The 51460-nt window shown below is 56.6% G+C and overlaps 1 protein-coding gene across 1 annotated transcript; it reads left to right on the top strand.

Moving 5' to 3' along the window:
* Positions 1 to 2430: 2430 nt before the first annotated feature.
* On the top strand, positions 2431 to 49092 carry LOC134434549 (alanine aminotransferase 2-like). Its single transcript, XM_063183219.1, has 11 exons — positions 2431 to 2478; positions 2583 to 2691; positions 12016 to 12149; positions 21570 to 21813; positions 27592 to 27671; positions 27763 to 27899; positions 31382 to 31556; positions 37356 to 37511; positions 43674 to 43786; positions 48770 to 48899; positions 48930 to 49092. The coding sequence occupies exons 1-10, from the start codon at positions 2446 to 2448 to the stop codon at positions 48858 to 48860; spliced, it is 1272 nt and encodes a 423-aa protein (XP_063039289.1). The 5' UTR covers positions 2431 to 2445; the 3' UTR covers positions 48861 to 48899; positions 48930 to 49092.
* Positions 49093 to 51460: the final 2368 nt, after the last annotated feature.

Here is a 51460-nt window from a genome sequence, read left to right as displayed (position 1 = left end):
TCCCCGATGTCCCCGAAGTCCCCGAGGTCCCCAAAGTCCCAAGGTCCCCAATGTCCCCAAAGTCCCCAAAGGTCCCTGAGGGCCCTGAGGTCCCCAAGGGCTTTGAGGTCCCCAAAGGTCTCCAAGGTCCCCAAAGGTCCCCAAAGTCCCCAAGGTTTCCTGAAGTCCCCAAAGTCCCCAAGGCCCCGAGGTCCCCCAAGGTCCCCAAGGGTCCCCAAAGTCCCCAAGGTCCCTGAGGTCCCCAAAGGTCCCTGAGGTCCCCAATGTCCCCAATGTCCCAAAGGTCCCCGAGGCCCCCAAAGTCCCCAAAGGTCCCCAAGGTCCCCAATGTCCCAAAGGTCCCTGAGGTCCCCAAAGTCCCCAAGAGTCCCCAAAGTCCCCAAAGTCCCCAGAGTCCCCAAAGGTCCCCAAGGGTCCCCAATGTCCCCAAAGTCCCCGAGGTCCCCAAAGTCCCAAAGTCCCCAAGTTCTCCTGAAGTCCCCAAAGTCCCCAAGGGGCCCCAAAGTCCCTAAAGGTCCCCAAGGTCCCCAATGTCCCCAAAGGTCCCTGAGGTCCCCAAGAGTCCCCAAAGTCCCCAAAGTCCCCAAAGTCCCCAGTGTCCCCAAGAGTCCCCAAAGTCCCCAAGGTCCCCAAGGTCCCCGGGGTCCCCGAGGTGGCGGCCACTCCCAGGACAGGGGACATTGCGGGGGTGGCGCCACCGCCCTGGTGGTGACGGTGACAGTGACAGTGACAGTGACAATGACAGCGGGGGTGGCCCTGGGTGGGGACAGCCCTGGGTGGGGTCGGGAGCTGTGACCTGGTTCTGTCCCTGTCCCCTCCCCTTGTCCCCATCCTGTCCTTTGTCCTTGTCCCTGTCCCTGCCCCTGTCCCTGTCCCGGCTGTCCGTGTCCCCATCCCTGTCCCTGTCCCTGTCATCCCTGTCCCCATTCCTGTCCTTGTCCCCTCCCCTTGTCCCCATCCCCCTGTCCTGTGTCCTTATTCCTGTCCCATTGTCCCCATCCTTGTCCCCATCCCTGTCCCGTCACCTGTCCCTGTCCCTGTCCCCACTGTCCCCATCCCTGTCCCCTTGTCCCCGTTTCTGTCCCTCATCCCTGTCCCCATCCTTGGCGTTTGTCCCATCCCTGTCCCCACTGTCCCCATCCCTGTCCCCTGTCCCTGTCCCTTGTCCCCTCATCCCTGTCCCTGTCCCTGTGTCCCCATCCTTGGCGTTTGTCCCCAGGGTGTCCCCACTGTCCCCATCCCTGTCTCTTGTCCCTGTCCCTTGTCCCCATCTCCTGTCCCCACTGTCTCCTAATCCCCATCCCTGTCCCCATATCTCCTGTCCCCGTCCCTGTCCCCACTGTCCCCATCTCCTGTCCCCACTGTCTCCTAATCCCTGTCCCCTGTCCCCATCTCCTGTCCCCGTCCCTGTCCCCACTGTCCCCATCCCTGTCTCTTGTCCCTGTCCCTTGTCCCCATCCCTGTCTCTTGTCCCCAGGGTGCCCCCACTGTCCCCAACCCTTGTCCCCTCATCGCTGTCTCTGTCCCAGGGTGGTCCCCACTGTCCCCCCATCCCTGTCCCTGTCCCTGTCCCCTCATCTCTGTCCCCTCATCCCTGTCCCTTGTCTCTGTCCTTGTCCCTGTCCCCATCCCTGTCCCCTTGTCCCTTGTCCCCACCTGTGTCCTCCTCCCTGTCCCCTCATCCCTGTCCCCATCGCTGTCCCCTCACGGCTGTCCCTTGTCCCCAGGGTGTCCCCCTGTCCCCATCCCTGTCCCCAGGGTGTCCCCGCTGTCCCCTCACCGCTATCCCCTTGTCCCTTGTCCCCACCTGTGTCCCCATCCCTGTCCCCTCATCCCTGTCCCCATCGCTGTCCCCTCACTGCTGTCCCTTGTCCCAGGGTGTCCCCAAGCCCTTCACGGCTGTCCCCAGGGTGGTGTCCCCAAGCCCCTCACGGCTGTCCCCTGTGTCCCCAGGGTGTCCCCAAGCCCCTCACAGCTGTCCCCTTGTCCCCAGGGTGTCCCCAAGCCCCTCACGGCTGTCCCCAGGGTGTCCCCAAGCCCCTCACAGCTGTCCCCTTGTCCCCAGGGTGTCCCCAAGCCCCTCACTGCTGTCCCCAGGGTGTCCCCAAGCCCCTCACGGCTGTCCCCTTGTCCCCAGGGTGTCCCCAAGCCCCTCACCTCTGTCCCTGTGTCCCCAGGGTGTCCCCCTGTCCCCATCGGCTGTCCCCTGTGTCCCCAGGGTGTCCCCAAGCCCCTCACTGCTGTCCCCTTGTCCCCAGGGTGTCCCCAAGCCCCTCACGGCTGTCCCCAGGGTGTCCCCATCGCTGTCCCCTCACGGCTGTCCCTGTGTCCCCAGGGTGTCCCCCTGTCCCCATGGCTGTCCCCATCGCTGTCCCCTGTGTCCCCAGGGTGTCCCCAAGCCCTTCACCGAGGTGATCAAGGCCAACATCGGTGACGCGCAACGCCATGGGGCAGCAGCCCATCACCTTCCTGCGCCAGGTACGGCCCCCCCGGTGCCACCGCCACCCCCCGGTGTCACCGTCACCCCCCCGGTGTCACTGTCACCACCGTGGCGGTGTCACGGTGGCGGTGTCCCCCGGCAGGTGACGGCGCTGTGCCTGTGCCCCGAGCTGATGAAGGACGAGTCGGTGCCCAGCGACGCCAAGGAGCGCGCACAGCGCCTGCTGGACGCCTGCGGCGGCGGCAGCGTCGGTGGGTGGCACCCGGAATATCCCAAAATAATCCCAAAATCCCCCAAAAAACCCACCAATCCCAAACCCCAAAAACCCCAAATTCCCAAATTCCAAACCCAACAAACCCCACACAAACCCCACCCCAAGGAGCGCCCAGCAGCGGCAGCGTGGGTCAGTGGGTGACAAAACACCCCAAAAAAACCCCAAAATCACCCCAAAAAAACCCAAATCCAAAATCCCCAAAACCCCAAAATTCCCAAATTCCAAACCCAACAAACCCCACACAAACCCCACCCCAAGGAGCGCCCAGCGCCTGCTGGACGCCTGCGGGGGCGGCAGCGTCGGTGGGTGGCACCCAAAATATCCCAAAATAATCCCAAAATCTCCAAAATCCCCAAATTCCCAAAAAAACCCAAATCCCAAACCCCAAAAACCCCAAAATCCCAAATCAAACAAACCGCAAAATCCCCGAAAAATCCCCAAATCCCAAATCAAACAAACCCCAAAATCCCCAAAATCCCCAAAAATTCCAAATCCAAAAAATCCCAAAATCCCAAATCAAACAAACCCTAAAATCCCAAATCCCAAACCCCAAATCCCAAAATCCCAAATCAAACACAGCCCAAAACCCCACACAAACCCCGCTGCAATGAGTGCGCGGCGCCTGCTGGATGCCTGCGGCGGCGGCAGCGTGGGTCAGTGGGTGACAAAACACCCCAAAAAACCCCAAAATCACCCCAAAAAAACCAAAATCCCAAACCCCAAAAACCCCAAAATTCCCAAATTCCAAACCCAACAAACCCCACACAAACCCCACCCCAAGGAGCGCCCGGCGCCTGCTGGATGCCTGCGGCGGCAGCAGCGTGGGTCAGTGGGTGACAAAACACCCCAAAAAACCCCAAAATCCCAAAAAACCCCAAATCCCAAAATCCCCAAACCCCAAAATTCCCAAATTCCAAATCCAACAAACCCCACACAAACCCCACCCCAAGGAGTGCGTGCAGCGCCTGCGGGACGCCTGCGGGAGCGGCAGCGTCGGTGGGTGGCACCTGAAACACCCCAAAATAATCCCAAAATCCCAAAAAACCCCAAAATCCCAAACCCCAAAAACCCCAAAATTCCCAAATTCCAAACCCATCAAACCCCACACAAACCCCACCCCAAGGAGCGCCCGGCGCCTGCTGGACGCCTGCGGGAGCGGCAGCGTCGGTGGGTGGCACCCAAAATATCCCAAAATAATCCCAAAATCTCCAAAATCCCCAAATTCCCAAAAAAACCCAAATCCCAAACCCCAAAAACCCCAAAATCCCAAATCAAACAAACCCCAAAATCCCCCAAAATCGCAAATCAAACAAACCCCAAAATCCCCAAAATCCCCCAAAATCCCAAATCAAACAAACCCCAAAATCCCCAAAATCCCCAAAAATTCCAAATCCAAAACATCCCAAAATCCCAAATCAAACAAACCCTAAAATCCCAAATCCAACACAGCCCAAAATCCCAAACCCCACACAAACCCCACCCCAAGGAGCGCCCGGCAGCGGCAGCGTGGGTCAGTGGGTGACAAAACACCCCAAAAAACTCCAAAACCCCAAAAAAACCCAAATCCCAAACCCCAAAAACCCCAAAATTCCCAAATTCCAAACCCAACAAACCCCACACAAACTCCACCCCAAGGAGCGCCCGGCGCCTGCTGGATGCCTGCGGCGGCGGCAGCGTGGGTCAGTGGGTGACAAAACACCCCAAAAAACCCCAAAATCACCCCAAAAAACCCCCCAAAAAAACAAATCCCAATACAAACAAAGCCCAAAAACCCAAATCGCAAATCCAACAAATCCCAAAACCCCACAAAAACCCCACACAAATCCCACCCCAAGGAGCGCCCGGCGCCTGCTGGAGGCCTGCGGGGGACGCAGCGTGGGTGGGTGGCACCCAAAAAAACCCCAAAACCCCAAAAAAACCCCAAATCCCAAAATCCCAAACCCCAAAATCCCACAAACCCTAAAATCCCAAATCCAAAAAATCCCGAAATCCCAACATCCCAATATCCCATAAGCCCCAAAACCAGCCAACCCCAAAATCCCAAATCCCAAAATTGCAAAACCCCAAATCCAACAAATCCCAAAATCACACAAGCCCCAAAATCCCACAAATCCCAAATCCCAAACTCCAAAATCCCAAATCCCAAACTCCAAAATGCCAAATCCCAAATCCAACAAACCCCAAAAGCCCAAATCTAACAAACCCCAAAATTCCAACATCCCAAATCCCAAAATCCCAAAGTCCCCAAAATCCCACAAACCCTAAAATCCCAAATCCAAAAAATCCCGAAATCCCGAAATCCCAATATCCCCTAAGGCCCAAAACCCCAAAACCAGCCAACCCCAAAATGCCAAAATTGCAAAATCCCAAATCCAACAAATCCCAAAATCACACAAGGCCCAAAATCCCACAAATCCCAAATCAAACTCCAAAATCCCAAATCCCAAACTCCAAAATCCCAAACCCCAAAATCCCAAATCCCAAACTTCAAAACCCCAAATCCCAAAATTGCAAAACCCCAAATCCCACAAATCCCAAATCAAACTCCAAAATCCCAAACCCCAAACCCCAAAATCCCAAATCCCAAAATTGCAAAATCGCAAATCCAACAAATCCCAAAATCCCACAAATCCCAAATCAAACTCCAAAATCCCAAATCCCAAACTCCAAAATTCCAAATCCCAAACTCCAAAATCCCAAATCAAACTCCAAAATCCCAAATCCCAAAATTTCAAAATCCCAAATCCAACAAATCCCAAAATCACACAAGCCCCAAAATCCCACAAATCCCAAATCAAACTCCAAAATCCCAAATCCCAAACCCCAAAATCCCAAACTCCAAAATCCCAAATCCCAAATCCAACAAACCCCAAAAGCCCAAACCTGACACCCCAAAATTCCAAAATCCCAAATCCCAAAATCCCCGAGTCCCCTAAACCCAAATGCCAAAATCCCAAACCCAACAAACGCCAAAACCCCAAAATCCCATAAACCTCAAAATTCCAAATCCGGCATCCGCAAACCCCAAAATCCCTGAACCCAGAAACTCCAAAATCCCAAATTCGACACTGAAAATCCTAAAATCCCAAAATCCCAAATCCAACAAACCCCAAAATCCTCAAAATCCCCAAAATCCCCAGAAAATCCCTTAATCCCAAATCAAAGAAACCCCAAAATCCCAAATCAAACAAACCTCAAAATCCCCAAAAAATCCCAAAATCCGAAATCAAACCAGCCCCAAAATCCCACATCAAACAAACCCCAAAATCCCCAAATTCCCCAAAAAATCCCCAAATCCCAAATCCCACAAACCCCAAAATCCCAAATTCGACGCTGAAAATCCTAAAATCCCTTCATCCCAAATCCCACAAACCCCCAAATCCTCAAAATCCCCAAAATCCCCAGAAAATCCAAAAATCCCATATCAAAGAAACCCCAAAATCCCCAAAATCCCCAAAAAATCCCAAAATCCCAAATCCAACAAACCCCAAATTCCCCAAAATCCCCCAAAAATCCCCAAATCCCAAATCTCAAAAACCCCAAAATCCCAATTCGACGCTGAAAATCCTAAAATCCCTTCATCCCAAATCCCACAAACCCCCAAATCCTCAAAATCCCCAAAATCCCCAGAAAATCCAAAAATCCTGAAATCAAAGAAACGCCAAAATCCCCAAAATCCCCAAAAAATCCCCAAATCCCAAATCCCACAAACCCCAAAATCCCAAATTCGACGCTGAAAATCCTAAAATCCCTTCATCCCAAATCCAGCAAAACCCCAAATCCTCAAAATCGCCAAAATCTCCAGAAAATCCAAAAATCCCAAATCAAAGAAACCCCAAAATCCCAAATCAAACCAACCCCAAAACCCCCCAAATCCCAAATCAAACAAACCCCAAAATCCACAAAATCCCTAAAAAATCCCAAAATCCCAAATCCAACAAATCCCCAAAATCCCAAAACAAACAAACCCCAAAATCCCCAAAATCCCCAAAAAATCCCAAAATCCCAACTCAAACAAGCCCCAAAATCCCAAATCAAACCAACCCCAAAATCTCCAAAATCCCCCAAATCCCCAAAAAATCCCAAAATCCCAAATCAAACCAGCCCCAAAATCCCAAATCCAACAAACCCCCAAATCCCAAATTCCACGCTGAAAATCCTAAAATCCCAAAATCCCAAATCCCACAAACCTCAAAATCCCAAATCAAACAAACCCCAAAAATCCCAAAAATCTCAAAATCCCAAATCAAACAAACCCCAAAATCCCCAAAATCCCTAAAAAATCCCAAAATCCCAAATCCCACAAACCCCAAAATCCCAAATTCCACGCTGAAAATCCTAAAATCCCTTCATCCCAAATCCAGCAAAACCCAAAATCCCAAATTCAGTGCTGAAAATCCTAAAATCCCAAAATCCCAAATCCCACAAACCCCAAAATCTCCAAAATCCCCAGAAAATCCAAAAATCCCAAATCAAAGAAACCCCAAAATCCCCAAAATCCCTAAAAAATCCAAAATCCCAAATCAAACAAACCCCAAAATCCCAAATTCCACGCTGAAAATCCTAAAATACCAAATCCCAAATCCAGCAAAACCCCAAATCCTCAAAATCGCCAAAATCTCCAGAAAATCCAAAAATCCCAAATCAAAGAAACCCCAAAATCCCAAATCAAACAAACCCCAAAATCCCCAAAAAATCCCAAAATCTGAAATCAAACCAGCCCCAAAATCCCACATCAAACAAACCCCAAAATCCCCAAATTCCCCAAAAAATCCCCAAATCCCAAATCCCACAAACCCCAAAATCCCAAATTCGACACTGAAAATCCTAAAATCCCTTCATCCCAAATCCCACAAACCCCCAAATCCTCAAAATCGCCAAAATCCCCAGAAAATCCAAAAATCCTGAAATCAAAGAAACGCCAAAATCCCAAATCAAACAAATCCCAAAATCCCCAAAATCCCCAAAAAATCCCAAAACCCCAAATCCAGCAAAACCCCAAAATCCCAAATTCGACATGAAAATCCTAAAATCCCTTCATCCCAAATCCCACAAACCCCAAAATCCTCAAAATCCCCAAAATCCCCAGAAAATCCAAAAATCTCAAATCAAACCAACCCCAAAATCCCCAAAATCCCTGAAATCCACAAAAAATCCCAAAATCCCAAATAAAACCAGCCCCAAAATCCCAAATCCAACAAACCCCAAAATCCCAAATTCAACACTGAAAATCCTAAAATCCCAAAATCCCAAATCCCAAAAATCCCAAAATCCCAAATCAAACAAACCCCAAATCCCCAAAATCCCCAAAATCCTCAAAATCCCCAAATCCCAAATCAAACAAACCCCAAAATCCACAAAATCCCTAAAAAATCCCAAAATCCCAAATCCAACAAATCCCCAAAATCCCCAAAATCCCCAAAAAATCCCAAAATCCCAACTCAAACAAGCCCCAAAATCCCAAATCAAACCAACCCCAAAATCTCCAAAATCCCCCAAATCCCCAAAAAATCCCAAAATCCCAAATCAAACCAGCCCCAAAATCCCAAATTCAACAAACCCCCAAATCCCAAATTCCACGCTGAAAATCCTAAAATCCCAAAATCCCAAATCCCACAAACCTCAAAATCCCAAATCAAACAAACCCCAAAAATCCCAAAAATCTCAAAATCCCAAATCAAACAAACCCCAAAAATCCCAAAATCCCCAAAATCCCCCAAAAAATCCCAGAATCCCAAATCAAACAAACCCCAAAATCCCCAAAATCCCTAAAAAATCCCAGAAAATCCCAAAATCCCAAATCCAACAAATCCCCAAAATCCCAAAACAAACAAACCCCAAAATCCCCAAAAAATCAAAAAATCCCAAATCAAACAAACCCCAAAATCCCAAATTCGACGCTGAAAATCCTAAAATCCCAAAATCCCAAATGTGTGTCACTGTCCCCTGTGTCCCCAGGGTTGGTGACAGTGTCTGTCTGTCTGTCCGTGTGTCCCCAGGGTTGGTGACAGTGTGTGTGTCCCCAGGGCAGGTGACAGTGTCCGTGTGTCCCCAGGGCAGGTGACAGTGTCTGTGTGTCTGTCCGTGTGTCCCCAGGGTTGGTGACAGTGTCTGTCCCCAGGGTTGGTGACAGTGTCTGTGTGTCTGTCCGTGTGTCCCCAGGGTTGGTGACAGTGTGTGTGTCCCTGTGTCCCCAGGGCAGGTGACAGTGTCTGTGTGTCTGTCCGTGTGTCCCCAGGGCAGGTGACAGTGTCTGTCCCCAGGGCAGGTGACAGTGTCTGTCTGTGTGTCCCTGTGTCCCCAGGGCAGGTGACAGTGTGTCTGTGTGTCTGTCCCTGTGTCCCCAGGGTTGGTGACAGTGTCTGTGTGTCCCTGTGTCCCCAGGGCAGGTGACAGTGTCTGTGTGTCTGTCCCTGTGTCCCCAGGGCAGGTGACAGTGTCTGTGTGTCCCTGTGTCCCCAGGGCAGGTGACAGTGTCTGTGTGTCTGTCCCTGTGTCCCCAGGGCAGGTGACAGTGTCCGTGTGTCCCCAGGGCAGGTGACAGTGTCTGTGTGTCTGTCCCTGTGTCCCCAGGGTTGGTGACAGTGTGTGTGTCCCCAGGGTTGGTGACAGTGTCTGTCCCCAGGGCAGGTGACAGTGTGTCTGTCTGTCTGTCCCTGTGTCCCCAGGGTTGGTGGCAGTGTCTGTCTGTGTGTCCCCAGGGCAGGTGACAGTGTCTGTGTGTCTGTCCGTGTGTCCCCAGGGCAGGTGACAGTGTCTGTGTGTCCGTGTGTCCCCAGGGCAGGTGACAGTGTCTGTGTGTCTGTCCGTGTGTCCCCAGGGCTGGTGACAGTGTCTGTGTGTCTGTCCCTGTGTCCCCAGGGTTGGTGACAGTGTCTGTCTGTCTGTCCGTGTGTCCCCAGGGTTGGTGACAGTGTCTGTCTGTCCCCAGGGCAGGTGACAGTGTCTGTCTGTCTGTCCGTGTGTCCCCAGGGCAGGTGACAGTGTCTGTCCCCAGGGCAGGTGACAGTGTCTGTCTGTCTGTCCGTGTGTCCCCAGGGCAGGTGACAGTGTCTGTCTGTCCGTGTGTCCCCAGGGTTGGTGACAGTGTCTGTCCCCAGGGCAGGTGACAGTGTCTGTCTGTCTGTCCGTGTGTCCCCAGGGCAGGTGACAGTGTCTGTCTGTCTGTCTGTGTGTCCCCAGGGTTGGTGACAGTGTCTGTCCCCAGGGCAGGTGACAGTGTCTGTCTGTCTGTCCGTGTGTCCCCAGGGTTGGTGACAGTCTGTGTGTCCCCAGGGTTGGTGACAGTCTGTGTGTCCCCAGGGTTGGTGACAGTGTGTGTGTGTCTGTCCGTGTGTCCCCAGGGTTGGTGACAGTCTGTGTGTCCCCAGGGTTGGTGACAGTGTCTGTGTGTCTGTCCGTGTGTCCCCAGGGCAGGTGACAGTGTCTGTGTGTCCCCAGGGCAGGTGACAGTGTCTGTGTGTCTGTCCGTGTGTCCCCAGGGTTGGTGACAGTCTGTCTGTCCCCAGGGCAGGTGACAGTGTCTGTCTGTCTGTCCCTGTGTCCCCAGGGTTGGTGACAGTGTCTGTGTGTCCCCAGGGCAGGTGACAGTGTCTGTCTGTCTGTCCCTGTGTCCCCAGGGCAGGTGACAGTGTCTGTCTGTCTGTGTGTCCCCAGGGCAGGTGACATTGTCTGTCTGTCTGTGTGTCCCCAGGGCAGGTGACAGTGTCTGTCTGTCTGTCCGTGTGTCCCCAGGGTTGGTGACAGTGTCTGTGTCCCCAGGGCAGGTGACAGTGTCTGTGTGTCCCCAGGGCAGGTGACAGTGTCTGTGTGTCTGTCCGTGTGTCCCCAGGGCATGTGACAGTGTCTGTGTGTCTGTCCGTGTGTCCCCAGGGCAGGTGACAGTGTCTGTGTGTCTGTCCGTGTGTCCCCAGGGCATGTGACAGTGTCTGTGTGTCCCTGTGTCCCCAGGGCTGGTGACAGTGTCTGTGTGTCTGTCCCTGTGTCCCCAGGGTTGGTGACAGTGTCTGTGTGTCCCTGTGTCCCCAGGGTTGGTGACAGTGTCTGTGTGTCCCCAGGGCAGGTGACAGTGTCTGTCTGTCTGTCCGTGTGTCCCCAGGGCAGGTGACAGTGTCTGTGTGTCTGTCCGTGTGTCCCCAGGGTTGGTGGCAGTCCGTGTGTCCCCAGGGCAGGTGACATTGTCTGTGTGTCTGTCCGTGTCTCCCCAGGGTTGGTGGCAGTGTCTGTCTGTGTCCCCAGGGTTGGTGACAGTGTCTCTATCCCCAGGGTTGGTGACAGTGTCTGTCTGTCCCCAGGGCAGGTGACAGTGTCTGTGTGTCTGTCCGTGTGTCCCCAGGGTTGGTGGCAGTGTCTGTGTGTCCCCAGGGCAGGTGACAGTGTCTGTGTGTCTGTCTGTGTGTCCCCAGGGCAGGTGACAGTGTCTGTGTGTCTGTCCCTGTGTCCCCAGGGTTGGTGACAGTGTCTCTATCCCCAGGGTTGGTGACAGTGTCTATCCCCAGGGCAGGTGACAGTGTCTGTGTGTCTGTCCCTGTGTCCCCAGGGTTGGTGACAGTGTGTGTGTCCCTGTGTCCCCAGGGCAGGTGACAGTGTCTGTCTGTCTGTCCCTGTGTCCCCAGGGCAGGTGACAGTGTCCGTGTGTCCCCAGGGCAGGTGACAGTGTCTGTCTGTCCGTGTGTCCCCAGGGTTGGTGACAGTGTCTGTGTGTCCCCAGGGCAGGTGACAGTGTCTGTGTGTCTGTCCCTGTGTCCCCAGGGCAGGTGACAGTGTCTGTCTGTCCGTGTGTCCCCAGGGTTGGTGACAGTGTCTGTGTGTCCCCAGGGCAGGTGACAGTGTCTGTGTGTCTGTCCCTGTGTCCCCAGGGTTGGTGACAGTGTCTCTATCCCCAGGGTTGGTGACAGTGTCTGTGTGTCCCCAGGGCAGGTGACAGTGTCTGTGTGTCTGTCCGTGTGTCCCCAGGGTTGGTGACAGTGTCTGTGTGTCTGTCCCTGTGTCCCCAGGGTTGGTGACAGTGTCTGTGTGTCTGTCCCTTTGTCCCCAGGGCAGGTGACAGTGTCTGTCCCCAGGGCAGGTGACAGTGTCTGTCTGTCCGTGTGTCCCCAGGGCAGGTGACAGTGTCTGTGTGTCCCCAGGGCAGGTGACAGTGTCTGTCTGTCTGTCCGTGTGTCCCCAGGGTTGGTGGCAGTGTCTGTCCCCAGGGCAGGTGACATTGTCTGTCTGTCTGTCCGTGTGTCCCCAGGGTTGGTGGCAGTGTCTGTCCCCAGGGCAGGTGACATTGTCTGTCTGTCTGTCCGTGTGTCCCCAGGCTCGTACAGCGCCAGCCCCGGGGTGCAGATGGTGCGCGAGAGCGTGGCGCGCTACATCGAGCGCCGCGACGGCGGCATCCCCGCCAAGGCCGACGACATCTTCCTGTCCACGGGCGCCAGCGACGCCATCGTGGTACGGCGACACCCCGGGGACACCCCGGGGACGGCGGGGACACCCCCTGTGACATCCCTGTGACAGCCCGGGGACACCGGGGACAGCGGGGACACCAACCCAGTGACAGCCCACGGGCACCGGGGACACCGGGGACAGCGGGGACACCAACCCAGTGACAGCCCAGGGACAGCCCGGGGACACCGGGGACAGCGGGGACACCCCCTGTGACACCCCCGTGACAGCCCGGGGACACCGGGGACAGCGGGGACACCACCCCTGTGACAGCCCAGGGACAGCCCGGGGACACCGGGGACAGCGGGGACACCCCCTGTGACAGCCCAGGGACAGCCCGGGGACAGCGGGGACACCCCCTGTGACACCCCCGTGACATCCCAGGGACACTGGGGACAGCGGGGACACCGCCCCTGTGACAGCCCAGGGACATCCCAGGGACAGCGGGGACACCAACCCAGTGACAGCCCAGGGACAGTGGGGACACCAACCCTGTGACGGCCCGGGCACAGCGGGGACAGCGGGGACACCAACCCCATCCCGGGGACAGTGGGGACACCCCCTGTGACAGCCCAGGGACAGCCCGGGGACACCGGGGACAGTGGGGACACCGCCCCTGTGACACCCCCGTGACAGCCCGGGGACACCGGGGACAGCGGGGACACCCCCTGTGACAGCCCAGGGACAGCCCGGGGACAGCGGGGACACCAACCCTGTGACGGCCCGGGGACACCGGGGACAGCGGGGACACCAACCCCATCCCAGGGACAGTGGGGACACCACCCCTGTGACATCCCGGGGACAGCGGGGACACCCCCTGTGACACCCCCGTGACATCCCGGGGACACCGGGGACGGCGGGGACACCCCCTGTGACAGCCCGGGGACAGCCCGGGGACAGCCCGGGGACAGCGGGGACACCCCCTGTGACAGCCCAGGGACAGCCCGGGGACAGCGGGGACACCAACCCAGTGACAGCCCAGGGACAGTGGGGACAGCAACCCTGTGACATCCCGGGGACACCAACCCTGTGACAGCCCAGGGACAGCGGGGACACCAACCCTGTGACAGCCCGGGGACACCCCCTGTGACACCCCCGTGACATCCCGGGGACACCGGGGACAGCGGGGACACCAACCCAGTGACAGCCCAGGGACAGTGGGGACACCGCCCCTGTGACACCCCGGGGACACCCCCTGTGACAGCCCGGGGACAGCAGAGGGACACCAACCCTGTGACAGCCCGGGGACACCGGGGACAGCGGGGACACCCCCTGTGACACCCCCGGGGACAGCGGGGACACCGCCCCTGTGACAGCCCAGGGACACCAATGCCACCACCCCTGTGACAGCCCGGGGACAGCAGGGACACCAACCCTGTGACAGCCCGGGGACACCAGTGCCACCACCCCTGTGACATCCTGGGGGACACCAATGCCACCACCCCTGTGACAGCCCGGGGACACCAGTGCCACCACCCCTGTGACATCCTGGGGGACACCAATGCCACCACCCCTGTGACAGCCCGGGGACAGCGGGGACACCACCCCTGTGACAGCCCGGGGACACCGAGCATGGTGCCACCACCCCCATCCCGGGGACACTGGGCTCAGTGTCACCACCCCTGTCCAGTGACACCCCGGGGACACCGGGGACACCAACCCAGTGACATCCCAGGGACACCGGGGACACCATCCCTGTGACACCCCGGGGACACCGAGCGCAGTGCCACCACCCCTATGGCAGCCCCGGGACCCCAGTGCCACCACCCCTGTGACATCCCTGGGGACACCAATGCCACCACCCCCCCATCCCGCCACACCCCCGGGGACACCGAGCGCGGTGCCACCACCCCTGCCCCATCCCGGGGACACCGAGCGCGGTGCCACCACCCCTGCCCCATCCCGGGGACACCGGTGCCACCAACCCCGTCCCGGGGACACGGAGCGCGGTGCCACCACCCCCATAGCTTGACATCTTGGGGACACCGGTGCCACCAACCCCATCCCGGGGACACCGAGCGCGGTGCCACCACCCCTGCCCAGTGACATTCTGGGGACACCGGTGCCACCACCCCCGTGACAGCCCGGGGACACCGAGCGCGGTGCCACCACCCCAGTGACATTTCGGGGACACCGATGCCACCAACCCCATCCCGGGGACACCGGTGCCACCTCCCCCATCCCGCGACATGCCGGGGACACCGAGGGGACACCGGGCTCGGTGCCACCCCCCGGGCTCGGTGCCACCCCCCGGGCCATTCCCACGGCGGGCGGTGACAAAGGGACCTTTGTGTCGCTCGGGGGGGAGGGGGGGTGGTGGCACTCGGGGTTGGTGGCACTCGGTGTCCCCGCGCCCCCCCCGGGGACAGTGCCAGCTCCCCGCGGTGTCGCCGGGGCCGTGCGGTTGCCGTGGCGATGGTGGCGCTGTGCTGGGGACAGCAGGGCGGTGTCACCTCGCTGTCCCTCGTGTGCCACCGTCCGGCTGTCCCCGGGGTGTCCCCCCGAGTCCCTCTGTCCCCCCATTGTCCCCGCTGTCCTGCCCGTTGTCCCCTGTGCTCACTGCGCTGTCCTGTCCCCTCATTGTCACCATGCCCACCCCGATCTGTCCCCTCATTGTCCCACCACTGTCCCCTCATTGTCCCCACGATGTCCCCACGATGTCTCTGTGATTCCCACCCAAACCTGTCCCCTCACTGTCCCCTCACTGTCCCCTCTCTGTCCCCTCAATGTCCTGATCCCCACCCCACAGTGTCCCCTCATTGTCCCCACCCCAACCTGTCCCCTTGCTGTCCCCTCAATGTCCCCACGATGTCCTGATAGCCACCCCATGCTGTCCCCTCGCTGTCCCCTCATTGTCCCGATTGCCACCACAACCCATGTCTGATTGTCCCCTCACTGTCCCCTCAATGTCCTGATCCCCACCCCAACCTGTCCCCTCACTGTCCCCATGATGTCCCCATGTCCGTGTCCTCTGTCTCCACCCCAACCATGTCCCTTCAATGTCCCCTCCAAGTCCTGATCCCCACCCCAGCCTGTCCCTTTGCTGTCCCCTCAATGTCCTGATTCTCACCCCTCTCTGTCCCCTCACTGTCCCCTCAATGTCCCCATGTCCGTGTCCTCTGTCTCCACCTCAACCTTGTCCCCTCAATGTCCCCTCAATGTCCTGATTCTCACCCCGCTCTGACCCCTCACTGTCCCCTCAATGTCCCCTCAATGTCCTGATCCCCACCCCAGCCTGTCCCCTGACTGTTCCCTCAATGTCCCCATGTCCGTGTCCTCTGTCTCCACCTCAACCTTGTCCCCTCGCTGTCCCCTCACTGTCCCCTCAATGTCCTGATCCCCAACTCAACCTGCCCCCTCAATGTCCCCTCAATGTCCCCACAATCTCCTGATTCCCACCCCATGGTGTCCCCTCGTTGTCCCCTCCGTGTCCAGATCGCCACCACAACCTGTCCTGTCACCATCCCCTTTGCTGTCCCCTCATTGTCCCCTCACTGTCCCCCATCTCACTCCGTGATTGTCCCCTGATTGTCCCCTCCATGTCTTGATTCCCACCCCACTCTGACCCCTCAATGTCCCATCTCTGTCCCCTCACTGTCCCCTCTATGTCCTGATCCCCAACTCAACCTGTCCCCTCACTGTCCCTTCAATGTCCCCTCAATGTCCCCACAATCTCCTGATTCCCACCCCATGGTGTCCCCTCACTGTCCCCTCCGTGTCCAGATCGCCACCACAACCTGTCCTGTCACCATCCCCTTTGCTGTCCCCTCATTGTCCCCTCGCTGTCCCCCATCCCACTCCGTGATTGTCCCCCGATTGTCCCCTCCATGTCTTGATTCCCACCCCACTCTGACCCCTCAATGTCCCATCTCTGACCCCTCAATGTCCCCTCAATGTCCCATCTCTGACCCCTCAATGTCCCCTCAATGTCCCCTCAATGTCCCATCTCTGACCCCTCAATGTCCCCTCAATGTCCCCTCAATGTCCCCTCACTGTCCTGCTTCCCACCTCAGCCCATCCCCTCGCTGTCCTCTCCACATCCCGACTCCCACCTCACTCTGACCCCTCAATGTCCCCTGTCCATCCCCTCGCTGTCCCCTCGCTGTCCCCCATCCCATCCCGTGATTGTCCCCTGATTGTCCCCTCCCTGTCCCGATTCCCACCCCACTCTGACCCCCAATGCCCCCTCTCTGTCCCCTCGCTGTCCCCTCCGTGTCCCGATCCCCACCCCGTGATTGTCCCCTTGCTGTCCCCTCCATATCTTGGTTCTCACCCCTCTCTGACCCCTCAATGTCCCCATTCCCATCCCGTGATTGTCCCCCGATTGTCCCCTCAATGTCCCGATTCCCATCCCTGATTGTCCCCTGATTGTCCCCTCAATGTCCCCATTCCCATCCCGTGATTGTCCCCTGATTGTCCCCTCAATGTCCCCATTCCCATGCCCTGATTGTCCCCCGATTGTCCCCTCAATGTCCCGATCCCCATCCCGTGATTGTCCCCTGATTGTCCCCTCAATGTCCCGATTCCCATCCCCTGATTGTCCCCTCAATGTCCCCATTCCCATCCCGTGATTGTCCCCCGATTGTCCCCTCCATGTCCCGATCCCCGCCCCTCTCTGACCCCTCAGTGTCCCCCCTCCGTCCTGTCACTGTCCCCCATCCCACTCTCTGATTGTCCCCTCTCTGTCCCTGCTCTGTCCCCCTCCGTGTCCCGATCCCCGCCCCTCTGTGACCCCTCAATGTCCTCTCAGTGTCCCCTCCATGTCCCAATTCCCATCCCGTGATTGTCCCTGCTCTGTCCCCCTCCATGTCCCGATCCCCGCACCTCTGTGACCCCTCAATGTCCCCTCTCCCTCCCCTCGCTGTCCCCCATCCCACGATCTCACTGTCCCCTGATTGTCCCCTCGCTGCCCCCTCTGTGTCACGATTGCCACCCCAAGCCCTCCATGTCCCGATTCCCCCTCCTCTCTGACTCCTCACTGTCCCCTCAGTGTCCCCTCCATGTCCCGATCCCCACACCCTGATTGTCCCCCGATTGTCCCCTCCGTGTCCCGATTCCCACCCCACTCTGACCCCTCGCTGTCCCCTCACTGTCCCCTCAATGTCCCAGTTCCCACCTCAGCCCCATCTCCTTGCTGTCCCCTCTCCGTCCCCGGCTGCCCCCTCCATGTCCCAGTCCCCACATTGTGATTGTCCCCTCGCTGTGCCCTGATTGTCCCCCATGCCACTCACTGACTGTCCCCTCGCTGTCCCCTCACTGTCCCCTCACTGTCCCCTCTCTGTCCCCCCCCAGAACATGCTGAAGCTGCGGCTCGGGCGCGGGGGCGCTGATCCCGATCCCGCAGTACCCGCTGTCCCCTCACTGTCCCCCTCCATGTCTCCTATCCCACCCCATGACTGTCCCCTCGCTGTCCCCTCGCTGTCCCCTCACTGTCCCCTCGCTGTCCCCTCGCTGTCCCCTATCCCACACCCTCGCTGTCCCCTCGCTGTCCCCTCACTGTCCCCTCTCTGTCCCCCCAGAACATGCTGAAGCTGCTGGTGTGCGGCTCGGGCGCGTCGCGCACGGGGGCACTGATCCCGATCCCGCAGTACCCGCTGTACCCGGCGGGGCTGTCCCCATCCATGTCCCCCATCCCACCCCATGACTGTCCCCTCACTGTCCCCTCGCTGTCCCCTCACTGTCCCCTCTCTGTCCCCCCCCAGAACATGCTGAAGCTGCGGCTCGGGCGCGGGGGCGCTGATCCCGATCCCGCAGTACCCGCTGTACTCGGCGGGGCTGTCCCCTCCATGTCCCCCATCCCACACCATGACTGTCCCCTCGCTGTCCCCTCACTGTCCCCTCGCTGTCCCCTCGCTGTCCCCCGTCCCACACCCTCACTGTCCCCTCACTGTCCCCTCACTGTCCCCTCACTGTCCCCTCGCTGTCCCCTATCCCACACCCTCGCTGTCCCCTCGCTGTCCCCTCACTGTCCCCTCTCCGTGTCCCCCCAGAACATGCTGAAGCTGCTGGTGTGCGGCTCGGGCGCGTCGCGCACGGGGGTGCTGATCCCGATCCCGCAGTACCCGCTGTACCCGGCGGGGCTGTCCCCTCCATGTCCCCCATGCCACCCCATGACTGTCCCCTCGCTGTCCCCTCGCTGTCCCCCATGCCACTCACTGACTGTCCCCTCGCTGTCCCCTCGCTGTCCCCTCACTGTCCCCTCTCTGTCCCCCCCCAGAACATGCTGAAGCTGCGGCTCGGGCGCGGGGGCGCTGATCCCGATCCCGCAGTACCCGCTGTCCCCTCACTGTCCCCTCCATGTCTCCTATCCCACCCCATGACTGTCCCCTTGCTGTCCCCCATGCCACCCCATGACTGTCCCCTCGCTGTCCCCTCGCTGTCCCCTCACTGTCCCCTCTCCGTCCCCCCAGAACATGCTGAAGCTGCTGGTGTGCGGCTCGGGCGCGTCGCGCACGGGGGTGCTGATCCCGATCCCGCAGTACCCGCTGTACCCGGCGGCGCTGTCCCCTCCATGTCCCCATCCATGTCCCCCATCCCACACCATGACTGTCCCCTCGCTGTCCCCTCGCTGTCCCCTATCCCACACCCTCACTGTCCCCTCACTGTCCCCTCTCCGTGTCCCCCCAGAACATGCTGAAGCTGCTGGTGTGCGGCTCGGGCGCGTCGCGCACGGGGGCGCTGATCCCGATCCCGCAGTACCCGCTGTACCCGGCGGCGCTGTCCCCTCGCTGTCCCCTATCCCACACCATGACTATCCCCTCGCTGTCCCCTATCCCACACCCTCGCTGTCCCCTCACTGTCCCCTCACTGTCCCCTCTCTGTCCCCCCAGAACATGCTGAAGCTGCTGGTGTGCGGCTCGGGCGCGTCGCGCACGGGGGCGCTGATCCAGATCCCGCAGTACCCGCTGTCCCCTCACTGTCCCCTCCATGTCTCCTATCCCACCCCATGACTGTCCCCTCGCTGTCCCCTCGCTGTCCCCTCGCTGTCCCCTATCCCACACCCTCACTGTCCCCTCACTGTCCCCTCTCCGTGTCCCCCCCCAGAACATGCTGAAGCTGCTGGTGTGCGGCTCGGGCGCGTCGCGCACGGGGGTGCTGATCCCGATCCCGCAGTACCCGCTGTACTCGGCGGGGCTGTCCCCTCGCTGTCCCCTATCCCACACCCTCGCTGTCCCCTCACTGTCCCCTCACTGTCCCCTCTCCGTGTCCCCCCCCAGAACATGCTGAAGCTGCTGGTGTGCGGCTCGGGTGCATCGCGCACGGGGGCGCTGATCCCGATCCCGCAGTACCCGCTGTACCCGGCGGGGCTGTCCCCTCCATGTCCCCCATCCCACACCATGACTGTCCCCTGGCTGTCCCCTCACTGTCCCCTCTCTGTCCCCCCCCAGAACATGCTGAAGCTGCTGGTGTGCGGCTCGGGCGCGTCGCGCACGGGGGTGCTGATCCCGATCCCGCAGTACCCGCTGTACTCGGCGGCGCTGTCCCCTCCATGTCCCCTGACTGTCCCCTATCCCACACCATGACTGTCCCCTCACTGTCCCCTCTCTGTCCCCCCAGAACATGCTGAAGCTGCTGGTGTGCGGCTCGGGCGCGTCGCGCAGGGGGGCGCTGATCCCGATCCCGCAGTACCCGCTGTACTCGGCGGGGCTGTCCCCTCCATGTCCCCTATCCCACACCATGACTGTCCCCTCGCTGTCCCCTCGCTGTCCCCCATGCCACTCACTGACTGTCCCCTCGCTGTCCCCTCGCTGTCCCCTCACTGTCCCCTCTCTGTCCCCCCCCAGAACATGCTGAAGCTGCGGCTCGGGCGCGGGGGCGCTGATCCCGATCCCGCAGTACCCGCTGTCCCCTCACTGTCCCCTCCATGTCTCCTATCCCACCCCATGACTGTCCCCTCGCTGTCCCCTCACTGTCCCCTCGCTGTCCCCCGTCCCACACCCTCACTGTCCCCTCACTGTCCCCTCACTGTCCCCTCGCTGTCCCCTCACTGTCCCCTCGCTGTCCCCTATCCCACACCCTCGCTGTCCCCTCGCTGTCCCCTCGCTGTCCCCTCGCTGTCCCCTCACTGTCCCCTCTCTGTCCCCCCAGAACATGCTGAAGCTGCTGGTGTGCGGCTCGGGCGCGTCGCGCACGGGGGTGCTGATCCCGATCCCGCAGTACCCGCTGTACTCGGCGGCGCTGTCCCCTCCATGTCCCCCATCCCACCCCATGACTGTCCCCTCGCTGTCCCCTCGCTGTCCCCTCACTGTCCCCTCTCCGTGTCCCCCCAGAACATGCTGAAGCTGCTGGTGTGCGGCTCGGGCGCGTCGCGCACGGGGGCGCTGATCCCGATCCCGCAGTACCCGCTGTACCCGGCGGCGCTGTCCCCTCCATGTCCCCCATGCCACCCCATGACTGTCCCCTCGCTGTCCCCTCACTGTCCCCTCTCCGTGTCCCCCCAGAACATGCTGAAGCTGCTGGTGTGCGGCTCGGGCGCGTCGCGCACGGGGGCGCTGATCCCGATCCCGCAGTACCCGCTGTACTCGGCGGGGCTGTCCCCTCGCTGTCCCCTATCCCACACCATGACTGTCCCCTCGCTGTCCCCTCGCTGTCCCCCATGCCACTCACTGACTGTCCCCTCGCTGTCCCCTCGCTGTCCCCTCACTGTCCCCTCTCTGTCCCCCCCCAGAACATGCTGAAGCTGCGGCTCGGGCGCGGGGGCGCTGATCCCGATCCCGCAGTACCCGCTGTCCCCTCACTGTCCCCTCCATGTCTCCTATCCCACCCCATGACTGTCCCCTCGCTGTCCCCTCACTGTCCCCTCGCTGTCCCCCGTCCCACACCCTCACTGTCCCCTCACTGTCCCCTCACTGTCCCCTCGCTGTCCCCTCACTGTCCCCTCGCTGTCCCCTATCCCACACCCTCGCTGTCCCCTCGCTGTCCCCTCGCTGTCCCCTCGCTGTCCCCTCACTGTCCCCTCTCTGTCCCCCCAGAACATGCTGAAGCTGCTGGTGTGCGGCTCGGGCGCGTCGCGCACGGGGGTGCTGATCCCGATCCCGCAGTACCCGCTGTACCCGGCGGGGCTGTCCCCATCCATGTCCCCCATCCCACCCCATGACTGTCCCCTCACTGTCCCCTCGCTGTCCCCTATCCCACACCCTCACTGTCCCCTCACTGTCCCCTCTCTGTCCCCCCAGAACATGCTGAAGCTGCTGGTGTGCGGCTCGGGCGCGTCGCGCACGGGGGTGCTGATCCCGATCCCGCAGTGCCCGCTGTACCCGGCGGCGCTGTCCCCTCCATGTCCCCATCCATGTCCCCCATCCCACACCATGACTGTCCCCTCACTGTCCCCTCGCTGTCCCCTATCCCACACCCTCGCTGTCCCCTCGCTGTCCCCTGGCTGTCCCCTCGCTGTCCCCTCACTGTCCCCTCTCCGTGTCCCCCCAGAACATGCTGAAGCTGCTGGTGTGCGGCTCGGGCGCGTCGCGCACGGGGGTGCTGATCCCGATCCCGCAGTACCCGCTGTACTCGGCGGCGCTGGCCGAGCTGGAGGCGGCGCAGGTCAATTATTACCTGGCCGAGGAGCGCTGCTGGGCGCTGGACGTGGCCGAGCTGCGCCGGGCGCTGTCCGAGGGCCGCCGGCGCTGCAACCCCCGCGCGCTCTGCATCATCAACCCCGGCAACCCCACCGGTAACCCAGGGGGAAACGGGGCGGGGGGCTGCGGGGTGGGGTCCGTGCGGAGGGGTCTGTGGGGTGGGATCCGTGGGGAGGGGTCTGTGGGGTGGGATCTGCGGGGCGGGATCCGTGCGGAGGGGTCTGTGGGGTGGGATCCGTGGGGAGGGGTCTGTGGGGTGGGATCTGTGGGGAGGGGTCTGTGGGGTGGGATCCATGGGGTGGGATCTGTGGGGAGGGGTCTGTGGGGTGGGATCTGTGGGATCCGTGGGGAGGGGTCTGTGGGGTGGGACACGGGTGGTGGGGTCTGTGGGGTGGGATCCGTGGGGAGGGGTCTGTGGGGTGGGATCTGTGGGATCCGTGGGGAGGGGTCTGTGGGGTGGGATCTGTGGGGAGGGGTCTGTGGGGGCTGTGGAGTGGGACACGGGAGGTGGGATCCATGGGGTGGGGTCTGTGGGGTGGGATCTGTGGGGTGGGATCCATGGGATCTGTGGGATGGGACACCTGGGGTCCGGGGTCTGTGGGGTGGGATATCTGAGGTGGGATCCATGGGGTCTGTGGGGTGGGACACGGGTGGTGAGGGCTGTGGGGTGGGATCTGTGGGGAGGGGTCTGTGGGGTGGGATCTGTGGGGTCTGTGGGGTGGGATCCATGGGGTGGGATCCATGGGGTCTGTGGGGTGGGATCCATGGTGTGAGGTCTGTGGGGTGGGGTGGGATATCTAAGGTGGGATCCGTGGGGTCTGTGGCATGGGACACCTGGGGTGGGATCCATGGGGTCTGTGGGGTGGGACACGGGGGGCCTGTTGGGGGTCTGCAGGGTGGGATATCTGAGGTGGGATCCATGGGGTCTGTGGGGTGGGACACGGGGGGCCTGTTGGGGGTCTGCAGGGTGGGATATCTGAGGCGGGATCCATGGGGTCTGTGGGGTGGGACACCTGGGGTCCGGGTTCTGTGGGGTGGGATCCATGGGGTCAGTGGGGTGGGACACGGGGGGTCTGTGAGGTGGGACACCTGGGATGGGATCCATGGGGTCTGTGGGGTGGGACACGGGGGGTCTGTGGGGTGGGACACCTGGGATGAGGTCTGTGGGGTGGGATCCATGGGATGGGATCTCTGGGTCTGTGGGATGGAATCCATGGGGTGGGGTCTGTGGGGTGGGATATCTGAGGTGGGACCCATGGGGTGGGAAATGTAGGCTGGAATGGGATCCATGGGGTCTGTGGGGTGGGGTCGGTGGGACACCTGGGATGGGGTGTATGGGGTCTGTGGGGTGGGACACCTGGGGTCCAGGGTCCGTGGGTTGGGACACGTGGGGTGGGATCCATGGGGTCTGTGGGGTGCAGTCTATGGGCTCTGTGGGGTGGGGTCCATGGGGTGGCTCACCCGGGGTGGGATATCTGAGGTGGGATCCGTGGGATGGGACCTATCAGGCCTGTGGGGTCTGTGGGGTGGGATTTGTGGGGTGGGATCCATGGGATGGGATCAATGGGATGGAATCCGTGGGGTGGCATATCTGAGGTGGGATCCATGGGATGGGGTCTGTGGGGTGGGATATCTGAGGTGGGATCCATGGGATAGGACCCGTGGGGTCTGAGGGGTTGGATATCTCAGGTGGGATCCATTGCATGGGATCCATGGGGTCTGTGGGGTGGGATCTGTGGGGTGGGATCCATGGGATGGGATCAATGGGATGGAATCCGTGGGGTGGGATATCAGAGATGGGATCCATGGCATGGGGTCTGTGGGGTGGGATATCTGAGGTGGGATCCATGGGATAGGACCCGTGGGGTCTGAGGGGTTGGATATCTCAGGTGGGATCCATTGCATGGGATCCATGGGGTCTGTGGGGTGGGATCCATGGGGTGGCTCACCCGGGGTGGGATTATCTGAGGTGGGATCCATGGGATGGGATCAATGGGATGGAATCCGTGGGGTGGGATATCAGAGATGGGATCCATGGGATGGGGTCTGTGGGGTGGGATTATCTGAGGTGGGATCCATGGGATGGGACCCATGGAGTCTGAGGGGTTGGATATCTAAGGTGGGATCCATTGCATGGGATCTGTGGGGTCTGTGGGGTGGGATCTGTGGGGTGGGATCCATGGGATGGGATCCATGAGGTGGAATACATGGGATGGGATCAATGGGATGGAATCCGTGGGGTGGGATATCAGAGATGGGATCCATGGGATGGGGTCTGTGGGGTGGGATTATCTGAGGTGGGATCCATGGGATGGGATCCATGAGGTGGGATCCATGGGATGGGATCAATGGGATGGAATCCATGGGATGGGGTATCAGAGGTGGGATCCATGGGATGGGGTCTGTGGGGTGGGATTATCTGAGGTGGGATCCATGGGATGGGATGGGATGGGACACCTGGGGTGGGATCCAGGGGGTGGTGTCTGTGGGGTCTGTGAGGTGGGATCTGTGGGTTGGCATCCATGGGATCCATGGGCTCTGTGGGGTGGGATAACTGAGGTGGGATCCATGGAGTGGGGTCTGTGGGATGGGTTCCATGTGATGGGATCCATGGTGTGGGATGGGATCCCTGTGGTGGGACCCGTGGTGTGTCTCAGTGGGATCCATGGGATGGGATCCATGGGATGGCATCCATGGGATCCCTGTGGTGGGACCCATGGTGTATCTCGGGTGGGATCCATGGGATATCCCTGTGGTGGGACCCATGGAGTATCTTGGGTGGGATCCCTGTGGTGGGACCCATGGTGTGTCTGAGTGGGATCCATGGCATGGGATCCCTGTGGTGGGACCCGTGGTGTATCTCAGTGGGACGAGACCTGTGGGGTGGATCCATGGTGTGGGACCCATGGTGTATCTCGGTGGGACCCATGGGATGGGATCCCTGTGGTGGGACCCGTGGAGTGTCTCGGGTGGGATCCATGGGATCCCTGTGGTGGGACCTGTGGTGTATCTCGGTGGGATCCATAGGATGGGATCCCTGTGGTGGGACCCATGGAGTGTCTCGGGTGGGATCCATGGGATCCCTGTGGTGGGACCTGTGGTGTATCTCGGTGGGATCCATAGGATGGGATCCCTGTGGTGGGACCCATGGAGTGTCTCAGTGGGATCCATGGGATGGGATCCGTGTGGTGGGACCCATGGTGTATCTCGGGTGGCATCCATGGCATGGGATCCCTGTGGTGGGACCCGTGGAGTATCTCGGGTGGGACCCATGGGATATCGCTGTGGTGGGACCCGTGGAGTATCTCGGGTGGGATCCCTGTGGTGGGACCCATGGAGTGTCTCGGGTTGGACCCATGGGATATCCCTGTGGTGGGACCCATGGAGTGTCTCAGGTGGGACCCATGGGATATCCCTGTGGTGGGACCTGTGGTGTATCTCGGGTGGGACCCATGGGATATCCCTGTGGTGGGACCCGTGGAGTATCTCGGGTGGGACCCATGGGATATCCCTGTGGTGGGACCCGTGGAGTATCTCGGCTGGGATCCCTGTGGTGGGACCCATGGTGTATCTCTGGTTGGATCCATGGGATATCCCTGTGGTGGGACCCATGGTGTATCTCGGGTGGGATCCCTGTGGTGGGACCCGTGGTGTATCTTGAGTGGGACCCATGGGATATCCCTGTGGTGGCAGCCATGGTGTATCTCGGGTGGGACCCATGGGATATCCCTGTGGTGGGACCCATGGAGTATCTCAGGTTGGACCCATGGGATATCCCTGTGGTGGGACCCGTGGAGTATCTCGGGTGGGACCCATGGGATATCCCTGTGGTGGGACCCGTGGAGTATCTCAGGTTGGATCCATGGGATATCCCTGTGGTGGGACCCATGGAGTATCTCGGGTGGGACCCATGGGATATCCCTGTGGTGGGACCCATGGAGTATCTCAGGTTGGACCCATGGGATATCGCTGTGGTGGGACCCATGATGTATCTCGGGTGGGACCCATGGGATATCCCTGTGGTGGGACCCATGGAGTATCTCAGGTTGGACCCATGGGATATCGCTGTGGTGGGACCCATGGTGTATCTCAGGTGGGACCCATGGGATATCCCTGTGGTGGGACCCATGATGTATCTCGGGTGGGATCCCTGTGGTGGGACCCATGGTGTATCTCGGTGGGACCCATGGGATGGGATCCCTGTGGTGGGACCCGTGGAGTGTCTCGGGTGGGATCCATGGGATCCCTGTGGTGGGACCTGTGGTGTATCTCGGTGGGATCCATAGGATGGGATCCCTGTGGTGGGACCCATGGAGTGTCTCGGGTGGGATCCATGGGATCCCTGTGGTGGGACCTGTGGTGTATCTCGGTGGGATCCATAGGATGGGATCCCTGTGGTGGGACCCATGGAGTGTCTCAGTGGGATCCATGGGATGGGATCCGTGTGGTGGGACCCATGGTGTATCTCGGGTGGCATCCATGGCATGGGATCCCTGTGGTGGGACCCGTGGAGTATCTCGGGTGGGACCCATGGGATATCGCTGTGGTGGGACCCGTGGAGTATCTCGGGTGGGATCCCTGTGGTGGGACCCATGGAGTGTCTCGGGTTGGACCCATGGGATATCCCTGTGGTGGGACCCATGGAGTGTCTCAGGTGGGACCCATGGGATATCCCTGTGGTGGGACCCGTGGTGTATCTCGGGTGGGACCCATGGGATATCCCTGTGGTGGGACCCGTGGTGTATCTCAGGTTGGACCCATGGGATATCCCTGTGGTGGGACCTGTGGTGTATCTCGGGTGGGACCCATGGGATATCCCTGTGGTGGGACCCGTGGAGTATCTCGGGTGGGACCCATGGGATATCCCTGTGGTGGGACCCGTGGAGTATCTCGGCTGGGATCCCTGTGGTGGGACCCATGGTGTATCTCTGGTTGGATCCATGGGATATCCCTGTGGTGGGACCCATGGTGTATCTCGGGTGGGATCCCTGTGGTGGGACCCGTGGTGTATCTTGAGTGGGACCCATGGGATATCCCTGTGGTGGCAGCCATGGTGTATCTCGGGTGGGACCCATGGGATATCCCTGTGGTGGGACCCATGGAGTATCTCAGGTTGGACCCATGGGATATCCCTGTGGTGGGACCCGTGGAGTATCTCGGGTGGGACCCATGGGATATCCCTGTGGTGGGACCCGTGGAGTATCTCAGGTTGGATCCATGGGATATCCCTGTGGTGGGACCCATGGAGTATCTCGGGTGGGACCCATGGGATATCCCTGTGGTGGGACCCATGGAGTATCTCAGGTTGGACCCATGGGATATCGCTGTGGTGGGACCCATGATGTATCTCGGGTGGGACCCATGGGATATCCCTGTGGTGGGACCCATGGAGTATCTCAGGTTGGACCCATGGGATATCGCTGTGGTGGGACCCATGGTGTATCTCAGGTGGGACCCATGGGATATCCCTGTGGTGGGACCCATGATGTATCTCGGGTGGGATCCCTGTGGTGGGACCCATGGTGTATCTCGGGTGGGACCCATGGGATATCCCTGTGGTGGGACCCATGGAGTATCTCGGGTTGGATCCACGGGATATCCCTGTGGTGGGACCCATGGAGTATCTCGGGTGGGATTCCTCTGGTGGGACCCATGATGTATCTCGGGTGGGACCCATGGGATATCCCTGTGGTGGGACCCGTGGTGTACCTTGGGTTGGATCCATGGGATATCCCTGTGGTGGGACCCGTGGTGTATCTCAGTTGGGGTTTCTGTGGTGGGACCCATGGTGTATCTCGGGTGGGACCCATGGGATATCGCTGTGGTGGGACCCGTGGCGTGTCCCGGTGGGCTGAGCCCCGTGCTTGTCCCAGGCCAGGTGCAGAGCCGCGAGTGCATGGAGCAGGTCATCAAGTTCGCCTACGAGGAGAAGCTCTTCCTGCTGGCCGATGAGGTGGGCGGGGCCGGGCTGGCCTGGGGGCGTGTCCCCCATTCCCGGGAACAGCCGGAATTCCCGCGGTGACATCCCGGCTGTCCCCACCCAGGTGTACCAGGACAACATCTACGCCGAGGGCTCGGCCTTCCACTCCTTCAAGAAGGTCCTGATGGAGCTGGGGCCGCCCTACTCGGACTCGGTGGAGCTGGCCTCCTTCCACTCCACCTCCAAGGGCTTCATGGGAGAGTGAGTGTCACCACGGGTCCCCTGAGACGTGGGGTGGAGGGGCCACCACCACCCCATGGATCTGCTGGGGGTGGGATGGGGGTCATGGATTGGGAATGGAGAGGCCACCACCACCCCATGGATCTGCTGAGGTTGGGGTCATGGATTGGGAATGGAGATGGCACCACCACCCCATGGATCTGCTGGGGGTGGGGTCATGGATTGGGAATGGAGATGGCACCACCACCCCGTGGATCTGCTGGGGTTGGGGTCATGGATTTGGGATGGAGGTGCCATCACCACCCATGGATCTGCTGGGGGTGGGGTCATGGATTGTCATGGATGGGATCCATGGATCATGGATTTGAGGTGGAGGTGCCACCACCCCATGGATGTCATGGATTTGGATGGAGAGACCATCATCCCATGGATCTCCTGGGATTGGGGTCATGGATTGCCATGGATGTCATGGATTGGACATGGAGATGTCACCATCACCCCATGGATCTGCTGGGGTTGAGGTCATGGATTGACATGGATGTCGTGGATTTGGGATGGAGATGTCACCACCACCCCATGGATCTCCTGAGGGTGGGGTTGGGGTCATGGATTGTCATGGATGGGATCTATGGATCATAGATTGGGGATGGAGGGGCCACCACCTCATGGATCTCATGGGTCCCCATCCATGGATCCCATGGATCCACCCATGGGTCCTTCTCCATAGGTTCCTATCCATGGGTCCCATTCATGGATCCCATCCATGGGTCCCTCTCCATGGATTCCCATCCCAAACCCCCATCCATGGATCTTCATCCATGGATCCCACCCACATCTCTCTCCCATCCATGGGTCTTCTCCATAGGTTGCCATCCATGGATCCCATCCATGGGTGCCTCTCCAAAGGTTGCCATCCATGGATCCCATCCATGGGTGCCTCTCCAAAGGTTCCAATCCATGGATCCCATCCCAAACCCCATCCATGGATCTTCATCCATGGATCCCACTCACATCTCCCATCCGTGGATCCCATCCCCGAATCCATCCATGGGTGCCTCTCCAAAGGTTCCTATCCATGGATCCCATCCATGGATCCTTCTCCATAGGTTCCCATCCATGGATTCCCATTCCAAACCTCCATCCGCGGATCCCATCCATGGGTCCTTCTCCATAGGTTCCCATCCATGGATCCCATGAATGGATCCTTCACCATCGGTTCCAATCCATGGATCCATCCATGGGTCCCTCTCCATGGATTCCCATCCCAAACCCCCATCCATGGATCCCACCCACATCTCCCATCCATGGATCCTTCTCCATAGGTTCCCATCCATGGATCCCATCCATGAGTCCTTTTCCAAAAGTTCCCATCCATGGATTCCCACCCCAAACCCCATCCATGGATCCCACCCACATCTCTCTCCCATCCATGGGTCTTCTCCATAGGTTGTCATCCATGGATTCCATCCATGGGTGCCTCTCCAAAGGTTCCAATCCATGGATCCCGTCCCAAACCCCATCCATGGATCTTCATCCATGGATCCCACTCACATCTCCCATCCTTAGATCCCATCCACGAATCCATCAATGGGTGCCTCTCCAAAGGTTCCTATCCATGGATCCCATCCATGGATCCTTCTCCATAGGTTCCCATCCATGGATTCCCATTCCAAACCTCCATCCGCGGATCCCATCCATGGGTCCTTCTCCATAGGTTCCCATCCATGGATCCCATGAATGGATCCTTCACCATCGGTTCCAATCCATGGATCCATCCATGGGTCCCTCTCCATGGATTCCCATCCCAAACCCCCATCCATGGATCCCACCCACCTCTCCCATCCATGGGTCCTTCTCCATAGGTTCCCATCCATGAGTCCTTCTCCAAAGGTTCCCATCCATGGATTCCCATCCCAAACCCCATCCATTCATCCCACCCACATCTTCCATCCATGGGTCTTCTCCATAGGTTGCCATCCATGGATCCCATCCATGGGTGCCTCTCCAAAGGTTCCAATCCATGGATCCCGTCCCAAACCCCATCCATGGATCTTCATCCATGGATCCCACTCACATCTCCCATCCGTAGATCCCATCCATGGGTGCCTCTCCCAAGGTTCCTATCCATGGATCCCATCCATGGATCCTTCTCCATAGGTTCCAATCCATGGATCCATCCATGGGTCCCTCTCCATGGATTCCCATCCCAAACCCCATCCATGGATCCCACCCACATCTCCCATCCATGGGTCCTTCTCCATAGGTTCCCATCCATGGATCCCATCCATGAGTCCTTCTCCAAAGGTTCCCATCCATGGATTCCCACCCCAAACCCCATCCATGGATCCCACCCCCCTCTCCCATCCATGGGTCTTCTCCATAGGTTCCCATCCATGGATCCCATCCATGACTCCTTTTCCAAAGGTTCCCATCCATGGATTCCCATCCCAAACCCCATCCATGGATCCCACCCACATCTCCCTCCCATCCATGGGTCTTCTCCATAGGTTGCCATCCATGGATCCCATCCATGGGTGCCTCTCCAAAGGTTCCAATCCATGGATCCCCTCCCAAACCCCATCCATGGATCTTCATCCATGGATCCCACTCACATCTCTCATCCGTAGATCCCATCCACGAATCCATCCATGGGTGCCTCTCCAAAGGTTCCTATCCATGGATCCCATCCATGGATCCTTCTCCATAGGTTCCCATCCATGGATTCCCATTCCAAACCTCCATCCGCGGATCCCATCCATGGGTCCTTCTCCATAGGTTCCCATCCATGGATCCCATGAATGGATCCTTCACCATCGGTTCCAATCCATGGATCCATCCATGGGTCCCTCTCCATGGATTCCCATCCCAAACCCCCATCCATGGATCCCACCCACCTCTCCCATCCATGGGTCCTTCTCCATAGGTTCCCATCCATGAGTCCTTCTCCAAAGGTTCCCATCCATGGATTCCCATCCCAAACCCCATCCATGGATCCCACCCACATCTCCCATCCATGGGTCTTCTCCATAGGTTGCCATCCATGGATTCCATCCATGGGTGCCTCTCCAAAGGTTCCAATCCATGGATCCCGTCCCAAAACCCATCCATGGATCTTCATCCATGGATCCCACTCACATCTCCCATCCGTAGATCCCATCCACAAATCCATCCATGGATTCCCATTCCAAACCTCCATCCATGGATCCCATCCATGGATCCTTCTCCATATGTTGCCATCCATGGATTCCCATTCCAAACCTCCATCCGCGGATCCCATCCATGGGTCCTTCTCCATAGGTTCCCATCCGCGGATCCCATCCATGGGTCCTTCTCCATGGATTCCCATCCCAAACCCCCATCCATGGGTCCCACCTCCCATCTCCCATCCCTGGCTCCTTCCCCATAGGTTCCCATCCATGGGTCCCATCCCAAACCCCACCCACGGGTCCCGCCCGATTCCCGGCATTCCCGGCATTCCGGGTTGATGCGGGCGTGTCCCGCAGGTGCGGCCTGCGCGGGGGCTACATGGAGGTGGTGAACCTGCACCCCGAGGTGAAGGCCGAGCTCATCAAGCTCGTGTCCGTCCGTCTGTGCCCGCCCGTGCCCGGACAGATGATCCTGGACGCCATCGTGGACCCGCCCAAGCCCGGAGAGCCGTCCTACGAGCGCTTCCAGGCGGTACGGAGACATTGGGATCCTTGGGACCCATGGGATTGAGATCCTTGGGGATGGGTTCCTGGGATTGGGGTTGGGATCCATGGGATTGGGGTGGGATGGGATCCATGGGTCATGGACCCGCCCAACCCCGGAGAGCCGTCCTACGAGCGCTTCCAGGCGGTACGGAGACATTGGGATCCTTGGGATTGGGGTTTGGATCCATGGGATTGGGATGGGATTGGGGTGGGATCCATGGGATTGGGGTTGGGATCCATGGGGTGGGATCCATGGGATGGGATCCATGGTCATGGACCCCCCCCAGCCCGGAGAGCCGTCCTACGAGCGCTTCCAGGCGGTACGGGGACGTTGGGATCCTTGGGATTGGGATCCATGGGATTGGGGTGGGATGGGATCCATGGTCATGGACCCGCCCAAGCCCGGAGAGCCGTCCTACGAGTGCTTCCAGGCGGTACGGAGACATTGGGATCCATGGGATTGGGGTTGGGATCCATGGGATTGGGGTGGGATGGGATCCATGGGTCATGGACCCGCCCAACCCCGGAGAGCCGTCCTACGAGCGCTTCCAGGCGGTACGGAGACATTGGGATCCATGGGATTGGGATCCATGGGGTGGGATCCATGGGATGGGATCCATGGTCATGGACCCCCCCCCAGCCCGGAGAGCCGACCTACGGGCACTTCCAGGCGGTACGGGGACGTTGGGATCCTTGGGATTGGGATCCGTGGGATTGGGATGGGATTGGGATTGAGATCCTTGGGATTGGGATGGGATCCATGGGATTGGGATCCATGGTCATGGATCCACCCAAACCCATCCTATGAGCGCTTCCAGGCAGTATGGGGCTGCGGGATTGGGATCCATGGGATTGGGATGGGATCCATGGGATTGGGATTAGGGTGGGATCCATGGGATTGGGATTGGAATTGGGAAATGGGATTGAGATGGGATCCATGGGATTGGGATTGGAATTGGGGATTGGGATTGAGATGGGATCCATGGGATTGGGATTGGGGTGGGATCCATGGGATGGGATGGGATCCATGGTCCTGGATCTGCCCAAACCCATCCTACGAGCACTTCCAGATGGTCCGGGGTGGCGGGATGGGGTGAGATCCATGGGATTGGGATCCTTGGGATTGGGGTTGGGATTGGGATGGGATCCATGGGGTGGGTTGGGATCCATGGGATAGGATTAACGGGATGAGATCCACCCAAGCCCAGAGAGCCGTCCTACAAGCGCTTCCAGGTGGTACGGAGTGGCAGGATTGGGATCCATGGGATTGAGATCCGTGGGATTGGGGATGGGATCCTTGGGATTGGGATTGGGGGGTGGGATCCATGGTCATGGCCCCGCCCCAGCCTGGAGAGCCGTCCTACGAGCGCTTCCAGGCGGTACGGGGCTGTGGGAGTGGGGTGGGATCCATGGGATTGGGATCCATGGGATCCATGGGATTTGGGTTGGGATCCATGGGGTGGGATCCATGGCCATGGACCCGTCCTACGAGCGCTTCCAGGTGGTACGGGGCCATGGGATTGGGATTGGAATCCATGGGGTTGGGATGGGATGGGACCCATGGGATTGGGATGGGATGGGACCCATGGGATTGGGATGGGATTGGAATCCATGGGGTTGGGATGGGGTGGGACCCATGGGATTGGGATGGGATTGGAATCCATGGGGTTTGGGATGGGGTGGGACCCATGGGATTGGGATGGGACCCATGGGATTGGGATGGGACCCATGGGATGGGATGGGACCCATGGGATTGGGATGGGATCCATGGGATTGGGATGGGATGGGACCCATGGGGTTGGGATGGGGTGGGACCCATGGGATTGGGATTGGGATTGGGGTTAGGATGGGACCCATGGGATTGGGATGGGATCCATGGGATTGGGATGGGGTGGGACCCATGGGGTTGGGTTGGGATGGGATGGGACCCATGGGATTGGGATGGGACCCATGGGATTGGGATGGGATTGGAATCCATGGGGTTGGGATGGGGTGGGACCCATGAGATTGGGATTGGAATCCATGGGGTTGGGATGGGATGGGACCCATGGGATTGGGATTGGAATCCATGGGGTTGGGATGGGGTGGGACCCATGGGATTGGGATTGGAATCCATGGGATTGGGATGGGGTGGGACCCATGGGATTGGGATTGGGGTTAGGATGGGATCCATGGGATGGGACCCATGGTAGTGGGGTCCACCCAAACCTGTCCTGTGAGCACTTCCAGGCGGTATGGAGTGGTGGGATGGGATTGGGATTGGGACTGGGATTGGGATAATGGGATAACAGTATGGGATGGGGATTGAGATGGGGATGATGGGATAATGGGAGAATGGGAGAATGGGAAAATGGGATCACGGGAAAATGGGCTGATGGGGTAATGGGATGGAAATTGAGATTGGGATAATGGGAAAATGGGATGGAATGGAATTGTCTCATTGGGATGAGAGAATGGGAGAATGGGAGAACAGAATAGTGGGATAGTGGGATGATGGGATAATGGGATAAGGGGATAATGGGATAGTGGGGTGAGATAATGGGGTGGGATAATGGGATCGGATGGAATGGAATTTAATTGGGATGAGATAATGGGATAATGGGATAATGGGATAATGGGATAGTGGGGTGAGATAATGGGGTGGGATAATGGGATGGGATGGAATGGAATTTAATTGGGATGAGATAATGGGATAATGGGATAATGGGATAATGGGATAGTGGCGTGAGATAATGGGGTGGGATAATGGGATGGGATGGGATGGGATGGAATTTAATTGGGATGAGATAATGGGATAATAGGATAATGAGGTAATGTGGTAATGGGATAATGGGATGGGATAATGGGATGGGATGGAATTTATTTAGGATGAGATAATGGGATAATAGGATAATAGGATAACGAGGTAATGTGGTAATGGGATAATGGGATGAGATAATGGGATGGAATTTATTTAGGATGAGATAATGGGATAATAGGATAATAGGATAATGAGGTCATGGGGTAACGGGATGGGAAAATGGGACAATGGAATGGGATAAAGGGATGGGATGGGTTGGGATGAGATAATGGGATAATGAGGTCATGGGGTAATAGGATAATGGGACAATGGGACGGGATAATGGGTGGGGACAATGGGATGGGATAATTTAACTGGGATGGGATGAGATAATGGGATAATGGGATGGGATGAGATAATGGGATAATGGGATGGGATAATGGGTGGGGACAATGGGATGGGATAATTTAACTGGGATGGGATGAGATAATGGGATAATGGGATGGGATGAGATAATGGGATAATGGGATGGGATAATGGGTGGGGACAATGGGATGGGATAATTTAACTGGGATGGGATGAGATAATGGGATAATGGGATGGGATGATGGGATGGGATGAGATAATGGGGTAATGAGATAATGGGGTAATGGAGTAATGGGGTAATGGGATAACGGGGTAATGGTGTGGGATAATGGGATGGGGATGGACATTGGGATAATGGGAGAATGGGATAATGGCAAAATGGGATACTGCAGTAATGGGATAATGGGATAATGGGATGGAATGGGGATGGAGATAGGGTAATGGGATGATGACAGATGGGATAGTGGGAGAATGGAATGGAATGGAATGGAATGGAATGGAATGGAATAGAATAGAATTGGGGTGAGATAAGGGGATAGCGGGGAAACAGGATAATGGGATGGGGATGGGATGGGATGGAATTGAATTGGGATAATGGGATAACAGGATAATGAGATAACACGATGGGATGGAATGGAATTGGGATGAGGTGATGGGATAATGAGATAACGGGATAATGGGTAATGTGGTAATGGGATGGTGGGATAATGACTTGGGTTAATGGGATAACGGGGTGGGATAATGAGATGGGATAATGGGATAATGGGATAGTGGGATAGTGGGATAGTGGGATAATGGGGTGGGATGGAATTTAATTGGGATGAGATAATGGGATGATGGGATAATGGAGTAATGGGATAATGGAATGGGATAAGGGGATAAGGGGAGAGGATAATGGGATGGGATGAGCTAATGGGATAATGGGGTAATGGGATAATGGGGTAATGGGATAATGGGATAATGGGAAGGGACAATAGAATGGGATAATGGAACTGGGATGGGATAATGGGATGAGATGGGATGAGATAATGGGATAATGGGATGGAGTAATTGGACAATGGAATGGGTTGGGATGGAATGGGACAATGGGACAATGGGACGTCCTGGATGAGAATTCCGTGCATTTTCCCCAGTGCAGGAGGAGGACAATGGGACAATGGAATGGGTTGGGATGGGACAATGGGATAATGGGACAATGGGACAATGGAATGGGTTGGGGTGGGATGAGATGGGATGGGATGGGACAATGGGACAATGGAATGGGATGGGATGGGACAATGGGACAATGGAATGGGTTGGGATGGGATGGGATAATGGGACAATGGGACGTCCTGGATGAGAATTCCTTGCATTTTCCCCAGGGCAGGAGGAGGGCAATGGGACAATGGAATGGGTTGGGATGGGATGGGATAATGGGACAATGGGACAATGGGATGGGATGGGATGGGATAATGGGACAATGGAATGGGTTGGGATGGGATGGGATGGGATAATGGGACAATGGGACAATGGAATGGGTTGGGATGGGATAATGGGATAATGGGACAATGGGATAATGGAATGGGTTGGGGTGGGATAATGGGATAATGGGACAATGGGACAATGGAATGGGTTGGGATGGGACAATGGGATAATGGAATGGGTTGGGGTGGGATAATGGGATAATGGGACAATGGGACAATGGAATGGGTTGGGTTGGAATGGGATAATGGGCCAATCCAATGGGAAGCCCTGGATCGGAATTCCGTGCGTTTTCCCTGGCGCAGGAGAAGGAGGACAATGGGACAATGGAATGGGATGGGATGGGATGATGGGGCAATGGGAAGCCCTGGATGAGAGTTCTGCGCATTTTCCCTGGTGCAGGAGAAGGAGAACAATGGGACAATGGGATGGGATGATGGGACAATGGGACATGGGACAATGGGATGGGATGGGATGATGGGACAATGGGACGTCCTGGCTCAGAATTCCGCGCGTTTTCCTGGTGCAGGAGAAGGAGGACAATGGAATGGGATGGAGTGGGATAATGGGATAATGGAATGCCCTGGCTCAGAATTCCGGGCGTTTTCCCGCTGCAGGAGAAGGAGGACAATGGGACAATGGAATGGGTTGGGATGGGACAATGGGACAATGGGACATCCTGGCTCGGAATTCCGTGCGTTTTCCCCGGTGCAGGAGAAGGAGGACAATGGGACAATGGAATGGGTTGGGATGGGATGATGGGGCAATGGGACAATGGGACGTCCTGGCTCAGAATTCCGTGTGTTTTCCTGGTGCAGGAAAAGAAGGACAAGGGGACAATGGAATGGGTTGGGATGGGATGGGTTGGAATGGCATAATGGGACAATGGGACAATGGGACAATGAAATGGGATGAGATGGAATGGGATAATGGGCCAGTGGGAAGCCCTGGATGAGAATTCCGTGCGTTTTCCCGCTGCAGGAGAAGGAGGACAATGGGACAATGGGATGGGTTGGGATGGGACAATGGGACATCCTGGGTCAGAATTCGGTCTGTTTTTCCCGCTGCTGGAGAAGGAGGACAATGAGACAATGGGACAATGGGATGGGGTAATGGGATGGGACAATGGGCCAATGGGAAGCCCTGGATCGGAATTGCACGCATTTTTCCCCACTGCAGGAGAGGGAGGCGGTGCTGAGCGCGCTGGCGGAGAAGGCGCGGCTGACGGAGGAGATCTTCAACCGCACGCCCGGCATCCACTGCAACCCCGTGCAGGGCGCCATGTACTCCTTCCCCCGCATCGACCTGCCGCCCCGCGCCGTGGCCGCCGCCAAGGTACGGGAACCGTGCCGGGAATGTCGGGATGGGCGGGAGACACGGCGGGAATGCGGGGATGGGCGGGATCCAAGCTGGGATGGATGGGATCCCAACTGGGAGATGCTGGGACGGATGGAATCCAAACTGGGATGGGTGGGATCTGCACCAGGGATGTGGGGATGGGTAGGACCCCAACTGGGATGGACGGTATCCATCCTGTGCTGGATGGGATCCACACCACCAGGAGATGTGGGGATGGGCGGGATCCAAGCTGGGAGATGTGGGGATGGGCGGGATCCGCACTGGAAACACAGGGATGGGCAGCATCCCAACCTGGAGATGTTGGGATGAGCAGGATCTGCACTGGGAATGGGGGGAGATAGGCAGGATCCAAACTGGGAGATGTTGGAATGGATGGGATACAAACTGGGAGATGTTGGGATGGACGTGATCCATCCTGTGATGGATGGGTCCAAACTGGGAGATGTTGGGATGGGCAGGATCCAAACTGGGAGATGTTGGGATGGACGTGATCCATCCTGTGATGGATGGGTCCAAACCAGGAAATGTTGGGATGGGCAGGATCCAAACTGGGAGATGTTGGGATGGATGGGATACAAAGTGGGAGATGTTGGAATGGACGTGATCCATCCTGTGATGGATGGGTCCAAACCAGGAGATGTTGGGATGGGCAGGATCCAAACCAGGAGATGTGGGGATGGGCGGGATCCACACTGGAAACGCAGGGATGGGCAGCATCTCAACCTGGAGATGTTGGGATGAGCAGGATCTGCACTGGGCATGGGGGAAGATAGGCAGGATCCAAACTGGGAGGTGTTGGAATGGATGGGATACAAACTGGGAGATGTTGGGATGGACGTGATCCATCCTGTGATGGATGGGTCCAAACTGGGAGATGTTGGGATGGATGGGATACAAACTGGGAGATGTTGGGATGGACGTGATCCATCCTGTGATGGATGGGTCCAAACCAGGAGATGTTGGGATGGGCGGGATCCAAACTGGGAGAAGTGGGGATGGGCGGGATCCAGACTGGAAACGCAGGGATGGGCAGCATCTCAACCTGGAGGTGTTGGGATGAGCAGGATCTGCACTGGGCATGGGGGAAGATAGGCAGGATCCAAACTGGGAGGTGTTGGAATGGATGGGATACAAACTGGGAGATGCTGGGATGGATGGGATCCAAACTGGGAGATGTGGGGATGGGCGGGATCCAAACTGGAAACACAGGGATGGGCAGCATCCCAACCTGGAGATGTTGGGATGAGCAGGATCTGCACTGGGAATGGGGGGAGATAGGCAGGATCCAAACTGGGAGATGTTGGAATGGATGGGATACAAACTGGGAGATGTTGGGATGGACGTGATCCATCCTGTGATGGATGGGTCCAAACCAGGAAATGTTGGGATGGGCAGGATCCAAACTGGGAGATGTTGGGATGGATGGGATACAGAGTGGGAGATGTTGGAATGGACGTGATCCATCCTGTGATGGATGTTCCAAACCAGGAGATGTTGGGATGGGCGGGATCCAAACTGGGAGATGTGGGGATGGGCGGGATCCAGACTGGAAACACAGGGATGGGCAGCATCTCAACCTGGAGATGTTGGGATGAGCAGGATCTGCACTGGAATGGGGGAAGATAGGCAGGATCCAAACTGGGAGGTGTTGGAATGGATGGGATACAAACTGGGAGATGCTGGGATGGATGGGATCCAAACTGGGAGATGTTGGGATGGATGGGATCCAAACTGGGAGATGTTGGGATGGACATGATCCATCCTGTGATGGATGGGTCCAAACCAGGAGATGTGGGGATGGGCAGGATCCAAACCTGGAGATGTTGGGATGAGCAGGATCTGCACTGGGAATGGGGGGAGATAGGCAGGATCCAAACTGGGAGATGTGGGGATGGGCGGGATCCAAACTGGGAGAAGTGGGGATGGGCGGGATCCACACTGGGAGATGTGGGGATGGATGGGATCCACACCAGGAGATGTGGTAATGGGCAGGATCCAAACTGGGAGATGTGGGGATGGGCGGATCCAAACTGGGAGAAGTGGGGATGGGCGGGATCCAAACTGGGAGATGTGGGGATGGGCAGGATCCAAACTGGGAGATGTGGGGATGGGCGGGATCCGCACTGGAAATGCAGGGATGGGCGGCATCCCAACCTGGAGATGTTGGGATGAGCAGGATCTGCACTGGGAATGGGGGGAGATAGGCAGGATCCAAACTGGGAGATGTTGGGATGGGCAGGATCCAAACTGGGAGATGCTGGGATGGATGGGATCCAAACTGGGAGATGTTGGGATGGACATGATCCATCCTGTGATGGATGGGTCCAAACCAGGAGATGTGGGGATGGGCAGGATCCAAACCTGGAGATGTTGGGATGAGCAGGATCTGCACTGGGAATGGGGGGAGATAGGCAGGATCCAAACTGGGAGATGTTGGAATGGATGGGATACAAACTGGGAGATGTGGGGATGGGCAGGATCCAAACTGGGAGATGTGGGGATTGGGCGGGATCCACACTGGAAACGCAGGGATGGGCGGCATCCCAACCTGGAGATGTTGGGATGAGCAGGATCTGCACTGGGAATGGGGGGAGATAGGCAGGATCCAAACTGGGAGGTGTTGGAATGGATGGGATACAAACTGGGAGATGTTGGGATGGACGTGATCCATCCTGTGATGGATGGGTCCAAACTGGGAGATGTTGGGATGGGCAGGATCCAAACTGGAGATGTTGGGATGGACGTGATCCATCCTGTGATGGATGGGTCCAAACCAGGAAATGTTGGGATGGGCAGGATCCAAACTGGGAGATGTTGGGATGGATGGGATACAAAGTGGGAGATGTTGGAATGGATGTGATCCATCCTGTGATGGGTGGGTCCAAACCAGGAGATGTGGGGATGGGTGGGATCCACACTGGAAACGCAGGGATGGGCAGCATCTCAACCTGGAGATGTTGGGATGAGCAGGATCTGCACTGGGCATGGGGGAAGATAGGCAGGATCCAAACTGGGAGGTGTTGGAATGGATGGATACAAACTGGGAGATGCTGGGATGGATGGGATCCAAACTGGGAGATGTTGGATGGATGGGATCCAAACTGGGAGATGTTGGGATGGACATGATCCATCCTGTGATGGATGGGTCCAAACCAGGAGATGTGGGGATGGGCAGGATCCAAACCTGGAGATGTTGGGATGAGCAGGATCTGCACTGGGAATGGGGGAGATAGGCAGGATCCAAACTGGGAGATGTTGGGATGGATGGGATCCCAACTGGGAGATGTGGGGATGGATGGGATCCCAACTGGGAGATGTGGGGATGGATGGGATCCACACCAGGAGATGTGGTAATGGGCAGGATCCAAACTGGGAGATGTGGGGATGGGCGGGATCCAGACTGGAAACGCAGGGATGGGCAGCATCCCAACCTGGAGATGTTGGGATGGGCAGGATCCAAACTGGGAGATGTTGGGATGGATGGGATCCAAACTGGGAGATGTTGGGATGGACATGATCCATCCTGTGATGGATGGGTCCAAACCGGGAGATGTGGGGATGGGCAGGATCCAAACCTGGAGATGTTGGGATGAGCAGGATCTGCACTGAGAATGGGGGAGATAGGCAGGATCCAAACTGGGAGATGTTGGGATGGATGGGATCCCAAACAGGAGATGTGGTAATGGGCAGGATCCAAACTGGGAGATGTGGGGATGGGCGGGATCCGCACTGGAAACGCAGGGATGGGCAGCATCCCAACCTGGAGATGTTGGGATGAGCAGGATCTGCACTGGGAATGGGGGGAGATAGGCAGGATCCAAACTGGGAGATGTTGGGATGGGCAGGATCCAAACTGGGAGATGCTGAATGGACGTGATCCATCCTGTGATGGATGGGTCCAAACCAGGAGATGTGGGGATGGGCAGGATCCAAACTGGGAGGTGTTGGGATAGATGGGATCCAAACTGGGATGGACGGGATCCCAATATGAAGATGTGGTGATGGACAGGATCCCAACTGGGATGGATGGGATCCACAGCAGGAGATGTTGGGATGGGCAGGATCCAAACTGGGAGATGTTGGGATGGGCAGGATCCACACTGGAAATGGAGGATGGATGGGAACCAAACCAGAAGATGTGGAGATGGGTGGGATCCAAACTGGGATGGATGGAATCCCAACCTGGAGATGTGGAGATGGGCAGGATCCAAACTGGGAATGGGGGATGGGCTTGATCCAAACTGGGACATGTTGGGATGGGCAGGATCCCAACCGGAATATGTTGGGATGGGCAGGATCCAAACTGGGAGACGTGGGAATGGATGGGATCCCAACTGGGATGGGATCCAAACTGGGAGATGTGGAGATGGGTGGGATCCAAACCAGGAGATGTGGGGATGGGCAGGATCTGCATCGGGAATGTGCGGATGGGCAGGATCCATCCCGTGATGGGATCCCAACTGGAGATGTTGGGATGGACGGGATCCACACTGGGATGGGATCCAAACCTAGAGATGTGGGTTGGGTGGGATCTGAACCGGGAATGTGGGGATGGACGGGATCCAAACTGGGATGGACAGGATCCCAACTGGGAGATGTGGGGATGGATGGGATCGATCCTGATCCACGTGGGGATGGGTGGGATCGATCCCAGGAGTTGTGGACGCACTGGGATCAATCCAGGAGTTGTGGGACTCCTGGGGATGGATCCCGATCCATGTGAGGCTCATTGGGACCAATCCTGATCCGTGTGGGACTCATTGGGATCAATCCTGATCCATGTGGGACTGATTGGGATCAATCCTGATCCATGTGGGCTCACTGGATCAATCCTGATCCATGTGGGACTCACTGGGATCAATCCTGATCCATGTGGGACTCACTGGGATCAATCCTGATCCATGTGGGACTCACTGGGATCAATCCTGATCCGTGTGGGACTCACTGGGATCAATCCTGATCCGTGTGGGATTTACTGGGATCAGTCCTGATCCGTGTGGGACTCACTGGGATCAATCCTGATCCGTGTGGGACTGATTGGGATCAATCCTGATCCGTGTGAAGCTCATTGGGATCAATCCTGATCCGTGTGGGACTCATTGGGATCAATCCTGATCCATGTGGGACTCACTGGGATCAATCCTGATCCATGTGGGACTCATTGGGATCAATCCTGATCCATGTGGGACTCACTGGGATCAATCCTGATCCGTGTGGGACTCACTGGGATCAATCCTGATCCATGTGGGGCTCACTGGGATCAATCCTGATCCGTGTGGGACTCATTGGGATCAATCCTGATCCGTGTGGGATTTACTGGATCAATCCTGATCCGTGTGGGACTGATTGGGATCAATCCTGATCCGTGTGGGACTCATTGGGATCAATCCTGATCCGTGTGGGACTCATTGGGATCAATCCTGATCCGTGTGGGACTCAATGGGATCAATCCTGATCCATGTGGGACTGATTGGGATCAATCCTGATCCATGTGGGGCTCACTGGGATCAATCCTGATCCATGTGGGACTCACTGGGATCAATCCTGATCCATGTGGGACTCACTGGGATCAATCCTGATCCATGTGGGACTCACTGGGATCAATCCTGATCCGTGTGGGACTCACTGGGATCAATCCTGATCCGTGTGGGATTTACTGGGATCAATCCTGATCCGTGTGGGACTCACTGGGATCAATCCTGATCCGTGTGGGATTCACTGGGATCAATCCTGATCCATGTGGGACTCATTGGGATCAATCCTGATCCATGTGGGACTCACTGGGATCAATCCTGATCCATGTGGGACTCACTGGATCAATCCTGATCCGTGTGGGACTCACTGGGATCAATCCCTGATCCATGTGGGACTCACTGGGATCAATCCTGATCCGTGTGGGATTTACTGGGATCAATCCTGATCCGTGTGGGACTCATTGGGATCAATCCTGATCCATGTGGACTCATTGGGATCAATCCTGATCCATGTGGGACTCATTGGGATCAATCCTGATCCGTGTGGGATTTCCTGGCGTGGATCCCGATCCACGTGGGGGTGTGGGGACGATCCCTGGCCCCCTTGCGGGATCGGGTCCCGGTTTGGTTTTCCCGACGCCGGCATTGCGTCCCCGGTTCGCAGGAGAAGAAGCAGAGCCCGGACATGTTCTTCTGCATGCGGCTCCTGGAGGAAACCGGCATCTGCGTCGTGCCCGGCAGCGGCTTCGGGCAGAAGGAGGGCACCTACCACTTCCGGTGGGTTCCCGGGAGATCCCGTCCCGAATTCCCAAACGCCTCCTCCCAAATCCAAAATCCCCAATCGCCAAATCCCCCCATCCAAAATTCCCTGTTCCTGGAGATCCCACCCCAAATTCCCTGTTCCTGAGACCTCCATCCCAAATTCCTGTTTCTGGAAATCCCACCCCAAATTCCCTGATCTTGGAGATCCCACCCCAGATTCCCCATTTGTGGAATTTCCACCCCAAATTTCCTGATGCTGGGATCGCCCATCCCAAATTTCTTGTTCTTCAGATCCCCCAGCCCAAATTCCTGTTCCTGGGAGATCCCACCCTAAATTCCCCGTTCTTGAGAGATTCCTACCCCAAATTCGCCATTTGTGGAATTTCCACCCCAAATTTCCTGATCTTGGGATCCCCACCCCAAATTCCCGTTCCTGGGATCCCAGCCCAAATTCTCTATTCCTGGGCAGCTCCCATCCCAAATTCCCTGTTCTTGGTGTTCCCATCCCAAATTCCCTGTTTCTGGAATTCCCCCCCAAATTCCCTGATCTTGGATCCCCCACCCCAAATTCTCCATTTCTGGAGATCCCACCCCAAATCCCTGTTCCTGAGACCTCCATCCCAAATTCCCTGTTCCCCCTGTCCCAAATCCCCAAATCTCCAATTCTTCAAATCCCCAAACCCCAAACCCCAAACCTCCCATCCCAAATCCCCAAATCCCCAAATCCCCCCATTCCAAATCCCAAATCCCAACCCCAAATCCCAAATCCCCACACCTCCCATCCCAAATGTCCCCCATCACTCCATCCCAAATCCCCCCACCCAAATCCCCAAATCCTCAAATCTAAAACCCCAAACCCCAAACTCCAAATCCCAAACCCCAAATCCCTTTCCCTGGTCCCCAAATCCTCAAATCCCCCTCCTCCAAATCCCCAAATCCCCCCATCCCAAATCCCCAAATCCCTCACCCCATTCTCAAATCCCAAAATCCCAAACCCCAAACTCCCATCCCAAATCCCCAAAATCCCCAAATCCCAAAATCCCCCATCCCAAATCCCTTTCTCCATCCCAAATCCCCAAATCCCCAAATCCTCAATCTGAAAACCCCAAACACCAAATCCCAATCCCACATCCCTGTCCCCAAATCCCCAAATCCCCCCATCCCAAACCCCAAATCCCCGCACCCCAATCTCAAATCCCCATCCCAACCCCCAACCCCCAAATCTTCCCATCCCAAATCCCCAAAATCCCCAAACCCAAATCCTCCCATCCCAATCCTCAAAACACCAATCCCAAAATCCCCCCATTCCAAATCCCTAAATCCCAACCCAAATCCCCAAATCCCCAATCCCCTTCCAAATCCCGCATCCTAATTCCCTGTTGCCGCACCCAAAACCCCAAATCCCCATCCCAAATTCTCAAATATCCAAATCTCCCATCCCTCGTCCCCAAATCCCTCCACCCCAAATCCTCAAAATACCAAATCCTCAAATCCCCCCACCCCAAACCCCCAAATCCTCCCACCCCAAATCCAAATTCCCTGTTCCCCCTGTCCCAAATCCCCAAATCTCCAATTCTTCAAATCCCCAAAACCCCAAATCCCCAAACCCCAAACCCCAAATCCTCCCATCCCAAACCCCCAAATCCCCCATTCCAAACCCTAAATCCCAACCCCAAATCCCAAATCCCCACACCCCCCATCCCAAATGTCCCCCCATCACTCCATCCAAATCCCCCCCCCACCCAAATCCCAAATCCTCAAATCTGAAACCCCAAACCCCAAACCCCAAAACCCAAACCCAAATCCTGTTCCCTGTCCCCAAATCCTCAATCCCCCCATCCAAATCCCAAATCCCCCCATCTCAAATCCCAAATCCCCCACCCCATATCTCAAATCCCCATCCCAAACCCCCACACCCTAAATCTTCCCATCCCAAATCCCAGAATCCCAAAACCAAAATCCCCCCATTCCAAATCCCTAAATCCCAATCCCAAATCCCCAAATCCCCAATCGCCCCATCCCAAATCCCCCGTTCTCCATCCCAAATCCCCAAATCCCCAAATCCTCAAATCTGAAAACCCCAAACCCCAAATCCCAAATCCAATCCCTGGTCCCCAAATCCCCAATCCCCCCATCCCAAACCCCCAAATCCCTCACCCCGTATCTCAAATCCCCATCCCAAACCCCCAAATCCCCAAATCTTCCCATCCCAAATCCCAGAATCCCAAAACCCAAAATCCTCCCATCCCAAATCCTCAAAACCCAAATTCCAAAATCCCCCCATTCCAAATCCCAAATCCCAATCCCAAATCCCCCAATCCCCCATCCCCCTTCCCAATCCCGCATCCAAATTCCCTGTTGCCGCACCCAAAACCCAAATCCCCCATCCCCAAAATCTCAATATCCAAATCTCCCATCCCTCGTCCCCAAATCCCTCCACCCCAAATCCTCAAAATACAAATCCCAAATCCCCCCACCCAAACCCCAAATCCCCAAATCTTCCATCCCAAATCCCAACCCCAAATCCTCCCACCACCCAAATCCCCAATTCCTGTTCCCCATGTCCCAAATCCCCAAATCTCCAATTCTCCAAATCCCAAACCCCAAATCCTCCCATCCCAAACCCCCAAATCCCAAAATCCCCCATTCCAAATCCCAAATCCCAACCCCAAATCCCAAATCCCCACACCTCCCATCCCAAATGTCCCCCATCACTCCATCCCAAATCCCCCCACCCAAATCCCCATATCCTCAAATCTGAAAACCCCAAACCCCAAACCCCAAATCCCAAACCCCAATACCTTTTCCCTGGTCCCCAAATCCTCAAATCCCCCTCCTCCAAATCCTCAAATCCCCCATCCAATTCCCCAAATCCCTCACCCCATATCTCAAATCCCCAAACCCCCAAATCCCCAATCTTCCCATCCCAATCCTCAAATCCCAAATCCCAAATCCCCCCATTCCAAATCCTAAATCCCAATCCCAAATCCCCAAATCCCCCAATCACCCATCCCAAATCCTCGTCCTCTTATCCCAAATCCCCGAATCGCCCCATCCCAAATTCCCTGTTCCCAAATCCCAATCCCTGACCCTAAATCCCCAAATTCCCAAATCCCCAAATCCCCAAATTCCCTATTCTTGGGATCACCCGCCCCAAATTCCCTGTTCTTGGATTTCCACCCCAATTCTCTGCTCCCCCATCCCCAAACCCCGAAATCCCCAAACCCCCAAATCCACAAAACCCCAAACCCCCAAACCCCCAAATCCCCAAATCCACAAATCCCCAACCCCCAAACCCCCAAATCCCCAAATCCCCAAATTCCCAAATCCCCAAATCCCCAAACCCCCAACCCCCAAACCCCCAAACCCCAAATCCCCAAATTCCACATCCCCAAATCCCCAAATACCCTATTCTTGATCACCCACCCCAAATTCCCTGTTCTTGGATTTCCACCCCCTGATTCTCTCCCCCCATCCCCAATCCCCCAAACCCCCAAACCCCCAACCCCCAAATCCCCAAACCCCCAAATCCCAAACCCCCAAACCCCACCCCAACCCCCAAAACCCCAACTCCAAACCCCAATTCCCAAACCCCAATCACAAATCCCCAACCCCAAAACCCCAACCCCAAAACCCCCACCCAACCCAAACCCCCAACCCCAACCACAACCCCCAAACCCCCAACCCCCAAACCCCCAACCCAAACCCCCAACCCCCCAAACCCCCACCCCCCACCCCAAAACCCCAAATCCCCCACCCCAACCCCCAAACCCCCCAAACCCCAACCCCAACCCCCCAACCCAAAACCACAATCCCCAAACCCCCCAACCCCACCCCCAATCCCAAAACCCAAACCCCCAAACCCCCACACCCCCACCCCAACCCCCAAACCCCCACATTCCCAAACCCCCCACACCCCCAAACCCCCAAACCCCAACTTCCCAAACCCCACAACCCCAAAACCCAACCCCAAACCCCCAAACCCACAACACCCCCAACCACCCCAATCCCCATCCACCCAAATCCCCAAATCCCAACACCCCAACACCCAAATCCCCAAACCCCAAAACCCCCACATCCCCAAACCCCCCAAAACCCCAAATCCCCAAAACCCCAAACCCCCAAATTCCCAAATCCACAAATCCCAAAACCCAAATCCCAATCCCAAATCCCCAAACCCCAAACACCAAATTCCCAAAACCCCAAATCCACAAATCCCCAAAACCCCAAATCCCCAAATCCACAAACCCCAAACCCCCAATCCCCAAACCCCAATCCCCAAATCCCCAAATCCCAAACCCCAAATCCCCAAATCCCAAATCCCCAAAACCCCAAATCCCCAAACCCCCAAATCCCCAAATCCCAAACCCCCACACTCCCCCAAACCCCAAACCCCCCAACCCCCAAACCCCAAATCCCCAAACCCCCAAATCCCCAAACCCCAAATCCCCAACCCCAAAACCCCAAACCCCAAATCCCCAAATTCCCAAATCCCAAAACCCCAATTCCCAAATCCCCAAACCCCAAATCCCCAAACCCCAAACCCCAAATCCCCAAACCCCCAAAACCCCAAAACCCCAAACCCCCAAATTCCAAATCCCAAATCCCCAAATCCCCAAACCCCTAAATCCCCAAACCCCCAAATCCCCCAACCCCCAAACCCCCAAACCCCCAAATCCCCAACCCCCAAATCCCCAATCCCCAAATCCCCAAATCCCCAAACCCCAAATCCCCAACCCCCAAATCCCCAAACCCCCAAACCCCCAAATTCCCAAATCCCCAAACCCCCACCCTTTTCCTTGACCGCAATTTTGGGGATTCCTCTGCGAAACCGGGTGGGAAAAAAAAATTGAAATTTTAAAATTATTTTATTTTTTTGCCACCCACCGAAATTTTTTGGGGGTCAGAATTTTTGGATTGACTTCCCAAAAAATTTCCCAAATTTTTATTATTATTATTTTTTTTTGTGTCCCCCCCCCCTCCCTGGCTCCATTCCAGGATGACCATCCTGCCGCCCACGGAGAAGCTGAAGATCCTCCTGGAGAAGCTCAGCTCCTTCTACACCAAATTCGTCCAGGAATTCTCTTAACCGGGGGGTGGCCGCGGCCCCTCTGTCACCTCCTGTCACCTCTGTCACCTCCTGTCAACCTCCTGTCACCTCCTGCCACCTCCTGTCACCCCGTGTCACCTCCTGTCACCCCGTGTCACCTCTGTCACCCCGTGCCACCCTCCCCAGGTGTCGCGGGGCCGTTTGTGTTTGTTGGGAATTGCGGGGCAGGTCCCCACCCCTCCGTGTCCCCAAATAAAGGACGGTGACCGGCGGTGGTGGCACCCGCGGCCTTGGAGGTTTTGGGGGATCCCGAGGGGTTTTTGGGGGTTTTGGGGGGATTTTGAGATTTTTTGGGGGGTTTTTGGGGTGGGAGGATTTGTGCAGGAATTGGGGGTGGAAGTGGTGGAGGAGCAGCAGAAGGGGCAGCCTGGCGATGAAGCCCAAATGCTGAAATCCCAAAATCCCCAAATCCTGAAATCCCAAAGTCCCAAATCCTGAAAATCTGAAATCCCAAAATCCCAAAATCTGACATTCCAAGTCCCCAAATTCCAGTGTATCCTGAAATCCAGTGTCCTGAAATCCTGAAATCCCCGAACACCAAATCTTCAAATCGAAAAGTCCCCAAATCTCCAAATCCCAAAGTCCTCAAATCCCCAAATGCTGAAATCCCAAAATCCCCAAATCCTGAATCCCAAAGTCCCAAATCCTGAAAATCTGAAATCCCAAAATCCCAAATTCTGACATTCCAAAGTCCCCAAATTCCAGAGTATCCTGAAATCCCAGTGTCCTGAAATCCTGAAATCCCGAACACCAAATCTTCAAATCGCAAAGTCCCCCAATCTCCAAATCCCAAAGTCCTCAAATCCCCAAATTCTGAAATCCCAAAGTCCCCAAATCCCAAATCTTCAAATCCAAAGTCCTCAAATCTCCAAACCCCAGGATCACAAAATCCCAGCATTTCCTGAAATCTCAAAGCCCCAAATCTCCAAATCTCCAAATCCCAAAGTCCTCAAATCCCCAAATTCTGAAATCCCAAATCCTCAAATCGCTAAATCCCTGAATCTTGAAATCCCCAAAATCTGAAATCCCAAAGTCCCGAAATCCCAAATCCCAAATCTTCAAATCCCCAATTCTGAAAACTTTAAGTCCCAAAACTCCCCAAATTCTGAAATCCCAAATCTCCAAATTCACAAATCCCCAAATCCCTTAATCCAGAACTCCCCAAATTCTGAAGTCCCCAAGTCCGAAATCTCCAAATTCTGAAATCCCAAATCTGCAAATCCCAAAAACTCAAATCCCAAAGTCCCAAATCTCCAAACCCCAGGATCACAAAATCCCAGAATTTCCTGAAATCTCAAAATCCCCAAATCTCCAAATTCCCAAATCCGCAAATCCCTTATCCGGAAATCCCCAAATTCTGAAATCCCAAATCCCGAAATCTCTAAATCCTAAATCTTGAAATCCCCAAAATCTGAAATCCAAAGTCCCGAAATCCCAAATCCCCAAATCTTCAAATCCCCAAATTCTGAAAACCTAAAACTCCCAAATTCTGAAATCCAAATCTTCAAATTCACAAATCCCCAAATCCCTTAATCCAGAAATCCCCAATTCTGAAGTCCCCAAGTCCTGAAATCTCCAAATTCTGAAATCCCAAATCCCCAAATCTCTGAATCCCTAAATCCTGAAATCCCCAAAATCTGAAAACCCAAAATCTCAAAATCCCAAATCCCCAAATCCCTAAATCCTGAAATCCCCAAATTCTGATATCCCCAAGTCCCAAAATTTCCAAATTCTGAAATCCCAAATCTCCAAATCCCAAAAACTCAAATCCCAAAGTCCCAAATCTCCAAACCCCAGGATCACAAAATCCCAGCATTTCCTGAAATCTCAAAGCCCCAAATCTCCAAATCTCAAAGTCCTCAAATCCCCAAAATCTGAAATCCCAAATCTCCAAATCTCTAAATCCCTGAATCTTGAAATCCCCATAATCTGAAATCCCAAAGTCCCGAAATCCCAAATCCCCAAATCTTCAAATCCCCAAATTCTGAAAACCCTAAAACTCCCAAATTCTGAAATCTCAAATCTCCAAATTCCCAAATCCCCAAATCCCTTAATCCAGAAATCCCCAAATTCTGAAGTCCCCAAGTCCTGAAATCTCCAAATTCTGAAATCCCAAATCCCCAAATCTCTGAATCCTAAATCCTGAAATCCCCAAATCTGAAAACCCAAAATCTCAAAATCCCAAATCCCCAAATCTCCAAATCCCTAAATCCTGAAATCCCCAAATTCTGATATCCCAAGTCCCAAAATTTCCAAATTCTGAAATCCCAAATCTGCAAATCCAAAAACTCAAATCCCAAAGTCCCAAATCTCCAAACCCCAGGATCACAAAAATCCCAGAATTTCCTGGAATCTCAAAGTCCCCAAATCTCCAAATCTCCAAATCCCAAAGTCCTCAAATCCCCAAATTCTGAAATCCCAAATCCCCAAATCTCTAAATCCCTAAATCTTGAAATCCCCAAAATCTGAAATCCCAAAGTCCCGAAATCCCAAATCCCAAATCTTCAAATCCCCAAATTCTGAAAACCCTAAAACTCCCAAATTCTGAAATCCCCAAATCTTCAAATTCACAAATCCCA

This window comes from Melospiza melodia, unplaced genomic scaffold, assembly GCF_035770615.1.
Source record: "Melospiza melodia melodia isolate bMelMel2 unplaced genomic scaffold, bMelMel2.pri scaffold_386, whole genome shotgun sequence".
Taxonomy (NCBI): domain Eukaryota; kingdom Metazoa; phylum Chordata; class Aves; order Passeriformes; family Passerellidae; genus Melospiza; species Melospiza melodia.
This window is presented reverse-complemented; position numbering and strand designations above follow the sequence as displayed.

Excerpts from the sequence above, each read along its gene's own strand:
- LOC134434549 (XM_063183219.1), top strand. The coding sequence starts at position 2,446 with ATGGGGCAGCAGCCCATCACCTTCCTGCGCCAG. Across the intron at positions 2,692-12,015 it reads CTGCGGCGGCGGCAGCGTCG|GCTCGTACAGCGCCAGCCCC; the intron begins GTGGGTGGCACC and ends GTGTGTCCCCAG. Across the intron at positions 27,900-31,381 it reads TCCAAGGGCTTCATGGGAGA|GTGCGGCCTGCGCGGGGGCT; the intron begins GTGAGTGTCACC and ends CGTGTCCCGCAG.